The sequence below is a fragment of the Pseudophryne corroboree genome, unplaced genomic scaffold, assembly GCF_028390025.1.
Source record: "Pseudophryne corroboree isolate aPseCor3 unplaced genomic scaffold, aPseCor3.hap2 scaffold_1068, whole genome shotgun sequence".
Classification (NCBI taxonomy): Eukaryota; Metazoa; Chordata; class Amphibia; order Anura; family Myobatrachidae; genus Pseudophryne; species Pseudophryne corroboree.
In genome coordinates this window covers 907-68,442 of record NW_026967695.1, presented here as the reverse complement: position 1 = coordinate 68,442, position 67,536 = coordinate 907, and the positions used below count along the sequence as shown (strand labels likewise).

The 67,536-nt window shown below is 42.7% G+C and overlaps 18 non-coding genes and 2 pseudogenes across 18 annotated transcripts; 16 read left to right on the top strand and 4 right to left on the bottom strand.

Moving 5' to 3' along the window:
* The first annotated feature begins 23,133 nt into the window (after positions 1 to 23,133).
* LOC134988480 (U1 spliceosomal RNA) lies at positions 23,134 to 23,297 on the top strand. The gene has a single exon (XR_010193938.1). It is a non-coding gene; the product is annotated as a U1 spliceosomal RNA (small nuclear RNA).
* A 152-nt stretch (positions 23,298 to 23,449) lies between these two features.
* LOC134988488 (U1 spliceosomal RNA) lies at positions 23,450 to 23,612 on the top strand. Its single transcript, XR_010193947.1, has one exon. It is a non-coding gene; the product is annotated as a U1 spliceosomal RNA (small nuclear RNA).
* Positions 23,613 to 24,284: 672 nt separating this feature from the next.
* On the top strand, positions 24,285 to 24,448 carry LOC134988474 (U1 spliceosomal RNA). The gene has a single exon (XR_010193932.1). It is a non-coding gene; the product is annotated as a U1 spliceosomal RNA (small nuclear RNA).
* A 152-nt stretch (positions 24,449 to 24,600) lies between these two features.
* LOC134988497 (U1 spliceosomal RNA) lies at positions 24,601 to 24,763 on the top strand. Its single transcript, XR_010193952.1, has one exon. It is a non-coding gene; the product is annotated as a U1 spliceosomal RNA (small nuclear RNA).
* A 671-nt stretch (positions 24,764 to 25,434) lies between these two features.
* LOC134988471 (U1 spliceosomal RNA) lies at positions 25,435 to 25,598 on the top strand. Its single transcript, XR_010193929.1, has one exon. It is a non-coding gene; the product is annotated as a U1 spliceosomal RNA (small nuclear RNA).
* Positions 25,599 to 25,750: 152 nt separating this feature from the next.
* On the top strand, positions 25,751 to 25,913 carry LOC134988481 (U1 spliceosomal RNA). Its single transcript, XR_010193941.1, has one exon. It is a non-coding gene; the product is annotated as a U1 spliceosomal RNA (small nuclear RNA).
* A 671-nt stretch (positions 25,914 to 26,584) lies between these two features.
* On the top strand, positions 26,585 to 26,748 carry LOC134988499 (U1 spliceosomal RNA). Its single transcript, XR_010193954.1, has one exon. It is a non-coding gene; the product is annotated as a U1 spliceosomal RNA (small nuclear RNA).
* A 152-nt stretch (positions 26,749 to 26,900) lies between these two features.
* LOC134988490 (U1 spliceosomal RNA) lies at positions 26,901 to 27,063 on the top strand. The gene has a single exon (XR_010193949.1). It is a non-coding gene; the product is annotated as a U1 spliceosomal RNA (small nuclear RNA).
* Positions 27,064 to 27,734: 671 nt separating this feature from the next.
* On the top strand, positions 27,735 to 27,898 carry LOC134988479 (U1 spliceosomal RNA). The gene has a single exon (XR_010193937.1). It is a non-coding gene; the product is annotated as a U1 spliceosomal RNA (small nuclear RNA).
* A 152-nt stretch (positions 27,899 to 28,050) lies between these two features.
* Positions 28,051 to 28,213, top strand: LOC134988483 (U1 spliceosomal RNA). Its single transcript, XR_010193943.1, has one exon. It is a non-coding gene; the product is annotated as a U1 spliceosomal RNA (small nuclear RNA).
* A 671-nt stretch (positions 28,214 to 28,884) lies between these two features.
* LOC134988470 (U1 spliceosomal RNA) lies at positions 28,885 to 29,048 on the top strand. Its single transcript, XR_010193928.1, has one exon. It is a non-coding gene; the product is annotated as a U1 spliceosomal RNA (small nuclear RNA).
* A 152-nt stretch (positions 29,049 to 29,200) lies between these two features.
* On the top strand, positions 29,201 to 29,363 carry LOC134988485 (U1 spliceosomal RNA). The gene has a single exon (XR_010193945.1). It is a non-coding gene; the product is annotated as a U1 spliceosomal RNA (small nuclear RNA).
* A 662-nt stretch (positions 29,364 to 30,025) lies between these two features.
* Positions 30,026 to 30,189, top strand: LOC134988492 (U1 spliceosomal RNA). Its single transcript, XR_010193951.1, has one exon. It is a non-coding gene; the product is annotated as a U1 spliceosomal RNA (small nuclear RNA).
* Positions 30,190 to 30,341: 152 nt separating this feature from the next.
* On the top strand, positions 30,342 to 30,483 carry LOC134988493 (U1 spliceosomal RNA; annotated as a pseudogene).
* A 2,612-nt stretch (positions 30,484 to 33,095) lies between these two features.
* Positions 33,096 to 33,237, bottom strand: LOC134988495 (U1 spliceosomal RNA; annotated as a pseudogene).
* A 152-nt stretch (positions 33,238 to 33,389) lies between these two features.
* On the bottom strand, positions 33,390 to 33,553 carry LOC134988477 (U1 spliceosomal RNA). The gene has a single exon (XR_010193935.1). It is a non-coding gene; the product is annotated as a U1 spliceosomal RNA (small nuclear RNA).
* Positions 33,554 to 38,812: 5,259 nt separating this feature from the next.
* Positions 38,813 to 38,886, top strand: TRNAN-AUU (transfer RNA asparagine (anticodon AUU)). The gene has a single exon. It is a non-coding gene; the product is annotated as a tRNA-Asn (tRNA).
* A 3,428-nt stretch (positions 38,887 to 42,314) lies between these two features.
* On the top strand, positions 42,315 to 42,388 carry TRNAN-AUU (transfer RNA asparagine (anticodon AUU)). The gene has a single exon. It is a non-coding gene; the product is annotated as a tRNA-Asn (tRNA).
* Positions 42,389 to 57,311: 14,923 nt separating this feature from the next.
* TRNAN-AUU (transfer RNA asparagine (anticodon AUU)) lies at positions 57,312 to 57,385 on the bottom strand. Its single transcript has one exon. It is a non-coding gene; the product is annotated as a tRNA-Asn (tRNA).
* A 1,094-nt stretch (positions 57,386 to 58,479) lies between these two features.
* TRNAN-AUU (transfer RNA asparagine (anticodon AUU)) lies at positions 58,480 to 58,553 on the bottom strand. Its single transcript has one exon. It is a non-coding gene; the product is annotated as a tRNA-Asn (tRNA).
* Between the last annotated feature and the right edge of the window lie 8,983 nt (positions 58,554 to 67,536).

Sequence of the window (67,536 nt, the reverse complement as noted above, 5' to 3'; positions counted from 1 at the left end):
TTTACAAAAACTGCTCAATGCCAAGAGTTTCACGTGCTGGGTGTCATGCTCATTGCCAGGGGATTCACTCTCTGGGTGTCATGCTCATTGCCAGGGGGAACGCAGTAGGGGGTGTTATATAGTAAGCACCACTATGGCATAGTATATAGCATTATATATATTGTGAGCACTGGTGATGTTGAGTGCAGTAGAGCTGCTGCTGGGTAATTACAATTTACTACAACCACCAATATATTCTGCTGCACTATATATATGCAAAGCTAATTCTGATGGGTAATTACAATTGACTACAACCACCAATATATTCTGCTGCACTATATCTATATTTGCAAAGCTAATTCTGCTGGGTAATTACAATTGACTACAACCACCAATATATTCTGCTGCACTATATCTATATATGAAAAGCTAATTCTGCTGAGTAATTACAATTGACTACAACCACCAATATATTCTGCTGCACTGTATCTATATATGCAAAGCTAATTCTGCTGGGTAATGCAAATTGAAACATTATTGCATAGTATGTGATTTTTAAGTACTTTTTTAAAGTTTTGAATGATATAGACCCAGTTTAATCTTTGTGGAATGCCTGGTTGTTGTTTTTAAGGTAATTTATTGCCTGGCATTTGAGGGGGTGGGGTGTGGTTACAGATTTCAATTATTGGTTTCACTTGTAATAGTCTTCTACTTAAGTCCAATGGTGTAGGCTGTGCAAAGCCGTTTGGCTGTGCATTTATTGATCCAAGCGTGCATTTTTATCAAAGCGTGATAAAATTGACACATAACAGCAGCGTTCAATCAGCGTTAATTTATCTTCAGCTGATATCGATTGTGAATTGACGTTTCTTCTCTTCTTGTCACCTACAGGTAATTACAATTGACTACAACCACCAATATATTCTGCTGCACTATATCTATATATGCAAAGCTAATTCTGCTGGGTAATGCAAATTGAAACATTATTGCATAGTATGTGATTTTTAAGTACTTTTTTAAAGTTTTGAATGATATAGACCCAGTTTAATCTTTGTGGAATGCCTGGTTGTTGTTTTTAAGGTAATTTATTGCCTGGCATTTGAGGGGGTGGGGTGTGGTTACAGATTTCAATTATTGGTTTCACTTGTAATAGTCTTCTACTTAAGTCCAATGGTGTAGGCTGTGCAAAGCCATTTGGCTGTGCATTTATTGATCTAAGCGTGCATTTTTATCAAAGCGTGATAAAATTGACACATAACAGCAGTGTTCAGTCAGCGTTCAATCGAAGTGAAAAAGAAGGAAAACAGAAGCACACCAATCTAACAAAACAAAGAAAACTGAAGAACTAATAACAAATGTGAGTCACTTACTCCTCAGATCACTCACCTCCTGATTGTTGCATCTGATTACATAGCACAGAACTACCTTACTTGGACATTTCATAAACCATCCATTTCACCTACAAATGCCTGTATCTGTATTATTGTAATTTTGTTTTTTAAGCACAGCTGCACCAATGCAATTTTACCTGCAAACACTTAAAACATCTAACATAATTACCATTGCTTCTTAAACCTCTCACAATCCTTTCATTTCTTACACTCCAAATACATTTCTGCACCCACTTTATCTACGCTTTTGACTCATTTCATACCTTGAAAATCTAATTCACATCTCTCCCACAAACTCATACCCCCTATCCTGTGCCCTCTGGAATGCCAGATCTGTTTGTAACAAACTGGTCCCCACTCATGACCTTTTCATTTCCAACTCCCTACACCTACTAGCCATTACTGAAACTTGGATTATGCCCTCTGACACTACTTCTGCTGCTGCTCTCTCTGCTGGGGGCCTTACATTCACACACACACCCCGACCTGGGGGTCGCCATGGGGGTGGTGTTGGGGTCCTTTTACCTTCTAGTTACTCCTACCAACTCATACCACCAGAACCATCCCTTATATTCTCTACATTTGAGGTCCACGCCATATGCCTCTTCCAACCAGTCCATCTTAGAGTAGCTGTCATTTACCGCCCCCCTGGCACTGCTTCCAAATTCATCGACAACTTTGCTTACTGGCTTCCTCACTTCCTCTCTTCTGACATTCCCACCATTATCCTAGGCGATTTCAACATCCCTATTGACATCCCCACACAATCCCCTGCCTCTAAACTCCTTAACCTCACCTCTTCACTTGGTCTCTCCCAGTGGACCTCCTCACCCTCCCATGTGAATGGGAGCTCACTGGATCTGGTCTTCACTCACCGCTGTGATATTTCTGATTTTTCCAACTCCCCATTTCCCCTCTCTGACCACCACCTGCTCTCCTTCAACCTATCTCTCTCGACTTCCCCATCTCTACCTCCTAAGGCTACCATCACTAAGCGTAACATTGAAGCTATTGACACCACATTCCTTTCCTCCCTGTTTGACTCACTTCTCTCTCCTATTCTCTCTCTCTCATGCCCTGAACAAGCCACTTCCACATACAATGCTTCCCTTACTTCTGCTCTTGACTCTGTTGCTCCACCAACCACTATTCACCCTTGCAAATTAACACCTCAACCCTGGCACACCAAATGCACCAGATATCTGCAAAAATGCTCATGTACTGCTGAGCGACACTGGAGGAAATCACGCTCTAAGGCAGACTTCCTCCATTTCAAACTTATGCTCTCATCCTTCAGTGCTGCCCTTTCTCTTGCTAAACAGTCATACTTCAAGAACCTCATCTCCTCCCAGTCTTCCAACCCCCGGCGCCTCTTTGCCACTCTCAACTCACTCCTCTGCCCACCTCCACCTCGTCTCCCTTCCTCACTCTCTGCTCTTGACTTTGCCACTTACTTCACATCCAAAATTGACTCCATACGTCAGGACATCACATCACACCAGACTATCAGTAACCAGCCTTCTCCCATCCCTTACCAACCCTCCCCATCCCTCGCACCAACTCTGTCATCTTTCTCCCATGCATCTGGAGAGGAAGTCATGGCCCTCATTCATTCCTGTCCCCTCACCACCTCCCCACTTGACCCTATCCCCTCCCGCCTCCTTTGCCACCTCTCTTCTTCTGCTTGTTCCCATCTTTCCCACCTTCTCAATCTCTCCCTCTCATCAGGCACTGTCCCCTCTGCCTTCAAGCACGCTCTCATCTCTCCTATTCTTAAAAAACCTACCCTTGATCCAAACACTCTCTCCAACTACCGACCCATCTCTCTCCTCCCTTTTGCCTCCAAACTCCTTGAGCGTATTGTCTACAACCGCCTTACTTCCTTTCTTTCCTCACACTCACTGCTTGACCCATTCCAGTCTGGCTTCCGTCCTCTCCACTCCACTGAAACTGCCCTTACAAAAGTATGCAATGACCTCCATGCTGCTAAATCTAAGGGACACTACTCTCTACTTATTCTACTTGATCTCTCTGCTGCTTTTGACACTGTGGACCATCCTCTCCTACTGCAAATCCTTCACTCCATTGGTCTGCGTAACACTGCCCTCTCTTGGTTGTCGTCCTACCTTTCTGACCGTTCATTCTCTGTCTCCTCTCATGACTCCACCTCCCCCTCACTTCCACTAACTGTAGGGGTACCCCAAGGTTCTGTCCTTGGTCCTCTTCTCTTCTCTCTCTATACGTCCTCACTAGGTAAGCTCATTAGTTCTTTTGGTTTCCAATATCATCTCTATGCTGATGACACTCAAATCTATCTTTCCTCTCCAGACCTCTCCCCTACTCTCCTCACTCGTATCTTCAACTGTCTCTCTGCTATCTCTTCCTGGATGTCCCAGCGCTTTCTTAAACTTAACATGTCTAAGACCGAGCTGATCATCTTCCCTCCCTCCCGCATAATCTCACCTCCTACAATCTCATTATCTATTGATGGCACTACTATCTCCTCTACCCCCCAAGCGCGCTGTCTTGGAGTAATCCTTGACTCCTCCCTCTCCTTCAAACCACACATTCAGCACCTCTCACAAACCTGCCGTTTTCATCTAAAAAATATTTCCAGGATCAGACTTTTTCTGACCCAGGATGCTACTAAGACTCTTATCCACTCACTGGTCATCTCCAGACTGGACTGCTGTAATCTCTTCCTGACTGGCATTCCTGACAAATACCTCTCTCCACTCCAATCTATCCTCAATGCTGCTGCCCGGCTCATTTTCCTCACCAAACGCACTACGTCCACCTCTCCTCTCTTACTAGTCCTTCACTGGCTCCCCTTCCCTTTCAGAATCCATTTCAAGCTTCTCACACTTGCTTACAAAGCCCTCACCCACTCCTCTCCCATCTACATCTCTGATCTTATCTCGCTTTACACTCCCACCCGTCCTCTTCGCTCTGCTAATGCACACCGACTCTCCTGCCTACGGATTACTTCCTCCCACTCCTACCTCCAAGATTTTTCACGTGCTGCACCACTTCTCTGGAATTCCCTACCTCTCCCCCTCAGACTCTCCACCTCTCTACAAAACTTCAAACGGGCTCTCAAGACCCACTTCTTCACCAAACCCAGCCAAATCTCATCCTAAACCTCTGTTCCATGCTCTCTATGTACCCCATCTGTCTCACCCCTGTCTGTCTACCCCTCCCTTTTAGAATGTAAGCTCTCACGAGCAGGGCCCTCTTCCCTCATGTGCTTACTCTTTTCTTACTTTAATAATCTTCAGCTGCACCAAATCCAGCAGTCTTCTGCCACCTGATACTTATTCCAGTGTCATCTGCTGATGTAGCTATGTTTATTTACCCTGTACTTGTCCTATATTGTCGTCAACTGTAAGTTGCTGTTTTCCTGTTTGATTATTTGTTTATGTACTCTGTAATTGGGCACTGCGGAACCCTTGTGGCGCCATATAAATAAAGGATAATAATAATAATAAATAATATAATATATAGCAGTACGGTACAGTAGGCCACTGCTCTACCTACCTCTGTGTCGTCAAGTATACTATCCATCCATACCTGTGGTGCATTTTAGAAAAAAACATGTCTCGGCAGAGCAATCTATAAATCCATCATTTTTCAGACAGCAACAGTGGGTATTGTAATAGTCACCCAATCCATCACTTTTATAGGGTTACATGCACCCACATGCTACAGCCTGTCTCAATAATTTTACTGTCACGCTGTGTGTGTTTGTGTTTTTATTTGGGTATTTTGTGTTGTTGTAGAACTACAGGTACCAGCAAGCCCGTTATTTCCCCGCCTGCTGGTACTTGAGGTTCTCCAAGTACCAGCAAGCGGGGGAGGCTTGCTGGGCCTTGTAGTTCCACAACGAAAAAACAATATTCTTTTTTTACACACATGGCTATCAGCCCGGCACCCACCACCCAGGGGTGCTGGGGACAGCCTCGGGCTTCACCCCTGGCCCTTGGGTGCCTCGAGGGGAGGAACCTCTTGATTTAAGGGGTCCCCACTCCTCCAGGGAACCCCGGCCAGGGGTGACTAGTTGGAGGGGTAATGCCAGGGCCGCAGGGACCTACATAAAAGTGTCCCCCGGCTGTGGCATTATCTCTCTGGCTAGTGGAGCCCGGTGCTGGTTTTAAAAATATGGGGGACCCCTACATCTATTGTCCCACGTATTTTTGGAACCTGGACCGGTCTAAGAGCCCGGTGCTGGTTGTCTAAATACGGGGAACCCCTGTCCAATTTTTCCCCCAGTATTTAAATAACCAGGACCGGCTCAAAGAGCCCGAGGCTGGTTATACTAAGGAGGGGGGACCTCACGCATTTTTTTAACCCATTCAGACCCTTCTCCTTTAAGTTAATGGAAGCCCTGGACAACAAAATTGCATTCATGTCCTCCTCCCTCACCCTTCCCAGTCCCAAACACTCATTTTTTTTTTCTTTAAAAATTTATAATATATAACGAGAACAATGAGCAGGCAGGCAGCGGGCATTGGCGGCATCGGACTGAGATAGAAATTAGTGGTGGAGGGCTGGGTCAGTTGATTGTGGGCGAGTTTGTAAGCCATTGGCGGTGGCAGCGGGTATCGGCTCAGAGGCAGTAGCGGGCATTGGCTAAGGGTCATCGGCAGGATTCGGCGGACATTATGGCTGTAGTGCCTCACTAGCCACTGACCTCACCGCACGCCACTGTGGGACAGATGTAACATGCAGAGAGAGGTAGATTTGGGAGGGGGAATGTCCTAGCATAACTGTTAATTGCAGTGTAATACTGTAATTCAGCTGTGCAGCATTTGTGGCTAAATGTCAAAGAAGCCAGTATTTACCCTGCATGCAAAACAATAAATGTATTTGAACATACCTCCCAACTATCCCAATTTTTGCAGGACAGTCACTTTTTTGGGGAATGTCCAGCTAACCCAAACAACCCCCCCCCCTTCCCATGGGAAAGGGGTGGGGGGGTGGAAGGCTCCCTGTAGCTTGTTGCTCTGCAAATATGCACATTGTGGGTAATTCAGACCTGATCGCTAGGGTGTGTTTTTTGCATCCCTGTAATCAGGTAGTTGTCGCCTACAGCGGAAGGGAAAATTTGCTGTGCAGGTGTGTGATCACATGTGCACAAGAGCTGCACAGCTCAGCACTTACTCAGCCATTGAGGTGACGTCACAAATCCTCCCACAAAACGCCGGGTCCCTCCAGTGTTTTTCCGGACACTCCCTAGAAACATTCAGTTGCCACCCACACAAACACCCTCTTCTTGTCAATCTTCTTGTGATCTCCGGACCGTCGCACTTACGCATTGTGGCGCATACGCATGTGCAGTGCAAACCAAATTGCCCGCTGGGTGAAAATAAATTGAAGCGATCTGGTCTGAATAAGCCTCAATCTCTATTCACGGGAGACAGAGGGGCTGGGGCATGGCCAGCAGCTCACAGAGCACCTATAATGACAAAAATGGGAGACATGGCTCATGATCGCGATATACCTGCGAAGGTACGCCCTCTACTGATTGACAGGCAGAGGCATTCGCATTTTCTGCGGGGCACCCGGAGAAAATGTAGGCACACGCACAGGATGGACCCTGCGTATATGCCCCCATCCTCTTCATAGTTTTTGCGGTTGGAACGCGTATTACGATCCAAACTGAATTAGGCCCTATGTCTTATATACACGAGCAGTGTGAAAACATCAATCGATGGGGGTAATTCCAAGTTGATCGCAGCAGGAATTTTGTTAGCAGTTGGGCAAAACCATGTGTACTGCAGGGGAGGCAGATATAACATGTGCAGAAAGAGTTAGATTTGGGTGAGTTATTTTGTTTCTGTGCAGGGTAAATACTGACTGCTTTATTTTTACACTGCAAATTAGATTGCAGATTGAACACACCACACCCAAATCTAACTTTCTCTGCACATGTTAAATCTGCCTTCCCTGCAGTGCACATAGGTGGTCATTCCGAGTTGTTCGCTCGGTAATTTTCTTCGCATCGCAGCGATTTTCCGCTTAATGCGCATGCGCAATGTTCACACTGCGACTGCGCCAAGTAAATTTGCTATGCAGTTAGGAATATTACTCACGGTTTTTTCATCGTTCTGGTGATCGTAATGTGATTGACAGGAAGTGGGTGTTTCTGGGCGGAAACAGGCCGTTTTAGGGGCGTGTGGGAAAAAATGCTACCGTTTCTGGGAAAAACGCGGGAGTGGCTGGAGAAACGGAGGAGTGTCTGGGCGAACGCTGGGTGTGTTTGTGACGTCAAACCAGGAACGACAAGCACTGAACTGATCGCACTGGCAGAGTAAGTCTCGAGCTACTCAGAAACTGCACAGAGATGTCTTATCGCAATATTGCAAATCTTTCGTTCGCAATTTTAAGATGCTAAGATTCACTCCCAGTAGGCGGCAGCTTAGCGTGTGCAATGCTGCTAAAAGCAGCTTGCGAGCGAACAACTCGGAATGAGGGCCATGGGGGGTAATTCTGAGTTGATCGCAGCAGGATTTTTGTTAGCAGTTGGGCAAAACCATGTGCACTGCATTTACGAACAGATGATTTTTTATATAAATTTTAAAATGTTAGTAAATGTGTGTTTTTTTTTTCAACCTGGAAGCCCAACATCGATTAAGATCGATCTTAAATAGACCCCTGGGTTTTAAGGATAACCATGGTTGAGTCCAATGGTTAATTCACATTGACCGAAGTTCTAATTAAGTCACCTGTGCTCAAGCATGATATCCTTAAAATCTGGATTGCAATGACAGCATTTTGGAACTATGCCTAAGGGTTTAATTTTTACATTTATCCACTGACAATAAATCTACCTACAATATCCCTGTAACTGTTATGATTACAGTATTTCACTAAATAATTTAATTTGCTGAACCTTCTGTAAAAAGAAATATTAAGCTGCTGTAATTCCCAGATGCAGCAAATTTGTTAGCTAGTGGGCAAAACCATGTGCACTGCAGGGTTGGGGGGGGGGGCAGATATAACATTTGCAGAGAGATTTAGGTGGGTTATATTGTTTGTGTGCAGGGTAAATACTGGCTGTTTTGTTTTTACACTGCAATTTAGATTTCAGTTTGAACACACCGCACCAAAATCTAACTCTCTCTGCACATATTATACACCCCCCCCCCCCTGCAGTGTACATGGTTTTAGCTAATACATTTGCTGCTGTGATCAGATCTGAGTTAAGCCCTATGTATTTGGCACTGGCAAAGGGTTAGAGGCCTTGCTGTAGAGCTCACACCTTTCTTATCATGCATTGTAATATTTCCTATGTCCTGATGTTGTGCTCTCTGCTCCATCCAAGTAAACAGCAATGTAGCATGGCTATCAAAGAGCGTGAAGATTGCAGATTTCCTGGGATTAATGCTAAGGAATGCTATTCCAGAGGCTGCTGCTTTAATTCAAGTGTCACTGGGGTTAAATGGTGTTTTTACCTTAAAAACACAGGTAGAGTATATAGTACAGTGGTAAAGTGGGAGCATGTAGTGCTATTGATTACAGTTTTGATGGAGCTTAAACATGGATAAGGTCCATGGCTCTAAGAGTTTATCTTGTGTATCCTTTATTCTTAGTCATGGTCAGATAAGATTAGAAAATACCATTTAAGTGGAAATTTCCTGTTAGCTGTTTTTCAGTTTGCTCAACTGTCTGATTAACTGGTCCTAAAAAAGGACCAAAGGCGCTAAATTGCCCTGTGATCTAGCTAAATTGCCCCAGTTAAAAAAAAAAAAAAACTAAGCTGCTGTAATTCCTGGATGTTTCTTTACTGCATCAACAGGAAGTGACAAGAAACAATGTAATGTGGAACCGTACAGCAGAAGGGATTGCGGCTACCCCACAATAAGTGCAGCGGAATGTAAGAAGAGAAATTGTTGCTTTGACTGCAGCATTCCCGGGGTTAACTGGTGTTTCTTCAAGTCACAAGGTATGGAGCTGCTGTATAGTTACTCGCAAGTCAGTAGTTGTATGATGCTCACACCTGTTAAACTGGATACACACAGAATGCCCTACACAGGGGGTGAAATGAGCGCCCCCCCCCCCCCCGTACGCTCAGCACACATCACGCTGTGCTGAGCGGGGGCAGAGATGTGTGCTGAGCAGTTCGCTCAGCACACATCTCTCCCCAAAATCGGGCCGTGAATACGGACCTTTAAACTGGATCCACACTTAGATTATCTGTCCAATTTTTTTTTTCTAGTTGAAACAAAATTATGCTAATATGTGGCAGCAAATGACAATTGACCATTTGCTCACAAACACTGGAAAACATCCAAAAATGGTCATTTAGATAAATTGGTTAAATCCATTTCATTTAGCTAATTTATCCAAACTACCTTTATTGTATCTTTGTGGGTGAATGATGTGTGGGTCAGTGTTGAGGGTGGTGGAGGAGATGGGTAATAGGCACAGCAGGGTGTGGACAGTCAAATAGTGTGCTTAGAGGTTCAGAGTCATTGTATGAGACTCTGGCAACAGTGACTTGATGAGTCTGGTGTCCATAGGGTGGGACGCATTAACCTTTTTATGCTATTGAAATAGTTCTCCTCCTGACCGACGCAGTTCCTTGCTCCGAGGTTGGTGTATTGTCCTGTTGCAGCGCCTCTCCACTGTGGTCACAGTGAGCTGTGTGGTGTTGCTGGCGCATGCCAATCTCCCCCCAACCTCCCTCTTGCATTTCAGACCTACGTACGCATGATGGGATCTTGTATGATATGCGCGTGTGCTGTAGAGATGAAAGTGGGGGTGAGGAGGCAGATCGTGAGATGGGGAAACTTTGTGGACTGTTAGCAAAGGGGAGCACTGGGCAATCTGAGTTGCAAAGAGGGCAGCAGAAGAGGTTATTGCATGTGCACTGGTGACAGGTCCATCCTTGGTGGCCAGCCTCAGTGGTAAAGGGGTACATGAGCTAGTGTCCCTTGGCCAGCCATGTACCATGGCCACCTCCCTACCTCCTATATATTCTCCCTGATCTGTCACTTTGTTACGGTCTGCTGCTGGCACTGGTGTATCGTCCTGCAGATGCCGTCTCCGCCCATTGCTGTGACTTCCCCCAGAGTTAGCCACACAGAGTGACAGATCTGGGAAAATATATAGGAGATCATTACTTTCACTTGCAGCCTACCTTATTTTTTGCAGCCTAGCATGCTCCTGACCCCTTCTCTCACTAATACTTATACAACATTCATGAACTCATCTTAAGGTTTCTTTATTATTCAGTCACACTGTCTTGGATCCAAACCATTTCCTGTGGCATTGCAGTCAAACAATTGAGCTATTTACCCTTGCATAGAAAGGTATAATCTAAGCTAGAGAATTCTATTTGGAGCTCACCTTGTACTTTGTGAAGAAATAATCAGCTTTGTGGCTGAGCAGATATATGGAGTGTGTGGCTGCACACTGCATTGATCTGCTGAGTTGCAATGCTAATAATTTTTTTTTTTTGCAAAGTACCAATAGCTTCATTGTGAAGGTGGAAAGAAGGGTGTTACGGCATGGAATGTACAAACTGCGAGACCCTGCTGGTAGCGCCTTTGTCTATTTAGTAGGAAGGGCACGTAACAGCCGGGGGGCAATGGAGGAAGCCCCTTTAGGGCTGGAGCCCGGCGGAAACTGACTCCGTTGTCTCTGGCAGTTCCGCCCCTGGACTAGAGGAATGGTCAAGAACATGGCAACATTTAATGCCAAAAAATGCAAAATCATACACGTCTCAAAAATGCAAAGGCTAACTATAATATTAAGGGCATTATAATGGCAAGAGGAAAGCTATCTAAGTATTACTATTTCAGGTGAGCAATGTAACAAAGCAATAGGAAAGGCAAGTCAGATGCTTGTTTGCATAGGTTAAAGAACCAGTAGCAGAAAAAAGTAATACAGGTTGAGTATCCCATATCCAAATATTCCGAAATACGGAATATTCCGAAATACGGACTTTTTTGAGTGAGACTGAGATAGTTAAACCTTTGTGTTTTGATGGCTCAGTGTACACAAACTTTGTTTAATACTCAAAGTTATTAAAAATATTGTATTAAATGAACTTCAGACTGTGTGTATAAGGTGTATATGAAACATAAATGAATTCTGTGAATGTACACACACTTTGTTTAATGCACAAAGTTATAAAAAATATTTGGCTAAAATGACCTTCAGGCTGTGTGTATAAGGTGTATATGAAACATAAATGCCTTCTGTGCTTAGATTTAGGTCCCATCACCATAATATCTCGTTATGGTATGCAATTATTCCAAAATACAGAAAAATCCGATATCCAAAATTCCTCTGGTCCCAAGCATTTTGGATAAGGGATACTCAACCTGTAATGCCACTGTATAGGTCCTTGGTACAGCCACATTTAGAATCCTGTGTTCAGTTCCAGAAGCCATATCTCCAGAAGGCTGTAAATACATTAGGGCAACTAAAATTGTGCATGCCCTACATCACAAAACTTACCTGGAAATACTAAAAAATGTTGATGTGTATAGTTTGGAGAAGGGAAGAGGGAACATACAGTAATAGAAACATTTAAATATATAGGGAGGAATGTAATAGGGTGTGAGAATCAGAAAGTGAGAGATTTTGTGTTTTTTCCTGTTGTTTTTTGTTTTTTTTGTTTGATTGTTTGTTTTTAAAGTGGCAATCCTTTACATGGCAAAACCAGGTTGATATTTGCCATGTAAAGGATTGCCACCGTGGGCATGTGTAGAAGGGGCACTGCTACTGTTGGCATTATGTGTGTAAGCTGCACTGATATGGTGGTTATGTGTATAAAGGGCACTGCGACTGTGGGTATTATTATTATTATTATTATTATTACATGCGGTGTAATGACAATAAGATAGTGCTACTGTGTGGCGTATTTTGATTTGGGGTGCTATTGTGTGGCCATGCCCCTTCCTTGTGATACCACACCTTCTTTTTTTAAGGAGCGCACTGTCCCTTTATTAAGTATTGGAGAGAGGGCCCAAATTAATAGTTTGCAGGGAGGCGCCAAACACCCTAGCACTGGCCCTTTGGTAGGGGACAGGATTTGCTTCTGCTTGTGCACATATGTTATGATTGCCAGCCAACAGCACTGGTTTTGCCTATAACACTAACTATAAATATTTTGAATTGGTCCTGGACCACCAATCCAAGGCACCCCTGCAAGTGTCCTGAGGCACCCCAGGGTGCAGTTTGAGAACCACTGGTATAGTGAGTACCCAGGATAATTATTGTAGCTGGTCTGCGGGTAACAGCTCTCAGATCCACTTCTAGAAAAAATGCAGCAATGTAATTTGAGTGACAAACTGCAGAGATGAACCCTTTCTGTGACTGCTGCACAGGGATCACACAAACTCTATTCATAGGGCTGACTTCACTTAGGGGAGATGTTCTCACCCCGCAAAGAAGTGCGAGTATATACCGCACTTACGGTACCATTGGATTTACAGATATTTTCTTGCAATACACTATGGGGGTCATTCTGAGTTGATTGCTCGCTAGCAGTTTTTAGCAGCCATGCAAACGCATTGTCGCTGCCCACTGGAGAGTGTATATTCACTTTGGAGAAGTGCGAATACTTGAGTAGCAGAGCGCCTGCAAAATCGTTTCAAAATAAGACCAGCACTGTAGTTACACTTCGTGTGCGTTGATTCTAACAACCGAGGGACGGCTTTTGATGTCACACACCCATCCAGCGAATGCCCAGCCACGTCTGCATTTCTTCTGCCACGCCTGCATTTTTCCAAGCACTCCCTGAAAACGGTCAGTTGACACCCAGAAACGCCCTCTTTCTGTCAATCTCCTTGTGGCCTGTTCTGTGATTGGAATAATCGCTAGAACTAGTGCAAAACCACAATGGACTTTGTACCCGTACGATGCGCATGCACATTACGGAGCATGCGCATGCACAGATTAGCCATTTTTTTTCAACTGATTGCTACGCAGCGAACAACGGCAGCAAGCGATCAACTCGGAATGACCCCCTATATACATAGAAACATGGATTTTTACTGCAGGAATTATGGTTAGTTTAGGGGTATCGGTTAGGGTCAACAGAGGTGTAGCTAGGGGTCCAAGCGCCCCTGGCAAAGTAAGGGACTGGCGCCCCCCCTTTCGATAAAGCATTGCAGTCCATTGGCGGTTACCATGTTGGAGCCACAGCAACTGACCCCCTCCCCCACACGCTGCCCTACATCATCGGCTGGGATTCACTGTTGGTGTGAAGCCACTGGGAACATTCTGGTAGCATTAGCAGCAGCCTGTGTCATAGATAGGGAAGGCAGAAGGTTAACTAGCTAATAGCAGTCTGTTGGCAGCAGAGGCTGGGCGGGGGGCTGAGAATGAGCCAACGCTGATCAGTGTCCAGTCTGCTCAGACAAAAATATTTTGTGATCAGGGCTGGTTCTAGACCAAAGGAGCCAATGGCAAAAATTTCCTTTGGCACCCCCCCCCCCCCCCCCCACACACACACACACATACACACACACACACACACACACACACACACACACCAAAAAAGAACATATCCCAGTTTAACATAACGCTATGTGGTGCAAGGTGTGGAGCTGGTCACTTGTATCAGACCTCTGACATTTGCCTTTTCACCCATATTGCATACTTTTTCTTGCAGGTTGTGTCTTAATTCAAGAAGTGTTCTAAGTACTTCAGCTTAGTATCTTTACTGACCCCTCTTTACCCCACACTACATAACTGACCCCTCTATACCCTACACTACATCACTGACCTTTCTATAACCATCACTGCATTACTGACCCCTCTATTAGAGATCTGCACTTGAAATTTTTCGGGTTTTGTGTTTTGGTTTTGGGTTCGGTTCCGCGGCCGTGTTTTGGGTTCGACCGCGTTTTGGCAAAACCTCACCGAATTTTTTTTGTCGGATTCGGGTGTGTTTTGGATTCGGGTGTTTTTTTCAAAAAACACTAAAAAACAGCTTAAATCATAGAATTTGGGGGTCATTTTGATCCCAAAGTATTATTAACCTCAAAAACCATAATTTCCACTCATTTTCAGTCTATTCTGAATGCCTCACACCTCACAATATTATTTTTAGTCCTAAAATTTGCACCGAGGTCGCTGGATGACTAAGCTAAGCGACCCTAGTGGCCGACACAAACACCTGGCCCATCTAGGAGTGGCACTGCAGTGTCACGCAGGATGGCCCTTCCAAAAAACACTCCCCAAACAGCACATGACACAAAGAAAAAAAGAGGCGCAATGAGGTAGCTGTGTGAGTAAGCTAAGCGACCCCAGCGGCCGACACAAACACCTGGCCCATCTAGGAGTGTCACTGCAGTGTCACGCAGGATGGCCCTTCCAAAAAACACTCCCCAAACAGCACATGAAGCAAAGAAAAAAAGAGGCGCAATGAGGTAGCCGTGTGAGTAAGATAAGCGACCCTAGTGGCCGACACAAACACCTGGCCCATCTAGGAGTGGCACTGCAGTGTCACGCAGGATGGCCCTTCCAAAAAACACTCCCCAAACAGCACATGACGCAAAGAAAAAAAGAGGCGCAATGAGGTAGCTGTGTGAGTAAGATAAGCGACCCTAGTGGCCGACACAAACACCTGGCCCATCTAGGAGAGGCACTGCAGTGTCACGCAGGATGGCCCTTCAAAAAAATACTCCCCAAACAGCACATGACGCAAAGAAAAATGAAAGAAAAAAGAGGTGCAAGATGGAATTGTCCTTGGGCCCTCCCACCCACCCTTATGTTGTATAAACAGGACATGCACACTTTAACCAACCCATCATTTCAGTGACAGGGTCTGCCACACGACTGTGACTGAAATGACGGGTTGGTTTGGACCCCCACCAAAAAAGAAGCAATTAATCTCTCCTTGCACAAACTGGCTCTACAGAGGCAAGATGTCCACCTCATCATCATCCTCCGATATATCACCGTGTACATCCCCCTCCTCACAGATTATCAATTCGTCCCCACTGGAATCCACCATCTCAGCTCCCTGTGTACTTTGTGGAGGCAATTGCTGCTGGTCAATGTCTCCACGGAGGAATTGATTATAATTCATTTTAATGAACATCATCTTCTCCACATTTTCTGGAAGTAACCTCGTACGCCGATTGCTGACAAGGTGAGCGGCGGCACTAAACACTCTTTCGGAGTACACACTTGTGGGAGGGCAACTTAGGCAGAATAAAGCCAGTTTGTGCAAGGGCCTCCAAATTGCCTCTTTTTCCTGCCAGTATAAGTACGGACTGTCTGACGTGCCTACTTGGATGCGGTCACTCATATAATCCTCCACCATTCTTTCAATGGGGAGAGAATCATATGCAGTGCCAGTAGACGACATGTCCGACTCCGTAATCGTTGTCAGGTCCTTCAGTCCGGACCAGATGTCAGCATCAGCAGTCGCTCCAGACTGCCCTGCATCACCGCCAGCGGGTGGGCTCGGAATTCTGAGCCTTTTCCTCGCACCCCCAGTTGCGGGAGAATGTGAAGGAGGAGATGTTGACAGGTCGCGTTCCGCTTGACTTGACAATTTTCTCACCAGCAGGTCTTTGAACCCCAGCAGACTTGTGTGTGCCAGAAAGAGAGATCCAAGGTAGGTTTTAAATCTAGGATCGAGCACGGTGGCCAAAATGTAGTGCTCTGATTTCAACGGATTGACCACCCGTGAATCCTTGTTAAGCGAATTAAGGGCTCCATCCACAAGTCCCACATGCCTAGCGGAATCGCTCTGTGTTAGCTCCTCCTTCAATGTCTCCAGCTTCTTCTGCAAAAGCCTGATGAGGGGAATGACCTGACTCAGGCTGGCAGTGTCTGAACTGACTTCACGTGTGGCAAGTTCAAAGAGCAGCAGAACCTTGCACAACGTTGAAATCATTCTCCACTGCGCTTGAGACAGGTGCATTCCACCTCCTATATCGTGCTCAATTGTATAGGCTTGAATGGCCTTTTGCTGCTCCTCCAACCTCTGAAGCATATATAGGGTTGAATTCCACCTGGTATACATGCATGGTCGTAATAAACTAGGATAGAAAAGAATAAAGTAGAAAATAAGATTTTAAACCTACCGGTAAATCTTTTTCTCGTAGTCCGTAGAGGATGCTGGGGACTCCGTAAGGACCATGGGGATAGACAGGCTCCACAGGAGACACGGGCACTTTAAGAAAGACTTTAGTTCTGGGTGTGCACTGGCTCCTCCCTCTATGCCACAGTTAGAGAAACTGTGCCCAGAGGAGACGGACAGTATGAGGAAAGGATTTTGTTAATCCAGGGCAAGATTCATACCAGCCACACCAATCACACCATATAACTTGTGATAAACTACCCAGTTATCAGTATGAAAAAACAACATAGCATCAGTGCAGGACCGATGCAACTATAACATAACCCTTATTGAAGCAATAACTATATACAAGTATTGCAGAAGTAGTCCGCACTTGGGATGGGCGCCCAGCATCCTCTACGGACTACGAGAAAAAGATTTACCGGTAGGTTTAAAATCTTATTTTCTCTAACGTCCTAGAGGATGCTGGGGACTCCGTAAGGACCATGGGGATTATACCAATGCTCCAAAACGGGCGGGAGAGTGCGGATGACTCTGCAGCACCGATTGAGCAAACATGAGTTCCTCCTCAGCCAGGGTATCAAACTTATAGTATTTTGCAAAGGTGTTTGAACCCGACCAAGTAGCAGCTTGACAAAGCTGTAGTGCCGAGACCCCTCGGGCAGCCGCCCAAGAAGAGCCCACTTTCCTCGTGGAATGGGCCTTGACCGATTTCAGTAACTGCAATCCAGCCATAGAATGCGCTTGCTGAATCGTGTTACAAATCCGGCGAGCAATAGCCTGTTTTGAAGCAGGGGCACCAATCTTGTTGGTTGCATACAGGACAAACAGCGCTTCAGTTTTCCTGACTCTAGCCGTCCTGGCCATGTAAATTTTCAAAGCCCTGACCACATCAAGTAACTCGGAATCCTCCAAGTCACGCGTAGCCACAGGCACCACAATAGGTTGGTTCATATGAAAAGATGAGACCACTTTTGGTAGGAATTGAGGACGGGTCCGCAATTCCGCTCTATCCACATGGAATACCAAATATGGGCTTTTATGTGACAAAGCCGCTAATTCCGACACTCGCCTAGCCGAAGCCAAGGCTAATAACATGACCACCTTCCATGTGAGATATTTTAACTCCACTGTTTTAAGTGGTTCAAACCAGTGTGATTTTAGAAAACTTAACACCACGTTAAGGTCCCAAGGTGCCACCGGAGGCACAAAAGGAGGCTGAATATGCAGCACTCCTTTTACAAAAGTCTGAACTTCTGGAAGAGAAGCCAATTCTTTTTGAAAGAAAATGGATAAGGCCGAAATCTGGACCTTAATAGAGCCTAATTTTAGGCCCAAATTCACTCCAGTTTGTAGGAAGTGAAGGAAACGGCCCAGATGGAATTCTTCCGTAGGAGCATTCCTGGCCTCACACCAAGAAACATAATTTCGCCATATACGGTGTAATGTTTTAACGTTACATCCTTCCTAGCCTTTATCAGCGTAGGGATGACCTCAACCGGAATGCTAGGATCCGGCATTCAACCGCCATGCCGTCAAACGCAGCCGCGGTAAGTCTTGGAACAGACAGGGCCCCTGATGCAACAGGTCCTGTCTTAGAGGGAGAGGCCACAGATCTTCTGTGAGCATTTCCTGCAGATCCGGATACCAGATGGCCAATACTCCGGATACTCCGTGGCCAATCTGGAACAATGAGGATTGTTCTCACTCCTCTTTGTCTTATTATCCTCAACACCTTGGGTATGAGAGGAAGAGGAGGAAATACATAGACCGACCGGAACACCCACGGTGTCACTAGGGCGTCTACAGCTACTGCCTGAGGGTCTCTTGACCTTGCGCAATACCTCTGTAGCTTTTTATTGAGCCGGGACAACATCATGTCTATCTGTGGCAGTTCCCACTGACTTGTAATCTGTGCAAAGACTTCCTGATGAAGTCCCCACTCTCCCGGATGTAGGTCGTGTCTGCTGAGGAAGTCTGCTTCCCAGTTGTCCACTCCCGGAATGAACACTGCTGACAGTGCGCTTGCGTGATTCTCCACCCAGCGAAGAATTCTGGTGGCTTGTGCCATCGCCACTCTGCTCCTTGTGCCGCCTTGGCGGTTTACATGAGCCACTGCGGTGACGTTGTCTGACTGGATCAGAACCGGTTGGTCGCAAAGTAAGGTCTCCGCTTGACGTAGGGCATTGTATATGGCCCTTAGATCCAGGATGTTGATGTGAAGACAAGTCTCTTGACTTGACCAAATACCTTGGAAATTTCTTCCCTGTGTGACTGCTCCCCAACCTTGGAGGCTTGCGTCTGTGGTCACCAGGATCCAGCCCTGAATGCTGAATCTGCGTCCCTCGAGAAGGTGAGCACTCTGCAGCCACCACAGGAGTGATACCCTGACCCTGGGGGACAGGGTGATCAACCAATGCATCTGTAAATGTGACCCGGACCACTTGTCCAGTAGGTCCCATTGGAAAGTCAGCAAAAAGAAAAAGAGAAAAGGACTGTATTTGTCGATGCACAGGAAGAAGGGTGACCTGATTATCACAATCTTCTGGAGAATTATTAAAATTTAACTTTTATTAGTGTCAAATTAAAATAGTGTGATGATAACTGACAACAAACTACGAGTATAGACGAAACATAAAGGTTAAAATCAAGACGTATACAACATATACCACAAGTGCAATGAAATAATAAGTGTGATTAAAGATTAAAATATGTGTCCGCGTGTCTGTTCTTATATCCAATTATATAATATTGCTCACAATATTTACTCAGTCTGATAATAGTTGTCAGCAATTGGTCTTCATATGTTCACATGACCATTTGTCAGTATTTATAATATCTGGAGTATTATAATATCTCACACTATTTTAATTTGACACTAATAAAAGTTAAATTTTAATAATTCTCCAGAAGATTGTGATAATCAGGTCACCCTTCTTCCTGTGCATCGACAAATACAGTCCTTTTCTCTTTTTCTTTTTGCTGACTAACCTTAGCTGTAGTCGATAGCACCCCCACAAATAATTGTGAATACTTGAATGCAATAGGGGTTATTTTGGAGCTGTATATAGTTCCAAATCTGATATAATACAATTGTGTGTGTGCAGATACAATCCCACCCCCCATTGGAAAGTCCTCGCATGGATCCTGCCGAATGGAATGGCCTTGTATGATGCCACCATCTTTCCCAGGACTCGAGTGCAGTGATGCACTGACACCTGTTTTGGTTTCAATAGGTTCCTGACAAGAGTCATGTGTTCCTGGGCCTTTTCTATCAGGAGATAAACCCTCTTCTCGTCCGTGTCCAGAATCATGCCCAAGAAAGACAGACGAGTAGTAGGAATCAACTGCGACTTCGGGATATTGAGAATCCAGCCGTGTTGCTGTAACACTTTCAGTGAAAGTGATACGCTGTTCAGCAACTGCTCTCTTGATCTCGCTTTTATGAGATCGCCCAAGTACGGGATAATTGTGACACCTTGCTTGCACAGGAGCACCATCATTTCCGTCATTACCTTGGTGAAAATTCTCAGGGCCATGGAGAGACCAAACAGCAACGTCTGAAATTGGCAATGACAGTCCTGTACCGCAAATCTGAGGTACGCCTGATGAGGTGGATAAATGGGGACATGAAGGTATGCATCCTGTACACAAATGCGGACAACAGGTGTCAAGCCGTGTGTTGCCTTTGTCAAGCTGTAATAAGTAGGGATAAGGACGTTAACCACCTCGGAACATCCTCCCTTATACGTCACCTGCAGCGCATTAATCATAAGTCAGTGACAAGTTCAAAAACTTTGGATGACAGCGGAAGCAGTCCACTGACCACCTTCCTCTTGTAACCAAGCTCCTGCAAACCACACCACCAACTCCCTCAGTGTCAATTTCCTCCTTAGACAGGAGAGCCAATAGTCCTGCAGGCCATGTCACTGGCAAGTCTGACGAGTCCTCTCCTGCCTGGGATTCCTCCGATGCATCCTTGAGTGTAACGCCTACTGCTGCTGGCGCTGCTGTTGTTGCTGCTGGGAGTCGATCGTCATCCCAGAGGGGAAGTCGGAAGACCACTTGTACTACTTCCAGTAAGCAATTGACTGTCCAACAGTCCTTTGCGAGGAAGATGAAATATCACAGCAGTCATCCTGCTGCAAAGCGGATAACTCAGGTCTGGGTGGTGAGAAACGTGGTTCCGGTATCCATCGTTAATTTAGAGGCAACTAGAGACTTGATTGAGGTACTGTGTCCCCGGTACCAAATACCCTCTAGGTTCCATTTCTCTAGGCAGGCGATACCGAAAATGTACACAGACCTCAGAAAAAGAGTCACCAGTGTCCTAAAAAATGCAGTTGTACCCAATGTCCACTTGTCTGTGGTTAAGTGGAGCAGGGCAGACTCAGGACTATATGACTGTGACAGCCCACTGGGTAGATGTATTGCCTCCCGCAGCAAGAACAGCAGCGGCGGCACCAGTAGCAGCATCTCGCAATTGCCAACTCGTTCCTAGGCAGGCTACGCTTTGTATCACCGCTTTCCATAAGAGGCACACAGCTGACAACCTCTTACGGAAACTGAGGAACATCATCGCAAAATGGCTTACCCCAATTGAACTCTCCTGGGGATTTGTGACATCGGACAACGCCACCAATATTGTGCGTGCATTACATCTGGGCAAATTCCAGCACGTCCCATGTTTTGCACATACATTGAACTTTGTGGTGCAGAATTATTTAAAAAACGACAGGGGCGTGCAAGAGATGCTGTCGGTGGCCCGAAGAATTGCGGGCCACTTTCTGCATTCAGCCACCGCATGCCGAAGACTGGAGCACCACCAAACATTCCTGAACCTGCCCTGCCATCATCTGAAGCAAGAGGTGGTAACGAGGTGGAATTCAACCCTCTATATGCTTCAGAGGATGGAGGAGCAGCAAAAGGCCATTCAAGCCTATACATCTGCCCACGATATAGGCAAAGGAGGGGGAATGCACCTGACTCAAGCGCAGTGGAGAATGATTTCAACGTTGTGCAAGGTTCTGCAACCCTTTGAACTTGCCACACGTGAAGTCAGTTCAGACACTGCCAGCCCTAGTCAGGTCATTCCCCTCATCAGGCTTTTGCAGAAGAAGCTGGAGACATTGAAGGAGGAGCTAAAACAGAGCGATTCCACTAGGCATGTGGAACTTGTGGATGGAGCCCTTAATTCGCTTAACCAGGATTCAATCTGTTGAAATCAGAGCACTACATTTTGGCCACCGTGCTCGATCCTAGATTTAAAACCTACATTGTATCTCTCTTTCCGGCAGACACAAGTCTGCAGAGGTTCAAAGACCTGCTGGTGAGAAAATTGTCAAGTCAAGCGGAACGTGACCCGTCAACAGCTCCTCCTTCACATTCTCCCGCAACTGGGGGTGCGAGGAAAAGGCTAAGAATTCCGAGCCCACCCGCCTGCAATAAGCAATCCAACTGCAAAAATTGCTAAGAGCATACGCATGCGCCTGCATTTTCTGTGGCACCCCGCAGATAATGCGATCGCCTCTGACTTTCAATCGGTGCGGGGGGGGGGGGTCAGCAACACTCCATTTCAAAGTCGGAGATGGAGCGGTGCGGGGGCAGGGCTTCAACGGAGAAACAGGAGGCGTGGTCAGAGCGGCTGCATGACATCACATGCAGCCGCTGCGATCACAAAAATGGTGGCGGCTTCCTGCGCACACGTACAGTCTGCACCAACAGGAGGCTAAACCATTTTTTATGATCACGCTGAACTGCACTGAGACTGCAATTTCAGCGTGGTCAAGAAGGGAGGCGGCATACTGGGTGGCCATGCCCTGTGATGGGTGGCCCCAGCATGCGAACCAAAGGATTGCAAATTCTGTTACTTAGCAGAATGTGCAATCCTTACTGAATTAGGCCCATTGATTACAAAATTATAAACAATATTTGAAGTTTTTCTTCAGGGACTAACACAAAAGATGCTTGGGGCTACTAACACATGGGTAAGCCACGTAAAGCTTCCCATGGGTCAGTGGCATCACAACGGGGTTGCGGCACACACCCGAGTGTCACCCGCCAAGGGGGGTGACACCAAAGTGCCGGCTCTTCTTCAGTGACAGAATATGGGTGTTTCACTGTGACATTACGTGCAACACCCAGTTTCTGTCACTGTGCAGGAGCCAGCACTACTCACACACTAGTCCCCGGGTGCAGCCCCCAACCCCCGGGATACCCGCAGCAACAAAATGGTGATTCAGGCCACGCCCCTACCTATGAGACCATGCCTCCTTTTTACCATTGCCCTGCTTATCTGCGCGCACTGCATTACAATCTCCCTCGCCGCCTCTCTGGGTGTCACCAGTGATAGTGACACCTCTGCCATGCTTGTAGCAGCTGGTCCTAAGATCTACGCCTCCAGCCCTGAGTGTTTTCCCTTGTGACGTGTTGATCATCATAGCGAAGCAGATGCTTACAGAAAACTGCTGGTGCTTAGATTGAAAAGAAAAACATTGACGAACCCATCATTTCAGCGACAGGGTCTGCCACACGACTGACTGAAATGACTGGTTGGTTTGGGCCCCCACCAAAAAAGAATCAATCAATCTCTCCTTGCACAAACTGGCTCTACAGAGGCAAGATGTCCTCCCTTGTGCTGCCTCAGTTGAATCTCCTTTACTTGACAGAGATGTGCCTGAGCAGCGGCCCTCCCCAGCCCTATCCCAAATCATACTTATTTTGCATAGGAGATACCATGGTCATGAAGATTGTTCTCCCAGGGTGAGGTTCATTCATTGCATTCTGGGTATGCTGACCCCTGTGATTTCCCCAAATGTGGGAAACTCAATTGCATTATTTGTGGTAGTGGGGGACAGTGTTTGTGCTTTCTTCTGGTCAACTCTGGTAAAAATCAGATTTCTTTGTCTCAGATCTTCCTCTAGCCTTGTTCCTCTTTCGAGAGTTCCCTTGTGCTGCCTCAGTTGGATCTCCTTCACTTGACAGGGGGGTACCCGAGCAGCGACCCTCCCCAGCTCTAGCCCAACTCCTACTTACCTGCCAGGTGAGATACTATGATCATGTAGGTGCTTCTCCCAGGGCAAGGCTCACCCATTGCACTCTGGGTGTGCTGCCCCTGTGATTTCCCCAAATGTTGGAAACTTGACTGCATAATTTGTGTTTCCCCTGGTCGGCTCTCGTATAATTCAGATCTCTTTGTCTCAGGTCTCTCTCCAGCCTAGTTTGCTGTCTGTTTCCACTTCTCTTTTCTTGAGCCGCTCCCTTCTATGCCCTTGCGCACTATCCTAACTTCTCCCGTCTGCTTACTTTGTGCCTTCCAACACACAATGCAAACTTCAGGTAGTGCTGCAGGGCCCTCACCCTTTTAACTGCCTCACAGAGCAGCTCTGGAGCTGTTACAGTGCCCAGCTGCTGCAGAGAAATCAGCTTGAATGCTTCAGGGGCTGGGGCATTGCCAACATGAGCCCCACACCGAAGGAGGGTGGGGGTGTTTAATGCGAACTAAGGGTCATCCAAGCGCTGCAAAAGGCCGCCATGCCCTGCATACCCCTTTTCTCTTTTCATATGCAGATGAGGGTTCCAGCCAACTTTGGCCCACTGCTTGGATGACATCACCATATGCAAATCCATCTGCTGTAGGCCTTCCCCCAGGAATGCTTGCACTAGTTGTTGCATTTGGTTTGTTGTTTGGGGGTGCTTCAGTATTAGGCAGCCTTCTGCCCTCCCATGTTCATCTGAAAATATGTGTTCTCCCTGCAGTTGTTGTCCCCAGATGAGAGTTCCCTTGTGCTGCCTCAGTTGAATCTCCTTTACTTGACAGAGATGTGCCTGAGCAGCGGCCCTCCCCAGCCCTATCTCAAATCATACTTATTTTGCATAGGAGATACCATGGTCAAGAAGATTGTTCTCCCAGGGTGAGGGTCATTCATTGCATTCTGGGTATGCTGACCCCTGTGATTTCCCCAAATGTGGGAAACTTGGCTGCATTATTTGTAGTAGTGGGGGACTGTGTTTGTGCTTTCCTCTGGTCAGCTCTGGTAAAAGTCAGATTTTTTTGTCTCATTTCTTCCTCTAGCCTTATTCTTCTTTTGAGAGTTCCCTTGTGCTGCCTCAGTTGGATCTCCTTCACTTGACAGAAGGGTGCTTGAGCAGCGACCCTCCCCAGCTATAGCCCAACTCCTACTTACCTGCCAGGTTAGATACTATGATCATGAAGCTGCTTCTCCCAGGGCAAGGCTCACCCATTGCACTCTGGGTGTGCTGCTCCTGCGATTTCCCCAAATGTGGGACACTTGACTGCATAATTTGTGTTTCCCCTGGTCGGCTCTCGTATAATTCAGATCTCTTTGTCTCAGGTCTCTCTCCAGCCTAGTTTGCTGTCTGTTTCCACTTCTCTTTTCTTGAGCCGCTCCCTTCTATGCCCTTGCGCACTATCCTGACTTCTCCCGTCTGCTTACTTTGTGCCTTCCAATGCACAATGCGAACTACAGGTAGTGCTGCAGGACCCACACCCTTTTACTTGCCTTACAGAGCAGCTCTGGAGCTGTTACAGTGCCCAGCTGCTGCAAGAAATCAGCTTGAATGCTTCAGGGGCTGGGGCATTGCCAACATGAGCCCCACACCGAAGGAGGGTGGGGGTGTTTAATGCGAACTAAGGGTCATCCAAGCGCCACAAAAGGCCGCCATGCCCTGCATACCCCTTTTCTCTTTTCATATGCAGATGAGGGTTCCAGCCAACTTTGGCCCACTGCTTGGATGACATCACTGTATGCAAATCCGTCTTCTGCAGACCTTCCCCCAGGAATGCTTGTACTAGTTGTTGCATTTGGTTTGTTGTTTGGGGGTGCTTCAGTATTAGGCAGCCTTCTGCCCTCCCATGTTCATTTGAAAATATGTGTTCTCCCTGCAGTTGTTGTCCCCAGATGAGAGTTCCCTTGTGCTGCCTCAGTTGAATCTCCTTTACTTGACAGAGATATGCCTGAGCAGCGGCCCTCCCCAGCCCTATCCCAAATCATACTTATTTTGCATAGGAGTTACCATGGTCATGAAGATTGTTCTCCCAGGGTGAGGTTCATTCATTGCATTCTGGGTATGCTGACCCCTGTGATTTCCCCAAATGTGGGAAACTCGACTGCATTATTTGTGGTAGTGGGGGACTGTGTTTGTGCTTTCCTCTGGTCAGCTCTGGTAAAAGTCAGATTTCTTTGTCTCAGATCTTCCTCTAGCCTTGTTCTTCTTTCGAGAGTTCCCTTGTGCTGCCTCAGTTGGATCTCCTTCACTTGACAGGGGGGTGCCCGAGCAGCGACCCTCCCCAGCTCTAGCCCAACTCCTACTTACCTGCCAGGTGAGATACTATGATCAGGAAGGTGCTTCTCCCAGGGCAAGGCTCACCCATTGCACTCTGGGTGTGCTGCTCCTGCGATTTCCCCAAATGTGGGACACTTGACTGCATAATTTGTGTTTCCTCTGGTCGGCTCTCGTATAATTCAGATCTCTTTGTCTCAGGTCTCTCTCCAGCCTAGTTTGCTGTCTGTTTCCACTTCTCTTTTCTTGAGCCGCTCCCTTCTATGCCCTTGCGCACTATCCTGACTTCTCCCGTCTGCTTACTTTGTGCCTTCCAACGCACAATGCGAACTACAGGTAGTGCTGCAGGGCCCACACCCTTTTAGTTGCCTTACAGAGCAGCTCTGGAGCTGTTACAGTGCCCAGCTGCTGCAAGAAATCAGCTGGAATGCTTCAGGGGCTGGGGCATTGCCAACATGAGCCCCACACCGAAGGAGGGTGGGGGTGTTTAATGCGAACTAAGGGTCATCCAAGCGCAGCAAAAGGCCGCCATGCCCTGCATACCCCTTTTCTCTTTTCATATGCAGATGAGGGTTCCAGCCAACTTTGGCCCACTGCTTGGATGACATCACTGTATGCAAATCCGTCTTCTGCAGACCTTCCCCCAGGAATGCTTGTACTAGTTGTTGCATTTGGTTTGTTGTTTGGGGGTGCTTCAGTATTAGGCAGCCTTCTGCCCTCCCATGTTCATTTGAAAATATGTGTTCTCCCTGCAGTTGTTGTCCCCAGATGAGAGTTCCCTTGTGCTGCCTCAGTTGAATCTTCTTTACTTGACAGATATATGCCTGAGCAGCGGCCCTCCCCAGCCCTATCCCAAATCATACTTATTTTGCATAGGAGATACCATGGTCATGAAGATTGTTCTCCCAGGGTGAGGTTCATTCATTGCATTCTGGGTATGCTGACCCCTGTGATTTCCCCAAATGTGGGAAACTCGACTGCATTATTTGTGATAGTGGGGGACTGTGTTTGTGCTTTCCTCTGGTCAGCTCTGGTAAAAGTCAGATTTCTTTGTCTCAGATCTTCCTCTAGCCTTGTTCTTCTTTCGAGAGTTCCCTTGTGCTGCCTCAGTTGGATCTCCTTCACTTGACTGGGGGGTGCCCGAGCAGCGACCCTCCCCAGCTCTAGCCCAACTCCTACTTACCTGCCAGGTGAGATACTATGATCAGGAAGTTGCTACTCCCAGTGCAAGGCTCACCCATTGCACTCTGGGTGTGCTGCTCCTGCGATTTCCCCAAATGTGGGAAACTTGACTGCATAATTTGTGTTTCCCCTGGTCGGCTCTCGTATAATTCAGATCTCTTTGTCTCAGGTCTCTCTCCAGCCTAGTTTGCTGTCTGTTTCCACTTCTCTTTTCTTGAGCCGCTCCCTTCTATGCCCTTGCGCACTATCCTGACTTCTCCCGTCTGCTTACTTTGTGCTTTCCAATGCACAATGCAAACTACAGGTAGTGCTGCAGGGCCCACACCCTTTTACTTGCCTTACAGAGCAGCTCTGGGGATGTTACAGTGCCCAGCTGCTGCAAGAAATCAGCTTGAATGCTTCAGGGGCTGGGGCATAGCCAACATGAGCCCCACACCGAAGGAGGGTGGAGGTGTTTAATGCGAACTAGGGGTCATCCAAGCGCCGCAAAAGGCCGCCATGCCCTGCACGCACCTTTTCTCTTTTCATATGCAGACGAGGGTTGAAGCCAACTTTGACCCACTGCTTGGATGGCATTACCATATGCAAATCAATCTGCTGCAGGCCTTCCCCCAGGAATGCTTGCACTAGTTGTTGCATTTGGTTTGTTGTTTGGGGGTGCTTCAGTATTAGGCAGCCTTCTGCCCTCCCATGTTCATCTGAAAATATGTGTTCTCCCTGCAGTTGTTGTCCCCAGATGAGAGTTCCCTTGTGCTGCCTCAGTTGAATCTCCTTTACTTGACAGAGATGTGCCTGAGCAGCGGACCTCCCTAGCCCTATCTCAAATCATACTTATTTTGCATAGGAGATACCATGGTCAAGAAGATTGTTCCCCCAGGGTAAGGGTCATTCATTGCATTCTGGGTATGCTGACCCCTGTGATTTCCCCAAATGTGGGAAACTTGACTGCATTATTTGTAGTAGTGGGGGACTGTGTTTGTGCTTTCCTCTGGTCAGCTCTGGTAAAAGTCAGATTTCTTTGTCTCATTTCTTCCTCTAGCCTTATTCTTCTTTTGAGAGTTCCCTTGTGCTGCCTCAGTTGGATCTCCTTCACTTGACAGAGGGGTGCTTGAGCAGCGACCCTCCCCAGCTATAGCCCAACTCCTACTTACCTGCCAGGTGAGATACTATGATCATGAAGGTGCTTCTCCCAGGGCAAGGCTCACCCATTGCACTCTGGGTGTGCTGCTCCTGCGATTTCCCCAAATGTGGGACACTTGACTGCATAATTTGTGTTTCCCCTGGTCGGCTCTCGTATAATTCAGATCTCTTTGTCTCAGGTCTCTCTCCAGCCTAGTTTGCTGTCTGTTTCCACTTCTCTTTTCTTGAGCCGCTCCCTTCTATGCCCTTGCGCACTATCCTGACTTCTCCCGTCTGCTTACTTTGTGCCTTCCAATGCACAATGCGAACTACAGGTAGTGCTGCAGGACCCACACCCTTTAACTTGCCTTACAGAGCAGCTATGGAGCTGTTACAGTGCCCAGATGCTGCAAGAAATCAGCTTGAATGCTTCAGGGGCTGGGGCATTGCCAACATGAGCCCCACACCGAAGGAGGGTGGGGGTGTTTAATGCGAACTAAGGGTCATCCAAGCGCCGCAAAAGGCCGCCATGCCCTGCATACCCCTTTTCTCTTTTCATATGCAGATGAGGGTTCCAGCCAACTTTGGCCCACTGCTTGGATGACATCACTGTATGCAAATCCGTCTTCTGCAGACCTTCCCCCAGGAATGCTTGTACTAGTTGTTGCATTTGGTTTGTTGTTTGGGGGTGCTTCAGTATTAGGCAGCCTTCTGCCCTCCCATGTTCATTTGAAAATATGTGTTCTCCCTGCAGTTGTTGTCCCCAGATGAGAGTTCCCTTGTGTTGCCTCAGTTGAATCTCCTTTACTTGACAGAGATGTGCCTGAGCAGCGGCCCTCCCCAGCCCTATCCCAAATCATACTTATTTTGCATAGGAGATACCATGGTCATGAAAATTGTTCTCCCAGGGTGAGGTTCATTCATTGCATTCTGGGTATGCTGACCCCTGTGATTTCCCCAAATGTGGGAAACTCGACTGCATTATTTGTGGTAGTGGGGGACTGTGTTTGTGCTTTCCTCTGGTCAGCTCTGGTAAAAGTCAGATTTCTTTGTCTCAGATCTTCCTCTAGCCTTGTTCTTCTTTCGAGAGTTCCCTTGTGCTGCCTCAGTTGGATCTCCTTCACTTGACAGGGGGGTGCCCGAGCAGCGACCCTCCCCAGCTCTAGCCCAACTCCTACTTACCTGCCAGGTGAGATACTATGATCATGAAGGTGCTTCTCCCAGGGCAAGGCTCACCCATTGCACTCTGGGTGTGCTGCCCCTGTGATTTCCCCAAATGTGGGAAACTTGACTGCATAATTTGTGTTTCCACTGGTCGGCTTTCATATAATTCAGATCTCTTTGTCTAAGGTCTCTCTCCAGCCTAGTTTGCTGTCTGTTTCCACTTCTTTTTTTTTGAGCCCCTCCCTTCTATACCCTTGTGCACTATCCTGACTTCTCCTGTCTGCTTACTTTGTGCCTTCCAATGCACAATGCAAACTACAGGTAGTGCTGCATGGCCCACAACCTGTTACTTGCCTTACAGAGCAGCTCTGGAGCTGTTACAGTGCCAAGCTGCTGCAAGAAATCAGCTTGAATGCTGGGGCATTGCCAACATGAGCCCCACACCGAAGGAGGGTGGGGGTGTTTAATGCGAACTAAGGGTCATCCAAGCGCCGCAAAAGGCCGCCATGCCCTGCATACCCCTTTTCTCTTTTCATATGCAGATGAGGGTTCCAGCCAACTTTGGCCCACTGCTTGGATGACATCACTGTATGCAAATCCGTCTTCTGCAGACCTTCCCCCAGGAATGCTTGTACTAGTTGTTGCATTTGGTTTGTTGTTTGGGGGTGCTTCAGTATTAGGCAGCCTTCTGCCCTCCCATGTTCATTTGAAAATATGTATTCTCCCTGCAGTTGTTGTCCCCAGATGAGAGTTCCCTTGTGCTGCCTCAGTTGAATCTCCTTTACTTGACAGAGATATGCCTGAGCAGCGGCCCTCCCCAGCCCTATCCCAAATCATACTTATTTTGCATAGGAGATACCATGGTCATGAAGATTGTTCTCCCAGGGTGAGGTTCATTCATTGCATTCTGGGTATGCTGACCCCTGTGATTTCCCCAAATGTGGGAAACTCGACTGCATTATTTGTGGTAGTGGGGGACTGTGTTTGTGCTTTCCTCTGGTCAGCTCTGGTAAAAGTCAGATTTCTTTGTCTCAGATCTTCCTCTAGCCTTGTTCTTCTTTCGAGAGTTCCCTTGTGCTGCCTCAGTTGGATCTCCTTCACTTGACAGGGGGGTGCCCGAGCAGCGACCCTCCCCAGCTCTAGCCCAACTCCTACTTACCTGCCAGGTGAGATACTATGATCATGTAGGTGCTTCTCCCAGGGCAAGGCTCACCCATTGCACTCTGGGTGTGCTGCCCCTTTGAATTCCCCAAATGTGGGAAACTTGACTGCATAATTTGTGTTTCCCCTGGTCGGCTCTCATATAATTCAGATCTCTTTGTCTCAGGTCTCTCTCCTGCCTAGTTTGCTGACTGTTTCCACTTCTCTTTTCTTGAGCCGCTCCCTTCTATGCCCTTGCGCACTACCCTGACTTCTCCCGTCTGCTTACTTTGTGCCTTCCAACGCACAATGCGAACTACAGGTAGTGCTGCAGGGCCCACACCCTTTTAGTTGCCTTACAGAGCAGCTCTGGAGCTGTTACAGTGCCCAGCTGCTGCAAGAAATCAGCTTGAATGCTTCAGGGGCTGGGGCATGGCCAACATGAGCCCCACACCGAAGGAGGGTGGGGGTGTTTAATGCGAACTAGGGGTCATCCAAGCGCAGCAAAAGGCCGCCATGCCCTGCATACCCCTTTTCTCTTTTCATATGCAGATAAGGGTTCCAGCCAACTTTGGCCCACTGCTTGGATGACATCACCGTATGCAATTCCATCTTCTGCAGACCTTCCCCAAGGAATGCTTGTACTAGTTGTTGCATTTGGTTTGTTGTTTGGGGGTGCTTCAGTATTAGGCAGCCTTCTGCCCTCCCATGTTCATCTGAAAATATGTGTTCTCCCTGCAGTTGTTGTCCCCAGATGAGAGTTCCCTTGTGCTGCCTCAGTTGAATCTCCTTTACTTGACAAGGGAGGCATTTTGGATTTTTTCTTTGGGTACCCCTACACCTGATGGTCTGATTGAGAGCATCGAACTGAACAACATTGGCAGTCTCTGAAGATTTTATCTATTGATTTACCTAATATATTATTTATTGAATATCCATTTATTGTATGTTTAATAAATAAACAAAATTATTAGAAGTAGCTATTTTGGGAACAGCATTCCTCTTAGTATGAAACTGTATAATCCTGTTGTGTGTGTTCCTTTAAAGTTCTTTAGTAAAATCCACTAGTAATGATGAACATCAGATTTCTTCCTCCATCCTCTTTTTACACTTTCTCTTGGTTCTATATATATATATATTTTTTATTTTTTTATTTTTTTTCCCTCCTTCTCCCAAAAGGCCCCCCTCCCTCCCCCCCCCCCCCTCCCTGTTTTAAATTTTTACATCTTTAAATCTTTAAATCTTCGAATCCTTAAATTGTCTGTTTAATAATTATTCTTTCTTCAATTCTTTTTGTTGTTTAAGCAGCAATGTAATTATTCCAGGGGTTAAAATAATGAAATATAGAAATAATATTAACAAAAATTAAAGGTAAAAATGAATTGATAGAATGATCCCATTAAAAGTAAATAAATAATATGGATGTTAAGCTGAGCGGGTTGGATTCGAACATGGGACTCGCTGCATAGAGTGCAGGTGATGTTTCCCCTGCGCCACAAGAGCTGCTTTAGTAGTGTGTTGGATTTATGTTACCCTAAAAGGTTTTATATAAGTAAATGGGGATCCTTAGTGCTGGGTCTCTGAATTATGTGTATGTGATTATAGAGATGAGGTATTGATTGAAAGATTAGAGGTTAATCTGTATATAGATTATATATTTTCTGTTATTTTTTAAACCACCTTGTTGCTTATTTTATTATTATTTTTAATCACCATGTTGCTTATTTTTATATTATGAAATGCCTTTATATGTGCAATTGCAATTAGAAAGTTGTTCCATATGTGAGTCATTACATGTATGCATCCAATTAGTACATGTATATATCCAATCAACTAATTAGTAATGCTATTGGTCCGGTGCATTTTAAAAAGAGCCTGCTAGGCTGCTGATGTATCCTCTGACGAAACCGCTCTTGGATAACAGCGGAGAAACGCGTAAGGAAGGTGACTACCAGACACTCTGATTGCTGAGATATAAGCCCATTCATGAACGAGCTACATCACGGCGGACGTCTGATGTAAAGACAGCGGTGAAGGGGAAAAAGCAATTTGAGACCGAGCAAAAGGAGGTCTCTACCCCACGGCAGGGAGGAATATCCCGACCGCGAGTGCCAATAAGATCCAGCCACGGTTAACGACTGAGGCAGCATAAGGAAACTCTCATCTGGGGACAACAACTGCAGGGAGAACACATATTTTCAGATGAACATGGGAGGGCAGAAGGCTGCCTAATACTGAAGCACCCCCAAACAACAAACCAAATGCAACAACTAGTGCAAGCATTCCTGGGGGAAGGCCTGCAGCAGATGGATTTGCATATGGTGATGTCATCCAAGCAGTGGGTCAAAGTTGGCGTCAACCCTCGTCTGCATATGAAAAGAGAAAAGGGGCGTGCAGGGCATGGCGGCCTTTTGCGGCGCTTGGATGACCCCTAGTTCACATTAAACACCTCCACCCTCCTTCGGTGTGGGGCTCATGTTGGCTATGCCCCAGCCCCTGAAGCATTCAAGCTGATTTCTTGCAGCAGCTGGGCACTGTAACAGCTCCAGAGCTGCTCTGTAAGGCAAGTAAAAGGGCGTGGGCCCTGCAGCACTACCTGTAGTTTGTATTGTGCGTTGGAAGGCACAAAGTAAGCAGACTGGAGAAGTCAGGATAGTGAGCAAGGGCATAGAAGGGAGTGGCTCAAGAAAAGAGAAGTGGAAACAGACAGCAAACTAGGCTGGAGAGAGACCTGAGACAAAGAGATCTATATTATACGAGAGCCGACCAGGGGAAACACAAATTATGCAGTCAAGTGTCCAACATTTGGGGAAACCGCAGGAGCAGCACACCCAGAGTGCAATGGGTGAGCCTTGCCCTGGGAGAAGCACCTTCATGATCATAGTATCTCACCTGGCAGGTAAGTAGGAGTTGGGCTAGAGCTGGGGAGGGTCGCTGCTCGGGCACCCCCCTGTCAAGTGAAGGAGATCCAACTGAGGCAGCACAAGGGAACTCTCGAAAGAAGAACAAGGCTAGAGGAAGATCTGAGATAAAGAAATCTGACTTTTACCAGAGCTGACCAGAGGAAAGCACAAACACAGTACCTCACTACCACAAATAATGCAGTCCAGTTTCCCACATTTGGGGAAATCACAGGGATCAGCATACCCAGAATGCAATGAATGAACCTCACCCTGGGAGAACAATCTTCATGACCATGGTATCTCCTATGCAAAATAAGTATGATTTGAGATAGGGCTGGGGAGGGCTGCTGCTCAGGCACATCTCTGTCAAGAATTTATAAAGTCTATACATATATATAACCAAATGTCAATATATATATATATATAGAACCCAGCGCTCCTATCAAAACTTATCTATTTCACCAATTTGTTGCTTATTTAATCTTTATACATCTATTAATTTTTACCATATATTATAAAATGCTGCTCCCATAGTTAGTACTGTTCTACCAATAATAAACCAAATTTTAAAGATAATCACACTTGTTATCAAGGGAGCGCAAAAAATAGAATATACAAGCTCTTTATTTTAAAAAAAATATATATAGACAGAAGAAACCCACATTCAACAAAATACAATGGAGTCAACATATATAGGCACCACTATCCATATCTAAATGTAATCAGTATCTATTTCATATTGCCCTTGATGACAACGGAATGTCTATTAAAGTGTCCAAAAAATCCTCCTGGATACAGCTGTTGTAATTAAATCGTTACTTTCCAATTGTAATTGATACATTAAATTCCTTCTTGTGGATGAACAGCAACAGTTGTAACCAACGCCTCTTATTTACTGCAGTTAAAGTTCATATGTAACTCACGTGAGTAATGAAAGAAAACAGGGGGAGAGCGCTGTGATGGTTGGTGAAACACAGCGGTATGCTACAACGTACCCACATTTGCATCCATGCATATATAGATGTAGGTGTGTGTACGTCGGTGTGCGTCCAGGTGTCAACGCGTGTATGTATAGATACAGGTGAGGGTACGTCTGTGTATGTCCAGGTGTCAGAATGTGTATGTATAGATGCAGGTGTGGGAACGTCAGTGTAGGTTCAGATGTCAGCGCGTGTATGTATAGATGCAGGTGCTTGTATGTCCAGATGTCAGTGCATGTATGTATAGATGCAAGTGTGGGTACGTCGGTGTATGTCCATTTGTCAGCGCGTGTATATATAGATGCAGGTGCTTGTATGTTGGTGTATGTCCAGGTGTCAGCGTGTGTATGTATAGATGCAGGTGTGGGAATGTTAGTGTATGTCCAGGTGTCAGGGTGTGTATGTATGGATATTAGGTGTGGGTACATCAGTGTATGTCCAGGTGTCAGCGCATGTATGTATAGATGCAGGATAATAATCACACAGCGTGCCCCCCACCAACCACAAACCTCCCCCACCCCCCTGTATGACATAAACACCGCTAATTACACTTACACACAATAATTTCAGTTTGCGACCAGGAGCCGGCAATGTATGTGCACCCAAATGAAGCCACTGTACATGCCCTGCAGGCTGCTATGTACTGCACAGGTGCAACAAATTTAAATGCCCTATCTTTAAAATGGGGCATATTTTACTAAATTAAAAAAACCTGTAACTTTCTGTAAAACCTTAACCCCAAAAGGCACTACACTAACATAGGGGTGTAGAGTTGGATCTTGATCCAAGGCACCAACAGGCTAAAGCTTTGACTGTTCCCAGGATGCCTTGCACCGCCTCCTCTATAACCCTGCCCAGTGACGTAACTAGACCTTTGTGGTCCCCATAGCAAAATTCTGAATGGGCCCACCAGCACTCAACAAGAATGAGTGGCGTTTGGGGTCAGAAAAGTAGAGGGGAAGGGGTCTGACAGAGTAGGGGGCAGGACATGAATGAATAGAAACTGAGGTGTCCATTATATAAAGAAATATAGGCCCTCATTCCGAGTTGATCGGTCGCAAGGCGAATTTAGCAGAGTTACACACGCTAAGCCGCCGCCTACTTCCGTGGCGCTCACCTGATTGGCTGTGCGCTGTCTGTGCTGTGACAGCGCATCGCACAGCTCGGTCCATTAGTTTCAATGGTGGGAACTTTGCCGTCAGCGGTGGGGTTACCCGCGGTCAGCCGCTGACCGGCGGGTGACCTCACCGCTAGCCGCTAAGTTCCCACCATTGAATATAATGGACGGAGCTGTGCGATGCGCTGTCACAGCACAGACAGCGCACAGCCAATCAGGTGAGCGCCACGGAAGTAGCGCTTCCTGATTGGCTGAAGGGACTTCAGTGACAGGAGTCACGTGGTGTCCCGGCATTCGGGGTAAGGGGTCTCATGTGTCAGCATGGGACCCCTTTCAGTCCGGTGGTCCGTGTGTCCGTTTTCTTTTTTTGCCAAGTACGTGGATGTATCTCTGGACGTGGATGTACCTCTGGACGCTGGAAGGTGAGTATAATTTTTTTCACAGGTACCCTCGGATCGTCGGAGACCGTGGCAGTCGGCGTGTCAACATAGGTAAGTATGAATGTGTCGGCAGTGTGTAATAAAGTTTTACTGTCACGGTGTCTGTGTCCTGTTTTTATTTGGGTATTTTTTCCCCAGTAGAACTACAGGTACCAGCGGGCCCGTTTTTCTCCCGCATGCTGGTACTTGTGGTTCTCCAAGTACCAGTATGCGGGGGAGGCTTGCTGGGACTTGTAGTTCTTCTGGAAAAAACAATATTCTTGTCATTTTACTCTAGGCTATCAGCCTCCCATCCGCAGCCATTGGATGGGGGGGACAGCCTCGGGCTTCACCCCTTGCCCTTGGGTGGCTGGGGACCCCTTGATTGAAGGGGTCCCCACTCCCCCAGGGTACCCCGGCCAGGGGTGACTAGTTGGATATTTAATGCCACGGCCGCAGGGCACTGCATAAAAGTGACCCCCGGCTGTGGCATTATCTGTCCAGCTAGTGGAGCCCGATGCTGGTGTAAAAAATACGGGGGACCCCTACTCTTTTTGTCCCCCGTATTTTTTGCACCAGCACCAGGCGCAGAGCCCGGTGCTGGTTTTAAAAATACGGGGGATCCCTGCCCAATTTTCCCCCCGCATTTTTGGAACCAGGACCAGCTCGAAGAGCCCGAGGCTGGTTATGCTTTGGAGGGGGGACCCCACGCCATTTTTTTTTCCGTGTTTTTTCCGTTTTTTCCCGTTTTTTTAATTCGCGGCAAAATACGTCAAATTGTCCGTTTTTCGCCCGCGGGACTGTCGAATCCGTTTTTCATTGAATATGGTGAATTCCGGCAGCCACCTGCCGGAATTCACATGTCGAATTGTGTCGAATTTAAAAACGGCCATAATTTGCCGCGATTCGCCGTGAATTGCATATACCCCAAAGTAGCTTTTATGTAACCTTTTTAAACCTATTAGCATAGACCGAATCTCATCGTGTGTATAGGCCTTTAGTTCAACAACAGCATGGGACCAGTTAGTGTGTTTTGACCACTGCACAGCACCTGGTGTTATATAGTAAGCACCACTATGGCATAGTATACAGCATTATGGGCCTGATATGAGTGTGACCAGCGGTGATGTGGAATGCAGTAGGAGGTGCTGTTTAGCAAGCACCACTTCTATATTCACCATGCAGTATATTGTGTGAATATAGAAGTGTTGGTTGTGTTATGTATTAGAGTAATTATTGCAGCTCCCAGCTAAAATTGCCACAATGTAATTTAGTGACAAGCTGCAGAGATTAACCCTTTCTGTGGCTGCTGCACAACCTCTATTCATATCGCTGAATTAAATTAGGGAGATGTTCTCACCCCGCGAGCAAGCGCAGGTATATGCCACACTTATGGTAACATTGGATTTGCAGATATTTTCTTGCAGGGGTGTTTCTAAACAATTTGGCTTCAAATGCGAGATTTAAAAATGCGTGCCCCCCGCCACCATTGGCATTAAAAATTGTGCCCCTCCCCCATATATATATATAAAAAAAACTATATTTGCATGAGCGCTCCGGACGGGATGGGGGGGCGTGACCTCGCAAAAATGGGTATGGTCTCCATAAAATGGGCGTAGCCTTTCAGGCAAAGACTACCTTACACCCCAGTTCTTGACCCTGCACCAACAGACCTCGGCCACCACAGGGAAAAAAGTACAGTCATTTCCACCATGTTAAGCCCCACACATTAATGCCCTTTGGAACATATTATGTCACTCACCACAATATCTGTGATACACTATGCCCTACAGTAAAGCTTCTAATTACTTTTACAAAAACTGCTCAATGCCAAGAGTTTCACGTGCTGGGTGTCATGCTCATTGCCAGGGGTTTCACTCTCTGGGTGTCATGCTCATTGCCAGGGGGAACGCAGTAGGAGGTGTTATATAGTAAGCACCACTATGGCATAGTATATAGCATTATATATATTGTGAGCACTGGTGATGTTGAGTGCAGTAGAGCTGCTGCTGGGTAATTACAATTGACTACAACCACCAATATATTCTGCTGCACTATATATATGCAAAGCTAATTCTGCTGGGTAATTACAATTGAATACAACCACCAATATATTCTGCTGCACTATATCTATATATGCAAGCTAATTCTGCTGGGTAATTACAATTGACTACAACCACCAATATATTCTGCTGCACTATATCTATATATGCAAAGCTAATTCTGCTGAGTAATTACAATTGACTACAACCACCATTATATTCTGCTGCACTATATCTATATATGCAATGCTAATTCTGCTGGGTAATGCAAATTGAAACATTATTGCATAGTATGTGATTTTGAAGTACTTTTTTAAAGTTTTGAATGATATAGACCCAGTTTAATCTTTGTGGAATGCCTGGTTGTTGTTTTTAAGGTAATTTATTGCCTGGCATTTGAGGGGGTGGGGGGTGGTTACAGATTTCAATTATTGGTTTCACTTGTAATAGTCTTCTACTTAAGTCCAATGGTGTAGGCTGTGCAAAGCCATTTGGCTGTGCATTTATTGATCTAAGCGTGCATTTTTATCAAAGCGTGATAAAATTGACACATAACAGCAGCGTTCAATCAGTATCAATTTATCTTCAGCTGATGTCGATTGTGAATTTACGTTTCTTCTCTTCTTGTCACCTACAGGTAATTACAATTGACTACAACCACCAATATATTCTGCTGCACTATATCTATATATGCAAAGCTAATTCTGCTGGGTAATGCAAATTGAAACATTATTGCATAGTATGCAATAATATAGTATGCATATAGCAGAGGATAGTTTCAATCTGCCTACCTCTGGGTTATGGGCCCAGAATGCTTTCATTGCAGTACTCTGCTGCACATGTAAGTGCAAGAAATCCTGAAGCACTCACTCATCATGGGAAAGTACCAATGTGTTTCTTCGTTGATTGATGGAAGAAACATCTTACAAAAACTCTCCAGATTATTGACTTTTAAAGTTTTTCTAGGAAACGTTCTAGATGAATGCTTATTAGCGTTTGTCAGAACATACGTTTGCAAAGTGTCTCTGTGGCGCAATCAGTTAGCGTGTTTGGTTATTAACCAAAAGGTTGGTGGTTCAATCCCACCCAGGGACGTAATTTACCTTGTTATCAGATTTTGGTGATCTTTAAGTAGACAAGTCAAAATTTCAAACCCCCTCTTATGGTGTAGGGTACCTGGCCTTCTCTGATGTAATCAGAGTTAGATTTGATTAAGTGATTTTATAAAAAAAAAACAGCTAGGAAGCACAATTTAGCAGTGGGTTGCAGAGAAAAAGAAATATGCTGGCAAAAAAATCCAATTGAGTGATTAAACAGCTCTTCATTTTCTGGCTTTATTTTTAAGCTAACAAATTTGTTCTCTGAAAAGTGTCCACAAAGCCAAGTATCTGATTAACACCTTTGTAGGGATGGTTTTTCACCTATTACTAAATTAAACTTGCTTCATTGGAAAGGCAGCAAGATGCATCGTCATTTCAATATCTACTGAAATAATACAGGTTGACACCAGGAAACATTAACGCCACTGCATCCTTGCTGCTTTCTCATGTGGAAGTCTGTTTAATGTGAAAACAAGGTGATATCTAATTAGCACACAGGTAAGGAATTAAGAAAATCTTTATTTAAGGGTGAAGATGTTTCTCACAAAATCGTTGCCCCAATGCATCATAGAAATTCAAGCTGGAAAGATGATTTTAATATATCACTTGTACATTTTGTATTGCTCTTCTGGTGACAATGTAGTTTGTTTTTGTCAATTACCATTTTAATAATAGGGTAAAGAAAATTAAGTGGATTTTTGAAAGAAAACAATACTGTCAATATACTATTAAACAAATTAAAATGGTAAAAGTTATTGTACTTTAAGTAAAAATAAAAGAGCTAAAATATCAATCCCAATTTTGGATTACTTTAATTAAAAAAAAATGCATATAGCAGAGGATAGTTTCAATCTGCCTACCTCTGGGTTATCGGCCCAGCATGCTTCCATTGCAGTACTCTGCTGCACATGTAAGTGCAAGAGATCCTGAAGCACTCACTCATCATGGGAAAGTACCAATGTGTTTCTTCGTTGGTTGATGAAAGAAACATCTTACAAAAACTCTCCAGATTATTGACTTTTTTAAGTTTTTCTAGGAAACGTTCTAGATGAATGCTTATTAGCCTTTGTCAGTATGTACTTTTTGCAAAGTGTCTCTGTGGCGCAATCGGTTAGTGTGTTCGGCTATTAACCAAAAGGTTGGTGTTTCAATCCCACCAAGGGACGTAATTGACCTTGTGATCAGATTTTGGTGATATTTAAGTCGACAAGTCAAAATTTCAAACCCCCTGTTATGGTGTGGGTACCTGGCCTTCCCTGATGTAATCAGAGTTAGATTTGATTCAGTGATTTTATAAAAACAGCTAGGAAGCACAATTTAGCAGTGGGTTGCAGAGAAAAAAAATATGCTGGCAGAAAAATCCAATTGAGTGATTAAACAGCTCTTCATTTTCTGGCTTTATTTTTATGCTAACAAATTTGTTCTCTGAAAAGTGTCCACAAAGCCAAGTCTCTGATTAACACCTTTGTAAGGATGGTTTTTCACCTATTACTAAATTAAACTTGCTTCATTGGAAAGGCAGCAAGATGCATCCTCATTTCAATGTCTACTGAAATAATACAGGTTGACACCAGGAAACATTAACGCCACTGCATCCTTGCTGCTTTCTCATGTGGAAGTCTGTTTAATGTGAAAACAAGGTGATATCTAATTAGCACACAGGTAAGGAATTAAGAAAATCTTTATTTAAGGGTGAAGATGTTTCTCACAAAATCGTTGCCCCAATGCATCATTGAAATTCAACCTGGAAAGATGATTTTAATATATCACTTGTACATTTTGTATTGCTCTTCTGGTGACAATGTAGTTTGTTTTTGTCAATTACCATTTTAATAATAGGGTAAAGAAAATTAAGTGGATTTTTGAAATAAAACAATACTGTCAATATACTATTAAAACAAATTAAAATTGTAAAAGTTATTGTACTTTAAGTAAAAATAAAAGAGCAAAAATATCAATCCCAGTTTTGGATTACTTTAATTAACAAAAAAAATGCATATAGCAAAGGATAGTTTCAATCTACCTACCTCTGGGTTATGGGCCCAGCATGCTTCCATTGCAGTACTCTGCTGCACATGTAAGTGCAAGAGATCCTGAAGCACTCACTCATCATGGGAAAGTACCAATGTGTTTCTTCGTTGGTTGATGGAAGAAACATCTTACAAAAACTCTCCAGATTATTGACTTTTTAAAGTTTTTCTAGGAAACGTTCTAGATGAATGCTTATTAGCCTTTGTCAGTACGTACTTTTTGCAAAGTGTATCTGTGGCGCAATCGGTTAGTGTGTTCGGCTATTAACCAAAAGGTTGGTAGTTCAATCCCACCCAGGGACGTAATTGACCTTGTGATCAGATTTTGGTGATATTTAAGTCGACAAGTCAAAATTTCAAACCCCCTGTTATGGTGTGGGTAGCTGGCCTTCCCTGATGTAATCAGAGTTAGATCTGATTCCGTGATTTTATAAAAACAGCTAGGAAGCACAATTTAGCAGTGGGTTGCAGAGAAAAAAAATATGCTGGCAGAAAAATCCAATTGAGTGATTAAACAGCTCTTCATTTTCTGGCTTTATTTTTATGCTAACAAATTTGTTCTCTGAAAAGTGTCCACAAAGCCAAGTCTCTGATTAACACCTTTGTAAGGATGGTTTTTCACCTATTACTAAATTAAACTTGCTTCATTGGAAAGGCAGCAAGATGCATCCTCATTTCAATGTCTACTGAAATAATACAGGTTGACACCAGGAAACATTAACGCCACTGCATCCTTGCTGCTTTCTCATGTGGAAGTCTGTTTAATGTGAAAACAAGGTGATATCTAATTAGCACACAGGTAAGGAATTAAGAAAATCTTTATTTAAGGGTGAAGATGTTTCTCACAAAATCGTTGCCCCAATGCATCATTGAAATTCAACCTGGAAAGATGATTTTAATATATCACTTGTACATTTTGTATTGCTCTTCTGGTGACAATGTAGTTTGTTTTTGTCAATTACCATTTTAATAATAGGGTAAAGAAAATTAAGTGGATTTTTGAAAGAAAACAATACTGTCAATATACTATTAAACAAATTAAAATGGTAAAAGTTATTGTACTTTAAGTAAAAATAAAAGAGCTAAAATATCAATCCCAATTTTGGATTACTTTAATTAAAAAAAAATGCATATAGCAGAGGATAGTTTCTATCTGCCTACCTCTGGGTTATCGGCCCAGCATGCTTCCATTGCAGTACTCTGCTGCACATGTAAGTGCAAGAGATCCTGAAGCACTCACTCATCATGGGAAAGTACCAATGTGTTTCTTCGTTGGTTGATGGAAGAAACATTTTACAAAAACTCTCCAGATTATTGACTTTTTTAAGTTTTTCTAGGAAACGTTCTAGATGAATGCTTATTAGCCTTTGTCAGTATGTACTTTTTGCAAAGTGTCTCTGTGGCGCAATCGGTTAGTGTGTTTGGCTATTAACCAAAAGGTTGGTGGTTCAATCCCACCCAGGGACGTAATTGACCTTGTGATCAGATTTTGGTGATATTTAAGTCGACAAGTCAAAATTTCAAACCCCCTGTTATGGTGTGGGTACCTGGCCTTCCCTGATGTAATCAGAGTTAGATTTGATTCAGTGATTTTATAAAAACAGCTAGGAAGCACAATTTAGCAGTGGGTTGCAGAGAAAAAAAATATGCTGGCAGAAAAATCCAATTGAGTGATTAAACAGCTCTTCATTTTCTGGCTTTATTTTTATGCTAACAAATTTGTTCTCTGAAAAGTGTCCACAAAGCCAAGTCTCTGATTAACACCTTTGTAAGGATGGTTTTTCACCTATTACTAAATTAAACTTGTTTCATTGGAAAGGCAGCAAGATGCATCCTCATTTCAATGTCTACTGAAATAATACAGGTTGACACCAGGAAACATTAACGCCACTGCATCCTTGCTGCTTTCTCATGTTGAAGTCTGTTTAATGCGAAAACAAGGTGATATCTAATTAGCACACAGGTAAGGAATTAAGAAAATCTTTATTTAAGGGTGAAGATGTTTCTCACAAAATCGTTGCCCCAATGCATCATTGAAATTCAAGCTGGAAAGATGATTTTAATATATCACTTGTACATTTTGTATTGCTCTTCTGGTGACAATGTAGTTTGTTTTTGTCAATTACCATTTTAATAATAGGGTAAAGAAAATTAAGTGGATTTTTGAAAGAAAACAATACTGTCAATATACTATTAAAACAAATTAAAATGGTAAAAGTTATTGTACTTTAAGTAAAAATAAAAGAGCCAAAATATCAATCCCAGTTTTGAATTACTTTAATTAACAAAAAAAAATTGCATATAGCAGAGGATAGTTTCAATCTGCCTACCTCTGGGTTATGGGCCCAGCATGCTTCCGTTGCTGTACTCTGCTGCACATGTAAGTGCAAGAGATCCTGAAGCACTCACTCATCATGGGAAAGTACCAATGTGTTTCTTCGTTGGTTGATGGAAGAAACATTTTACAAAAACTCTCCAGATTATTGACTTTTTAAAGTTTTTCTAGGAAAAGTTCTAGATGAATGCTTATTAGCCTTTGTCAGTATGTACTTTTTGCAAAGTGTCTCTGTGGCGCAATCGGTTAGTGTGTTCGGCTATTAACCAAAAGGTTGGTGGTTCAATCCCACCCAGGGACGTAATTGACCTTGTGATCAGATTTTGGTGATATTTAAGTCGACAAGTCAAAATTTCAAACCCCCTGTTATGGTGTGGGTACCTGGCCTTCCCTGATGTAATCAGAGTTAGATTTGATTCAGTGATTTTATAAAAACAGCTAGGAAGCACAATTTAGCAGTGGGTTGCAGAGAAAAAAAATATGCTGGCAGAAAAATCCAATTGAGTGATTAAACAGCTCTTCATTTTCTGGCTTTATTTTTATGCTAACAAATTTGTTCTCTGAAAAGTGTCCACAAAGCCAAGTCTCTGATTAACACCTTTGTAAGGATGGTTTTTCACCTATTACTAAATTAAACTTGTTTCATTGGAAAGGCAGCAAGATGCATCCTCATTTCAATGTCTACTGAAATAATACAGGTTGACACCAGGAAACATTAACGCCACTGCATCCTTGCTGCTTTCTCATGTTGAAGTCTGTTTAATGCGAAAACAAGGTGATATCTAATTAGCACACAGGTAAGGAATTAAGAAAATCTTTATTTAAGGGTGAAGATGTTTCTCACAAAATCGTTGCCCCAATGCATCATTGAAATTCAAGCTGGAAATATGATTTTAATATATCACTTGTACATTTTGTATTGCTCTTCTGGTGACAATGTAGTTTGTTTTTGTCAATTACCATTTTAATAATAGGGTAAAGAAAATTAAGTGGATTTTTGAAAGAAAACAATACTGTCAATATACTATTAAAACAAATTAAAATGGTAAAAGTTATTGTACTTTAAGTAAAAATAAAAGAGCCAAAATATCAATCCCAGTTTTGAATTACTTTAATTAACAAAAAAAATTGCATATAGCAGAGGATAGTTTCAATCTGCCTACCTCTGGGTTATGGGCCCAGCATGCTTCCGTTGCTGTACTCTGCTGCACATGTAAGTGCAAGAGATCCTGAAGCACTCACTCATCATGGGAAAGTACCAATGTGTTTCTTCGTTGGTTGATGGAAGAAACATCTTACAAAAACTCTCCAGATTATTGACTTTTTAAAGTTTTTCTAGGAAACGTTCTAGATGAATGCTTATTAGCCTTTGTCAGTATGTACTTTTTGCAAAGTGTCTCTGTGGCGCAATTGGTTAGTGTGTACGGCTATTAACCAAAAGGTTGGTGGTTAAATCCTACCCAGGGACGTAATTGACCTTGTGATCAGATTTTGGTGATATTTAAGTAGACAAGTCAAAATTTCAAGCCCCCTCTTATGGTGTAGGGTACCTGGCCTTCTCTGATGTAATCAGAGTTAGATTTGATTCAGTGATTTTATAAAAAACAGCTAGGAAGCACAATTTAGCAGTGGGTTGCAGAGAAAAAAAATATGCTGGCAGAAAAATCCAATTGAGTGATTAAACAGCTCTTCATTTTCTGGCTTTATTTTTATGCTAACAAATTTGTTCTCTGAAAAGTGTCCACAAAGCCAAGTCTCTGATTAACACCTTTGTAAGGATGGTTTTTCACCTATTACTAAATTAAACTTGCTTCATTGGAAAGGCAGCAAGATGCATCCTCATTTCAATGTCTACTGAAATAATACAAGTTGACACCAGGAAACATTAACGCCACTGCATCCTTGCTGCTTTCTCATGTGGAAGTCTGTTTAATATGAAAACAAGGTGATATCTAATTAGCACACAGGTAAGGAATTAAGAAAATCTTTATTTAAGGGTGAAGATGTTTCTCACAAAATCGTTGCCCCAATGCATCATTGAAATTCAAGCTGGAAATATGATTTTAATATATCACTTGTACATTTTGTATTGCTCTTCTGGTGACAATGTAGTTTGTTTTTGTCAATTACCATTTTAATAATAGGGTAAAGAAAATTAAGTGGATTTTTGAAAGAAAACAATACTGTCAATATACTATTAAAACAAATTAAAATGGTAAAAGTTATTGTACTTTAAGTAAAAATAAAAGAGCCAAAATATCAATCCCAGTTTTGGATTACTTTAATTAACAAACAAAAAAATGCATATAGCAGAGGATAGTTTCAATCTGCCTACCTCTGGGTTATGGGCCCAGCATGCTTCCATTGCTGTACTCTGCTGCACATATAAGTGCAAGAGATCCTGAAGCACTCACTCATCATTGGAAAGTACCAATGTGTTTCTTCGTTGGTTGATAGAAGAAACATCTTACAAAAACTCTCCAGATTATTGACTTTTTTAAGTTTTTCTAGGAAACGTTTTAGATGAATGCTTATTAGCATTTGTCAGTATGTGCTTTTGGAAAGTGTCTCTGTGGCGCAATCAGTTAGTGTGTACGGCTATTAACCAAAAGGTTGGTGGTTCAATCCCACCCAGGGACGTAATTGACCTTGTATTCAGATTTTGGTGATCTTTAAGTAGACAAGTCAAATTTCATACCCCCTGTTATGGTGTAGGGTACCTGGCCTTCTCTGATGTAATCAGAGTTAGATTTGATTCAGTGATTTTATAAAAACAGCTAGGAAGCACAATTTAGCAGTGGGTTGCAGAGAAAAAGAAATATGCTGGCAAAAAAATCAAATTGCGTGATTAAACAGCTCTTCATTTTCTGGCTTTATTTTTATGCTAACAAATTTGTTCTCTGAAAAGTGTCCACAAAGCCAAGTCTCTGATTAACACCTTTGTAGGGATGGTTTTTCACCTATTACTAAAGTAAACTTGCTTCATTGGAAAGGCAGCAAGATGCATCCTCATTTCAATGTCTACTGAAATAATACAGGTTGACACCAGGAAACATTAACGCCACTGCATCCTTGCTGCTTTCTCATGTGGAAGTCTGTTTAATGTGAAAACAAGGTGATATCTAATTAGCACACAGGTAAGGAATTACGAAAATCTTTATTTAAGGGTGAAGATGTTTCTCACAAAATTGTTGCCCCAATGCATCATTGAAATTCAAGCTGGAAAGATGATTTTAATATATCACTTGTACATTTTGTATTGCTCTTCTGGTGACAATGTAGTTTGTTTTTGTCAATTACCATTTTAATAATAGGGTAAAGAAAATGAAGTGGATTTTTGAAAGAAAACAATACTGTCAATATACTATTCAAACAAATTAAAATGGTAAAAGTTATTGTACTTTAAGTAAAAATAAAAGAGACAAAATATCAATCCCAGTTTTGGATTACTTTAATTAACAAAAAAAAATGCATATAGCAGAGGATAGTTTCAATCTGCCTACCTCTGGGTTATGGGCCCAGCATGCTTCCATTGCAGTGCTCTGCTGCACATGTAAGTGCAAGAGATCCTGAAGCACTCACTCATCATGGGAATGTACCAATGTGTTTCTTCGTTGGTTGATGGAAGAAACATCTTACAAAAACTCTCCAGATTATTGACTTTTTTAAGTTTTTCTAGGAAACGTTTTAGATGAATGCTTATTAGCATTTGTCAGTATGTACTTTTGCAAAGTGTCTCTGTGGCGCAATCAGTTAGTATGTACGGCTATTAACCAAAAGGTTGGTGGTTCAATCCCACCCAGGGACGTAATTGACCTTGTTATCAGATTTTGGTGATCTTTAAGTAGACAAGTCAAAATTTCAAACCCCCTGTTATGGTGTAGGGTACCTGGCCTTCTCTGATGTAATCAGAGTTAGATTTGATTCAGTGATTTTATAAAAACAGCTAGGAAGCACAATTTAGCAGTGGGTTGCAGAGAAAAAAAATATGCTGGCAGAAAAATCCAATTGAATGATTAAACAGCTCTTCATTTTCTGGCTTTATTTTTATGCTAACAAATTTGTTCTCTGAAAAGTGTCCACAAAGCCAAGTCTCTGATTAACACCTTTTTAAGGATGGTTTTTCACCTATTACTAAATTGCACCTCAATTATTTTCTTTACCCTATTATTAAAATGGTAATTGACAAAAACAAACTACATTGTCACCAGAAGAGCAATACAAAATGTACAAGTGATATATTAAAATCATATTTCCAGCTTGAATTTCAATGATGCATTGGGGCAACGATTTTGTGAGAAACATCTTCACCCTTAAATAAAGATTTTCTTAATTCCTTACCTGTGTGCTAATTAGATATCACCTTGTTTTCACATTAAACAGACTTCCACATGAGAAAGCAGCAAGGATGCAGTGGCATTAATGTTTCCTGGTGTCAACTTGCATTATTTCAGTAGACATTGAAATGAGGATGCATCTTGCTGCCTTTCCAATGAAGCAAGTTTAATTTAGTAATAGGTGAAAAACCATCCCTACAAAGGTGTTAATCAGAGACTTGGCTTTGTGGACACTTTTCAGAGAACAAATTTGTTAGCATAAAAATAAAGCCAGAAATGAAGAGCTGTTTAATCACTCAATTGGATTTTTAGAGCTACGCATTGGAAAATTCAGGGCTATACCGTGTAGATGAAGCACTAACAGGAGGTTTTAAAATTTTCATTCTAGTGTCCTTCGTTTGGGAGAAAAATGCAAAGGTACAAGACAGCTTTTCCTTGCCAATATCTCTCTTTTGCAAAGAGCTACGCATTGGAAAATTCAGGGCTATACCGTGTAGATGAAGAACTAACAGGAGGCTTTAAAATTTTCATTCTAGTGTCCTTCGTTTGGGAGAAAAATGCAAAGGTACAAGACAGCTTTTCCTTGCCAATATCTCTCTTTTGCAAAGAGCTACGCATTGGAAAATTCAGGTCTATGTCGTGTAGATGATGGCCTAACAGGTGGCTTTAAAATTTTCTTTCTAGTGTCCTTCGTTTGGGAGAAAAATGCAAAGGTACAAGACAGCTTTTCCTTGCCAATATCTCTCTTTTGCAAAGAGCTACGCATTGGAACATTCAGGGCTATGTCGTGTAGATGATGGCCTAACAGGAGGCTTTAAAATTTTCTTTCTAGTGACCTTCGTTTGGGAGAAAAATGCAAAGGTACAAGACAGCTTTTCCTTGCCAATATCTCTCTTTTGCAAAGAGCTGCGCATTGGAAAATTCAGGACTATGTCGTGTAGATGATGACCTAACAGGATGCTTTAAAATTTTCTTTCTAGTGTCCTTCGTTTGGGAGAAAAATGCAAAGGTACAAGACAGCTTTTCCTTGCCAATATCTCTCTTTTGCAAAGAGCTGCGCATTGGAAAATTCAGGGCTATGTCGTGTAGATGATGGCCTAACAGGAGGCTTTACAATTTTCTTTCTAGTGTCTTTCGTTTGGGAGAAAAATGCAAAGGTACAAGACAGTTTTTCCTTGCCAATATCTCTCTTTTGCAAAGAGCTACACATTGGAAAATTAAGGGCTATGTCGTGTAGATGATGGCCTAACAGGAGGCTTTAAAATTATCTTTCTAGTGTCCTTCGTTTGGAAGAAAAATGCAAAGGTACAAGACAGCTTTTCCTTGCCAATATCTCTCTTTTGCAAAGAGCTACGCATTGGAAAATTCAGGGCTATGTCGTGTAGATGATGGCCTAACAGGAGGCTTTAAAATTATCTTTCTAGTGTCCTTCGTTTGGAAGAAAAATGCAAAGGTACAAGACAGCTTTTCCTTGCCAATATCTCTCTTTTGCAAAGAGCTACGCTTTGGAAAATTCAGGGCTATGTCGTGTAGATGATGGCCTAACAGGAGGCTTTAAAATTTTCTTTTTAGTGACCTTCGTTTGGGAGAAACATGCGAAGGTACAAGACAGCTTTTCCTTGCCAATATCTCTCTTTTGCAAAGAGCTGCGCATTGGAAAATTCAGGGCTATGTCGTGTAGATGATGGCCTAACAGGAGGCTTTAAAATTTTCTTTCTAGTGTCCTTAGTTTGGGAGAAAAATGCAAAGGTACAAGACAGCTTTTCCTTGCCAGTATCTCTCTTTTGCAAAGAGCTGCGCATTGGAAAATTCAGGGCTATGTCGTGTAGATGATGGCCTAACAGGAGGCTTTAAAATTATCTTTCTAGTGTCCTTCGTTTGGGAGAAAAATGCAAAGGTACAAGACAGCTTTTCCTTGCCAATATCTCTCTTTTGCAAAGAGCTACGCATTGGAAAATTCAGGGCTATGTCGTGTAGATGATGGCCTAACAGGAGGCTTTAAAATTTTCTTTCTAGTGTCCTTCGTTTGGGAGAAAAATGCAAAGGTACAAGACAGCTTTTCCTTGCCAATATCTCTCTTTTGCAAAGAGCTGCGCATTGGAAAATTCAGGGCTATGTCGTGTAGATGATGGCCTAACAGGAGGCTTTAAAATTTTCTTTCTAGTGACCTTCGTTTGGGAGAAAAATGCAAAGGTACAATACAGCTTTTCCTTGCCAATATCTCTCTTTTTTGCAAAGAGCTGCGCATTGGAAAATTCAGGACTATGTCGTGTAGATGATGGCCTAACAGGAGGCTTTAAAATTTTCTTTCTAGTGTCCTTCGTTTGGGAGAAAAATGCAAAGGTACAAGACAGCTTTTCCTTGCCAATATCTCTCTTTTGCAAAGAGCTGCGCATTGGAAAATTCAGGACTATGTCGTGTAGATGATGGCCTAACAGGAGGCTCTAAAATTTTCTTTCTAGTGTCCTTCGTTTGGGAGAAAAATGCAAAGGTACAAGACAGCTTTTCCTTGCCAATATCTCTCTTTTGCAAAGAGCTACGCATTGGAAAATTCAGCTAGCTGTTTTTATAAAATCACTGAATCAAATCTAACTCTGATTACATCAGAGAAGGCCAGGTACCCTACACCATAACAGGGGGTTTGAAATTTTGACTTGTCTACTTAAAGATCACCAAAATCTGATAACAAGGTCAATTAGGTCCCTGGGTGGGATTGAACCACCAACCTTTTGGTTAATAGCCGCACATACTAACTGATTGCGCCACAGAGACACTTTGCAAAAGTCCATACTGACAAAGGCTAATAAGCATTCATCTAAAACGTTTCCTAGAAAAACTTTAAAAAGTCAATAATCTGGAGAGTTTTTGTAAGATGTTTCTTCCATCAACCAACGAAGAAACACATTGGTACTTTCCCATGATGAGTGAGTGCTTCAGGATCTCTTGAACTTACATGTGCAGCAGAGTACAGCAATGGAAGCATGCTGGGCCCATAACCCAGAGGTAGGCAGATTGAAACTATCCTCTGCTATATGCATTTTTTTGTTTGTTAATTAAAGTAATCCAAAACTGGGATTGATATTTTGGCTCTTTTATTTTTACTTAAAGTACAATAACTTTTACCATTTTAATTTGTTTTAATAGTATATTGACAGTATTGTTTTCTTTCAAAAATCCACTTAATTTTCTTTACCCTATTATTAAAATGGTAATTGACAAAAACAAACTACATTGTCACCAGAAGAGCAATACAAAATGTACAAGTGATATATTAAAATCATCTTTCCAGCTTGAATTTCAATGATGCATTGGGGCAACGATTTTGTGAGAAACATCTTCACCCTTAAATAAAGATTTTCTTAATTCCTTACCTGTGTGCTAATTAGATATCACCTTGTTTTCACATTAAACAGACTTCCACATGAGAAAGCAGCAAGGATGCAGTGGCGCTAATGTTACCTGGTGTCAACCTGTATTATTTCAGTAGACATTGAAATGAGGATGCATCTTGCTGCCTTTCCAATGAAGCAAGTTTAATTTAGTAATAGGTGAAAAACCATCCTTACAAAGGTGTTAATCAGAGACTTGGCTTTGTGGACACTTTTCAGAGAACAAATTTGTTAGCATAAAGATAAAGCCAGAAAATAAAGAGCTGTTTAATCACTCAATTGGATTTTTCTGCCAGCATATTTTTTTTCTCTGCAACCCACTGCTAAATTGTGCTTCCTAGCTGTTTTTATAAAATCACTGAATCAAATCTAACTCTGATTACATCAGAGAAGGCCAGGTACCCTACACCATAACAGGGGGTTTGAAATTTTGACTTGTCTACTTAAAGATCACCAAAATCTGATAACAAGGTCAATTAGGTCCCTGGGTGGGATTGAACCACCAACCTTTTGGTTAATAGCCGTACACACTAACTGATTGCGCCACAGAGACACTTTGCAAAAAGTCCATACTGACAAAGGCTAATAAGCATTCATCTAAAACGTTTCCTAGAAAAACTTTAAAAAGTCAATAATCTGGAGAGTTTTTGTAAGATGTTTCTTCCATCAACCAACGAAGAAACACATTGGTACTTTCCCATGATGAGTGAGTGCTTCAGGATCTCTTGAACTTACATGTGCAGCAGAGTACTGCAATGGAAGCATGCTGGGCTCATAACCGAGAGGTAGGCAGATTGAAACTATCCTCTGCTATATGCATTTTTTTTTTGTTAATTAAAGTAATCCAAAACTGGGATTGATATTTTGTCTCTTTTATTTTTACTTAAAGTACAATAACTTTTACCATTTTAATTTGTTTTAATAGTATATTGACAGTATTGTTTTCTTTCAAAAATCCACTTCATTTTCTTTACCCTATTATTAAAATGGTAATTGACAAAAACAAACTACATTGTCACCAGAAGAGCAATACAAAATGTACAAGTGATATATTAAAATCATCTTTCCAGCTTGAATTTCAATGTTGCATTGGGTCAACAATTTTGTGAGAAACATCTTCACCCTTAAATAAAGATTTTCTTAATTCCTTACCTGTGTGCTAATTAGATATCACCTTGTTTTCACATTAAACAGACTTCCACATGAGAAAGCAGCAAGGATGCAGTGGCGTTAATGTTTCCTGGTGTCAACCTGTATTATTTCAGTAGACATTGAAATGAGGATACATCTTGCTGCCTTTCCAATGAAGCAAGTTTAATTTAGTAATAGGTGAAAAACCATCCCTACAAAGGTGTTAATCAGAGACTTGGCTTTGTGGACACTTTTCAGAGAACAAATTTGTTAGCATAAAAATAAAGCCAGAAAATGAAGAGCTGTTTAATCACGCAATTTGATTTTTTTGCCAGCATATTTCTTTTTCTCTGCAACCCACTGCTAAATTGTGCTTCCTAGATGTTTTTATAAAATCACTGAATCAAATCTAACTCTGATTACATCAGAGAAGGCCAGGTACCCTACACCATAACAGGGGGTATGAAATTTGACTTGTCTACTTAAAGATCACCAAAATCTGATAACAAGGTCAATCACGTCCCTGGGTGGGATTGAACCACCAACCTTTTGGTTAATAGCCGTACATACTAACTGATTGCGCCACAGAGACACTTTGCAAAAGTACATACTGACAAATGCTAATAAGCATTCATCTAAAACGTTTCCTAGAAAAACTTAAAAAAGTCAATAATCTGGAGAGTTTTTGTAAGATGTTTCTTCTATCAACCAACGAAGAAACACATTGGTACTTTCCCATGATGAGTGAGTGCTTCAGGATCTCTTGCACTTACATGTGCAGCAGAGTACAGCAATGGAAGCATGCTGGGCCCATAACCCAGAGGTAGGCAGGTTGAAACTATCCTCTGCTATATGCATTTTTTTGTTTGTTAATTAAAGTAATCCAAAACTGGGATTGATATTTTGGCTCTTTTATTTTTACTTAAAGTACAATAACTTTTACCATTTTAATTTGTTTTAATAGTATATTGACAGTATTGTTTTCTTTCAAAAATCCACTTAATTTTCTTTACCCTATTATTAAAATGGTAATTGACAAAAACAAACTACATTGTCACCAGAAGAGCAATACAAAATGTACAAGTGATATATTAAAATCATATTTCCAGCTTGAATTTCAATGATGCATTGTGGCAACGATTTTGTGAGAAACATCTTCACCCTTAAATAAAGATTTTCTTAATTCCTTACCTGTGTGCTAATTAGATATCACCTTGTTTTCATATAAAACAGACTTCCACATGAGAAAGCAGCAAGGATGCAGTTTCGTTAATGTTTCCTGGTGTCAACTTGTATTATTTTAGTAGACATTGAAATGAGGATGCATCTTGCTGCCTTTCCAATGAAGCAAGTTTAATTTAGTAATAGGTGAAAAACCATCCTTACAAAGGTGTTAATCAGAGACTTGGCTTTGTGGACACTTTTCAGAGAACAAATTTGTTAGCATAAAAATAAAGCCAGAAAATGAAGAGCTGTTTAATCACTCAATTGGATTTTTCTGCCAGCATATTTTTTTTCTCTGCAACCCACTGCTAAATTGTGCTTCCTAGCTGTTTTTATAAAATCACTGAATCAAATCTAACTCTGATTACATCAGAGAAGGCCAGGTACCCTACACCATAACAGGGGGTTTGAAATTTTGACTTGTCTACTTAAAGATCACCAAAATCTGATAACAAGGTCAATTAGGTCCCTGGATGGGATTGAACCACCAACCTTATGGTTAATAGCCGTACATACTAACTGATTGCGCCACAGAGACACTTTGCGAAAGTCCATACTGACAAAGGCTAATAAGCATTCATCTAAAACGTTTCCTAGAAAAACTTTAAAAAGTCAATAATCTGGAGAGTTTTTGTAAGATGTTTCTTCCATCAACCAACGAAGAAACACATTGGTACTTTCCCATGATGAGTGAGTGCTTCAGGATCTCTTGAACTTACATGTGCAGCAGAGTACTGCAATGGAAGCATGCTGGGCCCATAACCCAGAGGTAGGCAGATTGAAACTATCCTCTGCTATATGCATTTTTTTTTTGTTAATTAAAGTAATCCAAAACTGGGATTGATATTTTGTCTCTTTTATTTTTACTTAAAGTACAATAACTTTTACCATTTTAATTTGTTTTAATAGTATATTGACAGTATTGTTTTCTTTCAAAAATCCACTTCATTTTCTTTACCCTATTATTAAAATGGTAATTGACAAAAACAAACTACATTGTCACCAGAAGAGCAATACAAAATGTACAAGTGATATATTAAAATCATCTTTCCAGCTTGAATTTCAACGATGCATTGGGTCAACAATTTTGTGAGAAACATCTTCACCCTTAAATAAAGATTTTCTTAATTCCTTACCTGTGTGCTAATTAGATATCACCTTGTTTTCACATTAAACAGACTTCCACATGAGAAAGCAGCAAGGATGCAGTGGCGTTAATGTTTCCTGGTGTCAACCTGTATTATTTCAGTAGACATTGAAATGAGGATACATCTTGCTGCCTTTCCAATGAAGCAAGTTTAATTTAGTAATAGGTGAAAAACCATCCCTACAAAGGTGTTAATCAGAGACTTGGCTTTGTGGACACTTTTCAGAGAACAAATTTGTTAGCATAAAAATAAAGCCAGAAAATGAAGAGCTGTTTAATCACGCAATTTGATTTTTTTGCCAGCATATTTCTTTTTCTCTGCAACCCACTGCTAAATTGTGCTTCCTAGATGTTTTTATAAAATCACTGAATCAAATCTAACTCTGATTACATCAGAGAAGGCCAGGTACCCTACACCATAACAGGGGGTATGAAATTTGACTTGTCTACTTAAAGATCACAAAAATCTGATAACAAGGTCAATTACGTCCCTGGGTGGGATTGAACCACCAACCTTTTGGTTAATAGCCGTACACACTAACTGATTGCGCCACAGAGACACTTTGCAAAACTACATACTGACAAATGCTAATAAGCATTCATCTAAAACGTTTCCTAGAAAAACTTTAAAAAGTCAATAATCTGGAGAGTTTTTGTAAGATGTTTCTTCTATCAACCAACGAAGAAACACATTGGTACTTTCCCATGATGAGTGAGTGCTTCAGGATCTCTTGCACTTACATGTGCAGCAGAGTACAGCAATGGAAGCATGCTGGGCCCATTACCCAGAGGTAGGCAGATTGAAACTATCCTCTGCTATATGCATTTTTTTGTTTGTTAATTAAAGTAATCCAAAACTGGGATTGATATTTTGGCTCTTTTATTTTTACTTAAAGTACAATAACTTTTACCATTTTAATTTGTTTTAATAGTATATTGACAGTATTGTTTTCTTTCAAAAATCCACTTAATTTTCTTTACCCTATTATTAAAATGGTAATTGACAAAAACAAACTACATTGTCACCAGAAGAGCAATACAAAATGTACAAGTGATATATTAAAATCATCTTTCCAGCTTGAATTTCAATGATGCATTGGGGCAACGATTTTGTGAGAAACATCTTCACCCTTAAATAAAGATTTTCTTAATTCCTTACCTGTGTGCTAATTAGATATCACCTTGTTTTCACATTAAACAGACTTCCACATGAGAAAGCAGCAAGGATGCAGTGGCGTTAATGTTTCCTGGTGTCAACCTGTATTATTTCAGTAGACATTGAAATGAGGATGCATCTTGCTGCCTTTCCAATGAAGCAAGTTTAATTTAGTAATAGGTGAAAAACCATCCTTACAAAGGTGTTAATCAGAGACTTGGCTTTGTGGACACTTTTCAGAGAACAAATTTGTTAGCATAAAAATAAAGCCAGAAAATAAAGAGCTGTTTAATCACTCAATTGGATTTTTCTGCCAGCATATTTTTTTTCTCTGCAACCCACTGCTAAATTGTGCTTCCTAGCTGTTTTTATAAAATCACTGAATCAAATCTAACTCTGATTACATCAGAGAAGGCCAGGTACCCTACACCATAACAGGGGGTTTGAAATTTTGACTTGTCTACTTAAAGATCACCAAAATCTGATAACAAGGTCAATTAGGTCCCTGGGTGGGATTGAACCACCAACCTTTTGGTTAATAGCCGTACACACTAACTGATTGCGCCACAGAGACACTTTGCAAAAAGTCCATACTGACAAAGGCTAATAAGCATTCATCTAAAACGTTTCCTAGAAAAACTTTAAAAAGTCAATAATCTGGAGAGTTTTTGTAAGATGTTTCTTCCATCAACCAACGAAGAAACACATTGGTACTTTCCCATGATGAGTGAGTGCTTCAGGATCTCTTGAACTTACATGTGCAGCAGAGTACTGCAATGGAAGCATGCTGGGCTCATAACCGAGAGGTAGGCAGATTGAAACTATCCTCTGCTATATGCATTTTTTTTTTGTTAATTAAAGTAATCCAAAACTGGGATTGATATTTTGTCTCTTTTATTTTTACTTAAAGTACAATAACTTTTACCATTTTAATTTGTTTTAATAGTATATTGACAGTATTGTTTTCTTTCAAAAATCCACTTCATTTTCTTTACCCTATTATTAAAATGGTAATTGACAAAAACAAACTACATTGTCACCAGAAGAGCAATACAAAATGTACAAGTGATATATTAAAATCATCTTTCCAGCTTGAATTTCAATGTTGCATTGGGTCAACATTTTTGTGAGAAACATCTTCACCCTTAAATAAAGATTTTCTTAATTCCTTACCTGTGTGCTAATTAGATATCACCTTGTTTTCACATTAAACAGACTTCCACATGAGAAAGCAGCAAGGATGCAGTGGCGTTAATGTTTCCTGGTGTCAACTTGTATTATTTCAGTAGACATTGAAATGAGGATGCATCTTGCTGCCTTTCCAATGAAGCAAGTTTAATTTAGTAATAGGTGAAAAACCATCCTTACAAAGGTGTTAATCAGAGACTTGGCTTTGTGGACACTTTTCAGAGAACAAATTTGTTAGCATAAAAATAAAGCCAGAAAATGAAGAGCTGTTTAATCACTCGATTGGATTTTTCTGCCAGCATATTTTTTTTCTCTGCAACCCACTGCTAAATTGTGCTTCCTAGCTGTTTTTTATAAAATCACTGAATCAAATCTAACTCTGATTACATCAGAGAAGGCCATGTACCCTACACCATAAGAGGAGGTTTGAAATTTTGACTTGTCTCCTTAAATATCACCAAAATCTGATCACAAGGTTAATTACGTCCCTGGGTGGGATTGAACCACCAACATTTTGGTTAATAGCCAAACACACTAACCGATTGCGCCACAGAGACACTTTGCAAAAGTCCATACTGACAAAGGCTAATAAGCATTCATCTAAAACGTTTCCTAGAAAAACTTTAAAAAGTCAATAATCTGGAGAGTTTTTGTAAGATGTTTCTTCCATCAACCAACGAAGAAACACATTGGTACTTTCCCATGATGAGTGAGTGCTTCAGGATCTCTTGCACTTACATGTGCAGCAGAGTACTGCAATGGAAGCATGCTGGGCCCATAACCCAGAGGTAGGCAGATTGAAACTATCCTCTGCTATATGCATTTTTTTTGTTAATTAAAGTAATCCAAAACTGGGATTGATATTTTGTCTCTTTTATTTTTACTTAAAGTACAATAACTTTTACCATTTTAATTTGTTTTAATAGTATATTGACAGTATTGTTTTCTTTCAAAAATCCACTTCATTTTCTTTACCCTATTATTAAAATGGTAATTGACAAAAACAAACTACATTGTCACCAGAAGAGCAATACAAAATGTACAAGTGATATATTAAAATCATCTTTCCAGCTTGAATTTCAATGTTGCATTGGGTCAACATTTTTGTGAGAAACATCTTCACCCTTAAATAAAGATTTTCTTAATTCCTTACCTGTGTGCTAATTAGATATCACCTTGTTTTCACATTAAACAGACTTCCACATGAGAAAGCAGCAAGGATGCAGTGGCGTTAATGTTTCCTGGTGTCAACTTGTATTATTTCAGTAGACATTGAAATGAGGATGCATCTTGCTGCCTTTCCAATGAAGCAAGTTTAATTTAGTAATAGGTGAAAAACCATCCTTACAAAGGTGTTAATCAGAGACTTGGCTTTGTGGACACTTTTCAGAGAACAAATTTGTTAGCATAAAAATAAAGCCAGAAAATGAAGAGCTGTTTAATCACTCGATTGGATTTTTCTGCCAGCATATTTTTTTTCTCTGCAACCCACTGCTAAATTGTGCTTCCTAGCTGTTTTTTATAAAATCACTGAATCAAATCTAACTCTGATTACATCAGAGAAGGCCATGTACCCTACACCATAAGAGGAGGTTTGAAATTTTGACTTGTCTCCTTAAATATCACCAAAATCTGATCACAAGGTTAATTACGTCCCTGGGTGGGATTGAACCACCAACATTTTGGTTAATAGCCAAACACACTAACCGATTGCGCCACAGAGACACTTTGCAAAAGTCCATACTGACAAAGGCTAATAAGCATTCATCTAAAACGTTTCCTAGAAAAACTTTAAAAAGTCAATAATCTGGAGAGTTTTTGTAAGATGTTTCTTCCATCAACCAACGAAGAAACACATTGGTACTTTCCCATGATGAGTGAGTGCTTCAGGATCTCTTGCACTTACATGTGCAGCCAGTGGGGACGAATTGATAATCTGTGAGGAGGGGGATGTACACGGTGATATATCGGAGGGTGAAGATGAGGTGGACATCTTGCCTCTGTAGAGCCAGTTTGTGCAAGGAGAGATTAATTGCTTCTTTTTTGGGGGGGGTCCAAACCAACCCGTCATATCAGTCACAGTCGTGTGGCAGACCCTGTCACTGAAATGATGGGTTGGTTAAAGTGTGCATGTCCTGTTTTGTTTATACAACATAAGGGTGGGTGGGAGGGCCCAAGGACAATTCCATCTTGCACCTCTTTTTTCTTTTCTTTTTCTTTGCATCATGTGCTGATTGGGGAGGGTTTTTTGGAAGGGACATCCTGCGTGACACTGCAGTGCCACTCCTAGATGGGCCCGGTGTTTGTGTCGGCCACTAGGGTCGCTAATCTTACTCACACAGTCAGCTACCTCATTGCGCCTCTTTTTTTCTTTGCGTCATGTGCTGTTTGGGGAGGGTTTTTTGGAAGGGACATCCTGCGTGACACTGCAGTGCCACTCCTAGATGGGCCCGGTGTTTGTGTCGGCCACTAGGGTCGCTAATCTTACTCACACAGCTACCTCATTGCGCCTCTTTTTTTCTTTGCGTCATGTGCTGTTTGGGGAGGGTTTTTTGGAAGGGCCATCCTGCGTGACACTGCAGTGCCACTCCTAGATGGGCCCGGTGTTTGTGTCGGCCACTAGGGTCGCTAATCTTACTCACACAGCTACCTCATTGCGCCTCTTTTTTTCTTTGCGTCATGTGCTGTTTGGGGAGGGTTTTTTGGAAGGGACATCCTGCGTGACACTGCAGTGCCACTCCTAGATGGGCCCGGTGTTTGTGTCGGCCACTAGGGTCGCTTATCTTACTCACACAGCGACCTCGGTGCAAATTTTAGGACTAAAAATAATATTGTGAGGTGTGAGGTATTCAGAATAGACTGAAAATGAGTGTAAATTATGGTTTTTGAGGTTAATAATACTTTGGGATCAAAATGACCCCCAAATTCTATGATTTAAGCTGTTTTTTAGTGTTTTTTGAAAAAAACACCCGAATCCAAAACACACCCGAATCCGACAAAAAAAATTCGGTGAGGTTTTGCCAAAACGCGTTCGAACCCAAAACACGGCCGCGGAACCGAACCCAAAACCAAAACACAAAACCCGAAAAATTTCAGGCGCTCATCTCTACTATTTACCCTTGCATAGAAAGGTATAATCTAAGCTAGAGAATTCTATTTGGAGCTCACCTTGTACTTTGTGAAGAAATAATCAGCTTTGTGGCTGAGCAGATATATGGAGTGTGTGGCTGCACACTGCATAGATCTGCTGAGTTGCAATGCTAATAATTTTTTTTTTGCAAAGTACCAATAGCTTCATTGTGAAGGTGGAAAGAAGGGTGTTACGGCATGGAATGTACAAACTGCGAGACCCTGCTGGTAGCGCCTTTGTCTATTTAGTAGGAAGGGCACGTAACAGCCGGGGGGCAATGGAGGAAGCCCCTTTAGGGCTGGAGCCCGGCGGCAACTGACTCCGTTGACTGCCAGAGCAGTTCCGCCCCTGGACTAGAGGAATGGTCAAGAACATGGCAACATTTAATGCCAAAAAATGCAAAATCATACACGTCTCAAAAATGCAAAGGCTAACTATAATATTAAGGGCATTATAATGGCAAGAGGAAAGCTATCTAAGTATTACTATTTCAGGTGAGCAATGTAACAAAGCAATAGGAAAGGCAAGTCAGATGCTTGTTTGCATAGGTTAAAGAACCAGTAGCAGAAAAAAGTAATACAGGTTGAGTATCCCATATCCAAATATTCCGAAATATGGAATATTCCGAAATACGGACTTTTTTGAGTGAGACTGAGATAGTGAAACCTTTGTGTTTTGATGGCTCAGTGTACACAAACTTTGTTTAATACTCAAAGTTATTAAAAATATTGTATTAAATGAACTTCAGACTGTGTGTATAAGGTGTATATGAAACATAAATGAATTCTGTGAATGTACACACACTTTGTTTAATGCACAAAGTTATAAAAAATATTGGCTAAAATGACCTTCAGGCTGTGTGTATAAGGTGTATATGAAACATAAATGCCTTCTGTGCTTAGATTTAGGTCCCATCACCATAATATCTCGTTATGGTATGCAATTATTCCAAAATACAGAAAAATCCGATATCCAAAATTCCTCTGGTCCCAAGCATTTTGGATAAGGGATACTCAACCTGTAATGCCACTGTATAGGTCCTTGGTACAGCCACATTTAGAATCCTGTGTTCAGTTCCAGAAGCCATATCTCCAGAAGGCTGTAAATACATTAGGGCAACTAAAATTGTGCATGGCCTACATCACAAAACTTACCTGGAAATACTAAAAAATGTTGATGTGTATAGTTTGGAGAAGGGAAGAGGGAACATACAGTAATAGAAACATTTAAATATATAGGGAGGAATGTAATAGGGTGTGAGAATCAGAAAGTGAGAGATTTTGTGTTTTTTCCTGTTGTTTTTTTTTTTGTTTGTTTGATTGTTTGTTTTTAAAGTGGCAATCCTTTACATGGCAAAACCAGGTTGATATTTGCCATGTAAAGGATTGCCACCGTGGGCATGTGTAGAAGGGGCACTGCTACTGTTGGCATTATGTGTGTAAACTGCACTGATATGGTGGTTATGTGTATAAAGGGCACTGCGACTGTGGGTATTATTATTATTATTATTATTACATGCGGTGTAATGACAATAAGATAGTGCTACTGTGTGGCGTATTTTGATTTGGGGTGCTATTGTGTGGCCATGCCCCTTCCTTGTGATACCACACCTTCTTTTTTTAAGGAGCGCACTGTCCCTTTATTAAGTATTGGAGAGAGGGCCCAAATTAATAGTTTGCAGGGAGGCGCCAAATACCCTAGCACTGGCCCTTTGGTAGGGGACAGGATTTGCTTCTGCTTGTGCACATATGTTATGATTGCCAGCCAACAGCACTGGTTTTGCCTATAACACTAACTATAAATATTTTGAATTGGTCCTGGACCACCAATCCAAGGCACCCCTGCAAGTGTCCTGAGGCACCCCAGGGTGCAGTTTGAGAACCACTGGTCTAGTGAGTACCCAGGATAATTATTGTAGCTGGTCTGCGGGTAACAGCTCTCAGATCCACTTCTAGAAAAAATGCAGCAATGTAATTTGAGTGATAAACTGCAGAGATGAACCCTTTCTGTGACTGCTGCACAGGGATCACACAAACTCTATTCATAGGGCTGACTTCACTTAGGGGAGATGTTCTCACCCCGCAAAGAAGTGCGAGTATATACCGCACTTACGGTACCATTGGATTTACAGATATTTTCTTGCAATACACTATGGGGGTCATTCTGAGTTGATTGCTCGCTAGCAGTTTTTAGCAGCCATGCAAACGCATTGTCGCTGCCCACTGGAGAGTGTATATTCACTTTGGAGAAGTGCGAATACTTGAGTAGCAGAGCGCCTGCAAAATCGTTTCAAAATAAGACCAGCACTGTAGTTACACTTCGTGTGCGTTGATTCTAACAACCGAGGGACGGCTTTTGATGTCACACACCCATCCAGCGAATGCCCAGCCACGTCTGCATTTCTTCTGCCACGCCTGCATTTTTCCAAGCACTCCCTGAAAACGGTCAGTTGACACCCAGAAACGCCCTCTTTCTGTCAATCTCCTTGTGGCCTGTTCTGTGATTGGAATAATCGCTAGAACTAGTGCAAAACCACAATGGACTTTGTACCCGTACGATGCGCATGCACATTACGGAGCATGCGCATGCACAGATTAGCCATTTTTTTTCAACTGATTGCTACGCAGCGAACAACGGCAGCAAGCGATCAACTCGGAATGACCCCCTATATACATAGAAACATGGATTTTTACTGCAGGAATTATGGTTAGTTTAGGGGTATCGGTTAGGGTCAACAGAGGTGTAGCTAGGGGTCCAAGCGCCCCTGGCAAAGTAAGGGACTGGCGCCCCCCCTTTCGATAAAGCATTGCAGTCCATTGGCGGTTACCATGTTGGAGCCACAGCAACTGACCCCCTCCCCCACACGCTGCCCTACATCATCGGCTGGGATTCACTGTTGGTGTGAAGCCACTGGGAACATTCTGGTAGCATTAGCAGCAGTCTGTGTCATAGATAGGGAAGGCAGAAGGTTAACTAGCTAATAGCAGTCTGTTGGCAGCAGAGGCTGGGCGGGGGGCTGAGAATGAGCCAACGCTGATCAGTGTCCAGTCTGCTCAGACAAAAATATTTTGTGATCAGGGCTGGTTCTAGACCAAAGGAGCCAATGGCAAAAATTTCCTTTGGCACCCCCCCCCCCCCCACACACACACACACATACACACACACACACACACACACACACACACACACACACACACACCAAAAAAGAACATATCCCAGTTTAACATAACGCTATGTGGTGCAAGGTGTGGAGCTGGTCACTTGTATCAGACCTTTGACATTTGCCTTTTCACCCATATTGCATACTTTTTCTTGCAGGTTGTGTCTTAATTCAAGAAGTGTTCTAAGTAGAGATGAGCGGGTTCGGTTTCTTTGAATCCGAACCCGCACGAACTTCACTTTTTTTTCACGGGTCCGAGCGACTCGGATCTTCCCGCCTTGCTCGGTTAACCCGAGCGCGCCCGAACGTCATCATGACGCTGTCGGATTCTCGCGAGACTCGGATTCTATATAAGGAGCCGCGCGTCGCCGCCATTTTCACACGTGCATTGAGATTGATAGGGAGAGGACGTGGCTGGCGTCCTCTCCATTAGAATAGATTAGAAGAGAGAGAGAGAGAGAGAGATTGTGCAGACAGAGTTTACCACAGTGACCAGTGCAGTTGTTGTTAAGTTAACTTTTATTTAATATATCCGTTCTCTGCTATATCCGTTCTCTGCCTGAAAAAAACGATACACAGCAGTCACACAGTGTGACTCAGTCTGTGTGCACTCAGCTCAGCCCAGTGTGCTGCACATCAATGTATAAAAGCTTATAATAATTGTGGGGGAGACTGGGGAGCACTGCAGGTTGTTATAGCAGGAGCCAGGAGTACATAATATTATATTAATTTAAAATTAAACAGTGCACACTTTTGCTGCAGGAGTGCCACTGCCAGTGTGACTAGTGGTGACCAGTGCCTGACCACCAGTATAGTAGTATATTGTTGTATACTATCTCTTTATCAACCAGTCTATATTAGCAGCAGACACAGTACAGTGCGGTAGTTCACGGCTGTGGCTACCTCTGTGTCGGCAGTCGGCACTCGGCAGGCAGTCCGTCCATCCATAATTGTATAATTATATACCACCTAACCGTGGTATTTTTTTTTCTTTCTTTATACCGTCGTCATAGTCATACTAGTTGTTACGAGTATACTACTATCTCTTTATCAACCAGTGTACAGTGCGGTAGTTCACGGCTGTGGCTACCTCTGTGTCGGCAGTCGGCAGGCAGTCCGTCCATCCATAATTGTATTATTATAATATATACCACCTAACCGTGGTTTTTTTTTCATTCTTTATACCGTCATAGTGTCATACTAGTTGTTACGAGTATACTACTATCTCTTTATCAACCAGTGTACAGTGCGGTAGTTCACGGCTGTGGCTACCTCTGTGTCGGCAGTCGGCAGGCAGTCCGTCCATCCATAATTGTATTATAATATATACCACCTAACCGTGGTTTTTTTTTCATTCTTTATACCGTCATAGTGTCATACTAGTTGTTACGAGTATACTACTATCTCTTTATCAACCAGTGTACAGTGCGGTAGTTCACGGCTGTGGCTACCTCTGTGTCGGCAGTCGGCAGGCAGTCCGTCCATCCATAATTGTATTATAATATATACCACCTAACCGTGGTTTTTTTTTCATTCTTTATACCGTCATAGTCAGTCATACTAGTTGTTACGAGTATACTACTATCTCTTTATCAACCAGTGTACAGTGCGGTAGTTCACGGCTGTGGCTACCTCTGTGTCGGCACTCGGCAGGCAGTCCGTCCATCCATAATTGTATTATAATATATACCACCTAACCGTGGTTTTTTTTTCATTCTTTATACCGTCATAGTGTCATACTAGTTGTTACGAGTATACTACTATCTCTTTATCAACCAGTGTACAGTGCGGTAGTTCACGGCTGTGGCTACCTCTGTGTCGGCAGTCGGCAGGCAGTCCGTCCATCCATAATTGTATTATAATATATACCACCTAACCGTGGTTTTTTTTTCATTCTTTATACCGTCATAGTGTCATACTAGTTGTTACGAGTATACTACTATCTCTTTATCAACCAGTGTACAGTGCGGTAGTTCACGGCTGTGGCTACCTCTGTGTCGGCAGTCGGCAGGCAGTCCGTCCATCCATAATTGTATTATAATATATACCACCTAACCGTGGTTTTTTTTTCATTCTTTATACCGTCATAGTCAGTCATACTAGTTGTTACGAGTATACTACTATCTCTTTATCAACCAGTGTACAGTGCGGTAGTTCACGGCTGTGGCTACCTCTGTGTCGGAACTCGGCAGGCAGTCCGTCCATCCATAATTGTATTACAATATAAACCACCTAACCGTGGTTTTTTTTTCATTCTTTATACCGTCATAGTCAGTCATACTAGTTGTTACGAGTATACTACTATCTCTTTATCAACCAGTGTACAGTGCGGTAGTTCACGGCTGTGGCTACCTCTGTGTCGGAACTCGGCAGGCAGTCAATCCATCCATAATTGTATTACAATATATACCACCTAACCGTGGTTTTTTTTTCATTCTTTATACCGTCATAGTCAGTCATACTAGTTGTTACGAGTATACTACTATCTCTTTATCAACCAGTGTACAGTGCGGTAGTTCACGGCTGTGGCTACCTCTGTGTCGGAACTCGGCAGGCAGTCCGTCCATCCATAATTGTATTATTATAATATATACCACCTAACCGTGGTTTTTTTTTCATTCTTTATACCGTCATAGTGTCATACTAGTTGTTACGAGTATACTACTATCTCTTTATCAACCAGTGTACAGTGCGGTAGTTCACGGCTGTGGCTACCTCTGTGTCGGCAGTCGGCAGGCAGTCCGTCCATCCATAATTGTATTATAATATATACCACCTAACCGTGGTTTTTTTTTCATTCTTTATACCGTCATAGTCAGTCATACTAGTTGTTACGAGTATACTACTATCTCTTTATCAACCAGTGTACAGTGCGGTAGTTCACGGCTGTGGCTACCTCTGTGTCGGCACACGGCAGGCAGTCCGTCCATCCATAATTGTATTACAATATATACCACCTAACCGTGGTTTTTTTATACCACCTAACCGTGGCAGTCCGTCCATAATTGTATACTAGTATCCAATCCATCCATCTCCATTGTTTACCTGAGGTGCCTTTTAGTTCTGCCTATAAAATATGGAGAACAAAAAAGTTGAGGTTCCAAAATTAGGGAAAGATCAAGATCCACTTCCACCTCGTGCTGAAGCTGCTGCCACTAGTCATGGCCGAGACGATGAAATGCCAGCAACGTCGTCTGCCAAGGCCGATGCCCAATGTCATAGTACAGAGCATGTCAAATCCAAAACACCAAATATCAGAAAAAAAAGGACTCCAAAACCTAAAATAAAATTGTCGGAGGAGAAGCGTAAACTTGCCAATATGCCATTTACCACACGGAGTGGCAAGGAACGGCTGAGGCCCTGGCCTATGTTCATGGCTAGTGGTTCAGCTTCACATGAGGATGGAAGCACTCAGCCTCTCGCTAGAAAACTGAAAAGACTCAAGCTGGCAAAAGCACCGCAAAGAACTGTGCGTTCTTTGAAATCCCAAATCCACAAGGAGAGTCCAATTGTGTCGTTTGCGATGCCTGACCTTCCCAACACTGGACGTGAAGAGCATGCGCCTTCCACTATTTGCATGCCCCCAGAGTACTGCAATGGAAGCATGCTGGGCCCATAACCCAGAGGTAGGCAGATTGAAACTATCCTCTGCTATATGCATTTTTTTTGTTAATTAAAGTAATCCAAAACTGGGATTGATATTTTGTCTCTTTTATTTTTACTTAAAGTACAATAACTTTTACCATTTTAATTTGTTTTAATAGTATATTGACAGTATTGTTTTCTTTCAAAAATCAACTTCATTTTCTTTACCCTATTATTAAAATGGTAATTGACAAAAACAAACTACATTGTCACCAGAAGAGCAATACAAAATGTACAAGTGATATATTAAAATCATCTTTCCAGCTTGAATTTCAATGATGCATTGGGTCAACAATTTTGTGAGAAACATCTTCACCCTTAAATAAAGATTTTCTTAATTCCTTACCTGTGTGCTAATTAGATATCACCTTGTTTTCACATTAAACAGACTTCCACATGAGAAAGCAGCAAGGATGCAGTGGCGTTAATGTTTCCTGGTGTCAACCTGTATTATTTCAGTAGACATTGAAATGAGGATACATCTTGCTGCCTTTCCAATGAAGCAAGTTTAATTTAGTAATAGGTGAAAAACCATCCCTACAAAGGTGTTAATCAGAGACTTGGCTTTGTGGACACTTTTCAGAGAACAAATTTGTTAGCATAAAAATAAAGCCAGAAAATGAAGAGCTGTTTAATCACGCAATTTGATTTTTTTGCCAGCATATTTCTTTTTCTCTGCAACCCACTGCTAAATTGTGCTTCCTAGATGTTTTTTATAAAATCACTGAATCAAATCTAACTCTGATTACATCAGAGAAGGCCAGGTACCCTAC